The following is a 63,644-nucleotide window of genomic DNA, read 5'->3' on the forward strand; positions in this document are numbered from 1 at the left end:
TGGATGCGTGAAATTAGTCATGGATTGTTAAATCATGAGTCGAAATTGAAATGTTAAAAATTATATTTTGTCGTAGTAAACAGATGAGTCGAATATTTTTTTAAGTTGACATATTTCCTTGAACCCTTGCTGCGACCTTCATTCATCACTGTTGCCTGGTAAAGCAGCACCAGTGAAAAAACAATGCTTTTGCTGGGAAGACACTTTTTGTAAAACAAAACTTCAGAAACTCTTGATCAGTCCTTTTCAGCCATTATTTAAACTATTTCTGTTAATAACACGTCACTGATCGCAGAAAGCTCTCGGTAGCCATGTTCCTTTTCTCGGTATCGTCCGTCACCTCGAGATATCCAACAACGAGTGGAAGATCGGCCAGTCTCATTCCCCGCAATTTATTCGACTCGCATGAAATAGGTAACAGCTTTCAGGGATGTTACTTTTAAAAGCTGTAATGGTTATAATCCCCGTTTTTTATCTCTTGTCCAAAAGACGTCTTAGTCTACATTCTCCTTGGATTTGGATTGTCCGAAAGTGAAATTTTTTTGTCCTACAGTTTATTGTAGATGTTATTTCAGTGATATGTCCGACTTTTGTCAATTCAAATTAATAATGTGTTTTAAAACAAGGCTATTACGTACACACACACTGGACTCATTTCAGTTTTGAAATGAGCGTTTATTGTTTCCACAAATTATGTAAATGATGTAATTCTTTTTTCGAAAAAAAAAAAGCCGAAATTCACTCGTTCGCCTTTGTTTTTTCTTTTTGACATTGCTGGTGCAGATGAATGTAAACGCCATTAAAATTTTTTCTTTTTTTTTTTTTCTACAGTAGAAGCCCGCCTTACGGTCACCTCGTTATTACGGCCAATTTTTTTGACCCGGCAAAAGGGCTATACAATTTCTTGTAAAAAAAACCCTCGTTAATACGGCCAACGGCCACATTTTGAAATCCCAAAGAGTACAATCCTTTAAAATTTCAACCCGTTAATACGGTCACTCTGTCGCCACTCATGCTAAAGTTAAAAAACCAAAACGCCTGTGACACGTCAATTTCATTGACCTCTGTCATTTACTCTAATCAAACAACCGATTTACTTTACAAGGTAAGCAACACTCCTCCCTGTCTTTGCAAACATGACAAAGAAAATACATTAAACCTGACGCAAACATCCGCTTTTAATAGGCAAATTACGAAGCGATTAAGTCAGTCTGCTTCGCAACAAAGACGATTGATACTTCTTAGTTCAAGTATTTTGTACAATTCCGTACATCTACATTCGCATTGTTGAACGGGTTGTCCAGGAAGTGCGAATGCGATATACTTTGTCATTACCGCCCTTGAATGAAATTTGGCCCCTCCCCGGTAATACGGCCACCCCGTTTATACGGCCAATTTTTTTGGACCCGTTGGTGACCGTATTAACGGGGTTCTACTGTACGTGTAATTTGCGACATGTTTTGTAAGGTCAAACGTTAGTTCGTTTTCAGTTTTTTTAATTAACATGTAAGTTGTTACATTTGCTGTCCTTTGCTGGTAAAGCCTCTACCTACCGAGCAATCACGCTAGGTGGCATGCGTTTTAACCGCGTATAGTGAAGATCAATAAATGGCGCACTGAGATCCTGCAAACACATACTTCCACCTGATCAAATATCCAGCTTACCTCAAGCTATATCTTTTACCGTATTTCAAAATTTCACTCATTGACTCATGACTCATGAATCACATTTTGATAACAAAAACGAAAAAAAAAGAACCCTTTGCCACGTCCCGTCGCCATTCAATATACATTCGATAGTTTATTCTACGTGGAAAGCTGTGAGTCACCATCTTTTCCTGTTTTTGGCATCACGCGTTTTCTCCAGATATCAGCAAGGAGTAGAAGATCGTTCAGTATTATTCCCTGCACTTTATTTTTAGACGCTGTAATGACCGCAATTATGACGTTTCTCTGATTTTCAATCATCAGAAGTAGTATCCGAATTTTGATCGCCCGAAAGTAAAATTTATTCGTCGAACACAATTTACATTTTGCCCCTCTCCAATGTTGATTTGCAACTGATTTTGCCGCTCAGTTTTGTGCTCAGTGCTCTACACTACGATTCACCGAAAAGAACTTCTGGCAACTGATTATCAAAAAAACCCTTTACTGGGGCACCCAACATTTTATTTCGTAAAACGATTTCGTCTCGTTTTCTAAGGAATAAGTATGTCGTTAAAAATACAAAAAATATCAGCTAGTATTTTCGTAAAATCAAACAAAACAATACTAAATTAGTATTAGGGATATAAAACCTGAGACGAAGAACTCCTGACATAGCTTCGTAAAAATTTTAATTACGTATTTAGTAGGTAAATAAATGCGGTAATCTATACGTTAACTGTGTAACTTATGTTGGCTTTGGCTCTAAGGTCCTCAATATTTTCTTTTCATTTTCCGTTCATCTTCTTCATTTAGTCCCCTAATATTCGACAATGATAAAGCGGCTGTTTAATGCATAATCTGTTTTTAGTGAAAACAAGGACTGTTATGATCGTTTGTTAACGCTTTAGGAGACCACTTAGAAGCGGTTTGGATAGCAAACTTCGGAAAGCAATTTGTATTCTGGCGACAGAATTTACGTCCACTAGCCTATTCTTGGAAGTCTAATAACAGATTTTCTTAATCGTTCAAAAATAGAGGAAATAGCAGGAACCCGGGTACAAACTATTACTCTACACACAGTTTACTTTTTATGGTAAAGATTGTTTAAAAAAAATACGCAAACAGCAACACTCGCGAGCAAAAAGCAGACTACGCAGGCGCCAGCATGGAATTAGCCAGTTTAGTAGAACTCAAGGAGTGTCGAGGAAACATGTCCTTTCGTTCAATCTCCTCTATTTCTCCAAAACGCCGTTCTCACAGAATGTAATAAATCGTTAATTGGCTATGTTAATCTCTTTGTTCTGTCAGTAACAGTAAACGAGGCGAAAGGAAAATAACGTACTTTTCCTTATTCTTATTGTTCCGCTCACAATCTGTTATTCTGTTATAAGAAAACATCCATGAATCCTAACTACAGGAAATTATGTCTTAAACAGAAGATGTTGTTGATTTTACCTTTAGCATTCAGTGGTATAATGTGTAATTAACACAGACATTACGTTTTAGGGATTTGAAGGAACAAAAGTAGCTAATGCATAAAATCAACATTAAAATTATTTGATTCACGATTCATAGGGTTTTTAGCCCGAACTCCCAGCATTCATGGCGCAGAGTCAAAAAGACGCTGCAAGTGACAATGACGTCACACCAGCTGGTGAGGAAACATTGGATTTTGATGACGACACTTTAAGAGGTGAGAAGAAACGCTTGGATCTTTTCTACCAGAAGATTTCAATGTATAAACCCAACAAAGTTCAGATACCCTCCCCTAGTGTTTATTACAATACGTGCTGTGTGCTAGTGGCGCGGTATTCTTGGATCATGAATACCGAGAAAGGCTTACGTGACTCGTCCCATTTCACTGCGTTTTGTGAATTGAAAGCACGTGTAAGAATTTATCCAAGGGTCAATTCAATAAAACTTTTACAATTGTAGTTTAAATCTGGGCCGTTCGGTTTACACAGGTGCACTAAAAGAAACTCAATGAAAGGCATCACTCATCTCTTAAAATGTTTATTAGCTGTACTTTTTTTACATTTCCAATGATCCATTTTTGCAGTTTAAATAACGCATTTTTTTGTCATTATTGAATTCATTTTCTGCATGAGCATGCAATAAGAAGGGCATAAGATTTTTAGCTACAAGTTTGAGTCAAATTGGTCCCAGCGTTGAGAACGAAACGCCATTGCGCTGCAGACTATCTACTAATACACTATCTTCTTAATTCCTTCATTTTAGCAATAGCAGAGGTTTACAAAAATGAGGGTAATGACAGTTACAGACAGAATGATTTAAACAACGCCATCTACTTCTACACGGAAGGAATTAAAGTAAACTGCAAGGACGAGGAACTGAAAGCCCAACTGTACAGCAACCGGGCAAACGCTTATTTTTGTTTGGGTGAGAAGTTTTTGTAAGCTTAAATTGGTTTATCAAAATATAAAAGGGTTCGTCAATCGAACCAGCATCAATATGCTAGCTTTCTCCTCATACTTTATTCTTTCACAGGGAACTATACTGATTCCTTGACTGATGCAAAAGTTACTTGCTCCTTACAGCCATCTTATTTGAAAGCGATCTTCACAGGTACGAGTTAATAAAAAATGGATATATTACTGGGATGGAGATAATTTCACAGTGACGTACTTCAACTGAGCTACACAGCTAAATGTTAGAATATTTTGAAAAATACGTTTTGTAGTCATCTACGCAGAGAAAGGACGGCCCATGTCACATAAAAAGCGCCATTTTAAGAGCCGCCCTCTGTAAATATCGACTATCGTCGTTTGGACGAGAAAAAAAATGAAATTCCTCAAACTTTCTCAGAAGAATAAAGTGCCAAAAAAATGGCCGGGTTTAAAAGAAATATCGCTAAAGAGTAGTTCAATAGGGAAGAAATTAAATTTTTTTTAAAAAAATCAGATTTCGGTCAAATTCCCAAAAAAGCTTCTCAGCACAACAACAAACATTTGCTTGTCTCGAATAATGAGATTTTTTTCGGATTTGTAACGCTTTCTTTGTAAGGCAAATTCTTAAAAAGTGTGGCCTAAAATGGCCGCTGAAAGCCCTCTCAGGGCGGTAAAAGCAAGATGGTCGCACTACAGCTAAAATACGAATCGATCTGAGCTGAAAGTTATATTTATGTGAATCACTTATATAGACCATTCTTCTGAGAAAGTTTGAGTGATTTCATTTTTTCTTGTCCAAACGACGATAGTCGATATTTACAGAGGGCAGCTCTTAAGATCGATTTTGTTTTCACGAATGTGACACACAAATCATTTAGTGTTTTGACCTCAACTTCCGCAATTCCTAATTTTATCATTTATAAGGCCATTCTCTTGTCTCCCTGTTTCCCGTCGTTGCATGTTTAAAGTTAAAGGTCGGTGGGTGATTCAGATTAAACAATTAGTAAAAAAAAAAAAAGGCGGGGGGGGGGGGGGGGGGGGGAGGGCGGAAAGAGTCTGAAACCAGGCGGCACAGAAACCCAATCAAGTGATCATCTGGAAACAAAAGTTGTTGTCACAAATAGAAACTACCCGGTTGTTTTGGCCCGAGTTCGCAAAAAATAACATCCATACTAAATACCGTAGATTTTCCAAAGCGTAATATAACGTGACGTTTGCTGACAAAACTATGGAAGAAGCGACCCTGATTCTCTACCAAGACAGGGCACTTCGGTATTAACTGCATCAATGGAAGTCCATTTTTGTGAAAACTTAGGGTATTACTTCTCTGACTTCACTAAAACTGTCTCTGCATATGAATGGTTGGGATGGGAATAGATTAACTTGCAACATTACCTTGCCGCTTTGGATAGTGAGATTCCTAGTGCGAACGTCACAAATCTCAGCTATTGCTTTATCAAATAAGCAAAAATAATGCCGACCTTACATTGTCTTTTTATTAGGAGCAAGTGCATGCTTTCAGCTGAATCAGTTTGAGGAAGCCATCACGTGGTGTGAAAAGGGATTGGCAGTATCCTTCACTACAAATGCTTCAATGGAAAAGATTTGTCGTGTTCAAACTTTACAAAAGTCTTTCGTTCTAGCTTTTAAGTGCGTACCTTCTTGGCTCAAGTCTCATTGCAAAAAATTAGTTTTTGAGTCTTCATGACAATTTCAATTTCGCTCTTGCCCCTTAACTTCCCCCATGAGAGAAAGAGAAAGAAACATAAAAGAAAAACAGGCAAAGAATTAACACACATTTTCCGTGAGACCTTTCCTCCAGTCTGAAGGATTTGTAAGCTTTAGATAACTTTTGCAACCGGCGTGTTATAAATCTTGACTGATGTAAGATTGACAAGAATAACCAGAAATTGGTGGAACTAAGAAGGAGATCTGTCAATGAAAGGAACAAGCTGCGAAATACAGACGGAGAGGAAGATTCAGGTGAATGTAATGTCTTATATAAGCTATTGGGGAAATACAGGACATTGATGAAAGGAAGTTTGAATTCTTTGAAAGGCTCGCGTATCAAACTAGAAAGAGTGACGAAAACTGAAATAACATGTGTAGTAAGTTCTTTAAGCTTTCTTCTTTTAACGAAGAAACTTCTGAGATACAAAATAATATCACACTCAAGAAAGGCTAGAATTTAAATTCTTCCGTGACTAAAATTTGGCGGGAAAATGTCTATGCGCGGTAACTTAGAATTTCATAAAATGGCGTTTTATAGCTTGACTTTGCATTCATTTATTAGAAAATGAAAGCAAACCTTTGTGTAAATGCATCTGAATGACCAGATTGCCATCGAAATGGAATGTATCACCGATTTAACGTTAATGGATTCACATGAATGTCACGCGGCAGAGATTTAATACTAGAACGCATGAATCAGGAAAAAAATCCAACAAACCCAAAGTTAACTAATCCGCTGCCTAAAAGAGCACCACAATAATCAGACATTTCTTAAATGAACTTTTCAATACTCTATTTGTTTTCATGAGTATTCGTCTGACCTTGTTTTCACTTTATATAATTTTTGGACAAGCTTTTTGGCTACTGATGAAAACTCTCGTAATAAATGGTTCAAAAAGGCCTATAAACCGAAAATGGAAATGAGGAGGGAGAATTACCAGTGCATCTCAGTTTGAGTCTAGTGACTTTCCATTCTCCATGTCTCAAAATGAGAGAGAACGAGCGGCATGATGAATTAAACTTGCTGTCAGGAATTTTAAGCTACTTTGATAACAATATTTGTTTGCTGCTAGCCTTATGCCTTAAACAATGTCTACTTAGAAAGATTTGGTTTCATACTCGTTCAAAGTACCGGGGTCTTTATGAGGTAAAGGAAGTACGTGTGAAATAAGAATAACACATGAACGCAAAAAGACACCAGGGTAGTGCGTTCAGTTTACTTTTATATCAGCTAAATTACTTTAGATAACAAATTAACCATCGACGAAAGCAGTACGTTTCTGACCAGTGTTCTTGGTCTTCAAAGATCTTTTCAGGTCAACAAATTGAGCAATTTGTCCTTTTTTCACCATGATTAAATTTTGCGTCCTTACAAGATTTTCATATCGTTATTCAATTTATTTGAATAGCCAAAAACACTGCGAAAGGAATTGCATAAGGTTTGCCGTCCGTTTAGGTCGATATTTCAAGGTCCTTGCTCATTCGATCACAGACTCATAACACGGACAACTAAAGTATATTGAAAACCCCAAAACGCCGAATACAAATTCTTTTTCAAAACAAGTAAATGTAAAATTTTTATAATAATTAATAAAAATATGTCTTGAATTTTAACGTGAGATTCAAACCCTATCAATAGTACCTTATTCTTTAGAAAACAGTAGATTTTGGCTAAATGGTTTTAGTTCTGCAGGAACTCCCAAAGGTACCCTGTTGTTCGCCTGCCATTTGGTTTTTATAAACAAAAACGCTATCCTCCAAAGTATTGGGGTTTTGAGCTGAAAAAATTTGGTGGTTTGAGAATACAAAATATATGAGAACTCCAAAGGGAAAGATTCTGCGTAATTCAAGGTCCAAGATCCTAGAAATAGCACAAATAAGAAATTGACAGAGACCGAGGTTAAGAGTCTCTGTCAATTTCTTATTTGTGCTATTTCTAGGATCTTGGACCTTGAATTACGCAGAATCTTTCCCTTTGGAGTTCTCATATATTTTGTATTCTCAAACCACCAAATTTTTTCAGCTCAAAACCCCAATACTTTGGAGGATAGCGTTTTTGTTTATAAAAAGCAAATGGCAGGCGAACAACAGGGTACCTTTGGGAGCAAGAGGCGTTATTGATCAACAAGATTGTCGTGATCAGGGTATAGTTTTATATACCGATGATGATCTTGGTCTTCGGTCCTTCGAGGAGGAAGCAAGGATAGTCACTTCTGACAGCCTAGGCAAGTCACCTGGGAGAACGCGGGACCAGGAAATCACCTGCCGGACGTTTTCTTGTTCGTGGAACCTGTTGCCACCTCCATCTTTATTCACTTAACTTATGATTCTCTACCATCTAAGACAAAACACACCCAGTGTGGTATCATTGATTCTGACATTTCTGAAGGCCTCGCTGGACACGTACACCTGGAGCCACGGCTAAGTTCTTGCTCTGGTGCAAGACCTGGTTGTTCAGCCCAAAGTGGTAAACCAAAACCCACATAAACCGAAAACAACAGCCAGCCCGTTCAACCAGAAACATAAGGCCTTCCTTCCAGACTCTGACCAAGGAAGCAAGCAAGCACCTCCGCGTACATCGCTCCAACCAACGAGTGAATTAACATCGTCCTCAGGTGTAAAAGTATTGAGCGGATATTGCTGACAGAACGAATGACCGCGTGGGAGGAAAATATAGAGGAAGAGGCTTACGAATGGAAAATAGTCAGATAAATATCGGAGAGGAACTTGCGAACACGGAGGCTGGTCATGTCATATCATGTCATGTCACACTAATCCGGATGGGATGTCATAGCTTCTTTGGCTGCTCTTAAAAAGCGCCAGTTGAGCATGTTGGGAAACCGGGGGAGGGGGGGGGGGGTGGGTCTTATACTATGTGGGAGCTCACAAAGGCAATAGTGATCTTCATGATCCTAGAAATGTTTATAATTTTTTGAACAAACTCTTCTCTAAATTTATTTTGTCAGGCGCGTATATACGAGTCTTTACACAAATATACCACAAGAGCTGAAAATTCACATATTGTGTAAGTCTTATAACGCCTTATATAAACAACAACTCCGCTCTGACTTATCTTTACTGCTATGGATAAGAAAAATGGCAGTCGCATTCGCCAATATCTTCATGCATGAAAGGGTGAAACAAATGTCGTAATTTAAAGTGACCTAAAACTACTTGTTTGGAAACGTTATATTGATGACAATTTTTCCGTCTGGAACACAACCAAAAAAAAATTGTATAGTTCATTGAACAATCTAATAAGTACCATTCGACTATCAAGTTCAAGGCTGAAATATCTGAAAGAGAAACAAACTTTGACACTAGGCGTGAGAGATTTGGAGAGGAACTGGTGCTCGATGTACGCACCATTTTAAAACAGTTGAGACCTCTCAGTACACTTTCTTCTCTTTAATGGCACCAATATGGAGTTTAAAGAGGCCTCATCAAAGGAGAGGTTCTTGGACTTCTCAGAGCTAACTCTTCTTAGATACTATTTGAAGAGAACATACTAAGACTTCTATCTATCAGTGCCCCACCTAAAACAAGTGCTCATGAACAACTGTAGTCACAGCAGCTTCTACTAAGAGAAATATACAGATTCACCCGGTATAATACAAAAGTGGAAATATTCTGAAGGACACAATCGTGCGAGCAAAGTTTTAAAATGCCGAAACATGGGTGAGGCCGTCGTGCAGCTTTTTCGCTCTTTATTAGCACAGGGATGTATTCCACATACCTCCCAGACACATAACTGTACATCCAGAAGTTGGTGTATGATGAACTGTGAAAACGTTTTCGCCTCCCATAGGGAGTGGGTTGACAACAAAAAGTGTGGGAAGAGCAAGTTGGTTCCCACGCCTGTTAAAGTAAGCAGAGCGAACCATGTCATAATGCAATGTTTTTGGTGGGTTAGATCGATAGACAAAGAAGAAGTCTTTCTTAGTATCATGACAGCCATAAGTATTGAAACACGAATATCCCTCTTCATGTTTTAATACAGATTTTAATATGTTTAAGTTTACAAGATTATGTCCATGAGAAACATTCAAACGGAGACACCGGTAAAACCAGTGAGAATGACTCAACTTAACAGAGGCATGGTGGGAACGAACAGACGGAGAGACCTAACAATAAGACCACATAGATCCCGGATTGACAAACATAATAACGACAATAACCAGACATTCGCGATGAAAAGAACGAATGACGCAACCGAGTGCCAGCCCAACCATACTCCTGAAAGAACGGATGACAAAGGCAGTTAGACGGTTGTATTACTGGGAATGTGGGGCATTTACGTAGTCTGATGCACACAAAGTTCATCTAATCCTCAAAACCGTGGCCGCGCAAATAAAGGAAACATGGGATGGAAAGTCGAAGGCAGCGCATACATTGTGCTCTATAGCAGTTCCCTGTTTCTTTAATTAAAACCCAAAAATTTATTTTGAGTCTGAGGAGGTTGATTCCAATGAAAGGAAGACAAGCGAAGGTGTACGTAGATCATGGATCAATATCTTCTAGAGCTGCATGGTGCTTCAGGAAAGCTGTGTGAAGAGAAATTGAACCAGCCCCTTAAAACAAAATCAGCTGGAGTTTCAACCTAAGGCGTGCCACCTGATTGGACAAACAGTAGGAGAGGATGGTTGGGTTACACAAAAGCGCTATTGAGAAGACCATTGGGGTGCGTTTGTTAAAGAAATTGCTCCTCGATGTGAAAATAACCTTGAAAAGTGGCTCTTAAGCTTCATAGATGGTGATGTTATACTACAAATCCTCACCCCTAATTCCATTATGTTCCTCCCAACATAATCTTACGTGACCCAGAAACACATGCGGATCTTAGAAAGAGGGCCAAACACCTCACCTTGGATATTATTGATATGGTGATACTTAAAATTAGGAGGACAACCGTGTAATATAGCCTCTGGGCATACATTTCAGGAACTATATTCAGGAAGATCAGGGGAAAGGGTACGATAAGGAAGAAGCTTTCTCAACACGCCACTGCCGTGTCTTTATCCAATGGAATTTTCTTGTGGCTCAGCTGTTCATGCTCCCTCTGTAGTTCTCATCGATAATGCCCTGATATTCAAGCCCACAAGACAAGCAGCTCTGCAGCCAGAGAGAACAGCAGAGGAAAGGAGAGGAAAACTCAGGATAGCTAGAACAAAAAGGAAATTTAAGCTGACATTGAAAATTGAACCGTTTGAATACTCATTATACAGGGTCTGTTAGTGAGTACTTAAGACTACTTCATTTTTTGTGATAATTGTTGTTTACCAGAATCCAGTCTCCCGTGTTCGGGATAACAGATATTTCCTTCGTAAATATAAGCGAGAGTGTCGGAGACTGGGGCGAGTATTGTAAACATGGGATATTGAGTGTTGAAGTTGAAAGCTGACCGTGTAATTAGAAATTGCTCAGACTAGATTTGTGACGGTAAGTTTTGTTGGGCTGCTACACCTGAGACAATTTTTTATGGGGAAAATAGTAAGTTGTTCTATTTGTTTTATTATAACGTCCTGCTTAAATGTTATAACTTTAGATTCTACGCTAATTTCTGTTAACCGCGAACCATAATAAATTTATTCCAGGTAATCTAGCCTTTCATTCCACCTCCAATATTTTGGTCGACTGGTGTTTTCTCTCGTATACTTATAAAGTTTACTTTTCTCAGACTATATATTCTGTTAAGACAGGTCATTGTCTACAGTGTAAAGGCCAGGTTTTCAAGTTAAACTTTCTTTAATACGAGTCCCATTGGGTGATTCAAAATTATTTACCCTAGCAATTTTTAGGAAATCGGAGAAAGTGGCACTTCAAAGAAAAAATTGGCAAGGAAAAAAAGAAACGAAACAATCCCAAATTATAGCCTATTCTTTCAAATGCGTCTAACTCGCAAGGAAAACCTGAAATTTCTAATTAAGTTTTACCTATTTTACCTATTCAAGTTTGTACTTGATCAAAACAAATACACTTACAAAAACCACTTGTTATCTTCAAATGCGTCACTAATTCAAATTTGATACACGAGCCTTCCAAAGGTTACAAAATGCCGTCTATTTTCACCATATTCGCACCAAAGCAAGCAATAATTGTGAAAACCATCTACAAACTCTATCCTTTATCAAAATATGAGCGATATTGATCTGAACACTTCTGCCACCACTAGATCATATTGCTCTTAAAAGTACTCAATAAGTCCTCGTACTTACCGTAAAGGGTTTTTTCCGAGAAAGTAAATGAGACCAATGCCTTACTGGGAAGTTTCTGGATATGATAATATCTGCGATATCTAAGGTTTTACAGGGGTATTTTACGGTATAAACCCCATCTGCACAGTCCAAGTTTTTATTTCCTGTACATTAAGTGTACATAGACTCCCACACCTTGTATTACTGAAACATAACAAGCAAGACTTCCCAACTTATGAAGAAATATCTCCAGAATACAACAGTCTAGGTAAATGGTACCGCACTCATATCAACTTAAGAAATATTTTATGTCCAAGCAATGGACATCATTTTCTCATCTTTCAAGTCATACTTTGTGATTTCCAAGGTGAGCACATACAAACAGTCATGAAAAGGCTTTAAAATGCTTTCATAGAATCAGCGTGTCTTCTATGTAAATTTCTACAGACTTCGCTACAGTCTTACATGAGATGATGGGAAAGAGAGATTCTGTAGACGATAGATCCGGAGAAGGATGGGTCTATTGCAACCTCGGCAACGCTTATCAGAGCCTGGGCAACTTCCAAAAGGCCAAAGAGTACCATGAAAAGCATCTGAAAATAGCAAAAGAGGTAGGCGATAGATCCGGAGAAGGAAGAGCCTTTTGCAACCTTGGCATCGCTTATCACAGGCTGGGCACATTCCAAAAGGCCAAAGAGTGCCATGAAAGGCATCTTGTAATAGCAAAAGAAGTAGGAGATAGAAACGAAGAAGGAAGGGCCTATTGCAACCTCGGCAACGCTTATCAGAGCTTGGGCAACTTTCGAAAGGCCATAGAGTATCATTTTGAGGATTTAAAAATAGCAAAAGAAGTAGGCGATAGATCCGCAGAAGCAAGGGCTTTTTGCAACCTTGGCAACTCTTATGACAGCCTAGGCAGCTTCCAAAAGGCCTTGGAGTATAGTGAAAAGAGTCTGAAAATAGCAAAAGAAGTAGACGATAGACCCAGAGAAGGGAAGGCCTACGGCAACCTTGGCAACGCTTATCAGAGCCTGGGCAACTTCCAAAAGGCCATAGAGTACCATAAAAACGATCTGGAAATAGCAAAAGAAATAGGCGATAGATCCGGAGAAGGTGCGGCCTATGGCAACCTTGGCAACGCTTATCAGAGGTTGGGCAACTTCCGAAAGGCCATAGAGTATCATTATAAGGATTTGAAAATAGCAAAAGAAGTAGGCGATAGATCCGCAGAGGCAAGGGCCTTTTGCAACCTTGGCAACTCTTATGACAGCCTAGGCAGCTTCCAAAAGGCCTTGGAGTATAGTGAAAAGAGTCTGAAAATAGCAAAAGAAGTAGACGATAGACCCAGAGAAGGGAAGGCCTACGGCAGCCTTGGCAACGCTTATCAGAGCCTGGGCAACTTCCAAAAGGCCATAGAGTACCATAAAAACGATCTGGAAATAGCAAAAGAAGTAGGCGATAGATCCGGAGAAGGTGCGGCCTATGGCAACCTTGGCAACGCTTATCAGGGCCTGGGCAATTTGGAAAAGGCCTTACTGTACCATGAAAAAAGTCTCAAAATAGCAAAAGAAGTAGGCCATAGACCGGGAGAAGGGAAGTCCTATGGCAACCTTGGCATCGCTTATCAGAGCCTGGGAAACGTCCAAAAGGCCATAGAGTACCATAAAAGCGATTTGAAAATAGCAAAAGAAGTAGGCGATAGATTCGGAGAAGGAATGGCCTATTGTAACCTTGGCGACGCTTATTGGCGCCTGGGCAACTGGGAAAAGGTCATACAGTACAGTGAAAAGGGTCTCAAAATAGCAGAAGAGGAAGACAATAAACTCGGGAAAGGACAGGCCTATAGCATCCTCGGCAACGCTTATAAGAGCTTGGGCAACTACCAAAAGGCCATAGAGTATTATTATAAGGATCTGAAAATAGCAAAAGAAGTAGGCGATAGATCCGCAGAAGCGTGGGCCTTTTGCAACCTTGGCAACGCTTATGAGAGCCTATGCAACTTCCAAAAGGCCTTGGAGTATCATGAAAAGCTTCTGAAAATAGCAAAAGAAGTAGGCGATAGATCCGCAGAAGGAACGGCCTATGGCAACCTCGGCAACGCATATCAGTGGCTGGGCAACTTCCAAAAGGCCATGGAGTACTATAAACGCGATCTGAAAATAGCAAAAGAAGTAGGCGATAGATTTGGAGAAGGAATTACCCTACGCAACCTCAGCTACGCTTATAGGCTCCTGGGCAACTGGGAAAAGGCCATACAGTGCAGTGAGAAGGGTCTCAAAATAGCAGAAGAAGAAGACAATAGACTCGGGAAAGGACAGGCCTATTGCAACCTCGGCATCGCTTATCATAGCTTGGGCAACTACCAAAAGGCCATAGAGTACCATGAAAAGCATCTGAAAATAGCAAAACAGGAAGGCGATAGAAGCGGGGAAGGGAGGGCATGTGGCAACCTTGGTTTCACTCATTTGCGCCTGAGAAACGTCCAGAAGGCCATGGAGCACCAAGAAAATTACCTGAAAATAGCAAAAGAAGTAGGCGATAGAACCGGGGAAGGGATAGCCTACCTCAACCTCGGCAACATTTACCAAACTCTGGGAAAGTTTCAGGAAGCTTGCGAATGTTATCAAGCTAGTGTAGATATACGTGATATTATCAGAGCTTCCATCACTCGTGAAGATGCCTTAAAGATAAGTTTTCGAGACCTTTATTGCTGTGCTTACAGTGGTCTTTGGCAAAGCCTATTGAAGCTGGGAAGAATTGATGAGTCCTTGTGTGCTGCTGAGCAAGGTCGAGCACAGGCTTTGGTTGATATCTTAAAAACACAGTATGGTTTGACAGAATCTCCGTCAGCGTCACTTGAACCTAAAGAAGTAATTTCTTACATCTCAAATAAGTTATCTACGAAAACGGTTTTCTTGGGCTACAGGCGCAACAAAATCACTTTCTGGGTTATCAACAAGGGAAGCAAGGTTGTGGTTCGAGAAAATGAATTGGACCAAGGAAGAGTGCACAAAGATGCAGTGACTGTCTTGTTGAATACTACTTTGGAGGAAATTGGAGTTCGTGTCCGCGTAAAATGTGAGAATCGTTCACTGGATGAGCCAAATGATGGTGATGTTGATAACAATGATGAAGAGGACGAGGATAAACAAAGAGTGCCCTCACAATGCACCATAAATACGCTACAACCATTACATGATGCAATTATTGGCCCCATTGCAGATTTGTGTCAAGGTAACGAATTGATCTTTGTCCCCGATGGTTCCCTTTGCCGGGTTCCATTCTCTGCTCTGAGCACATCCATCCACATCCGCACTGTACCCTCATTGACCAGTTTAAGACTGATCACAGACCGCCATGAGGACTGCAAAAGCGTGCAAGAGGCACTGCTTGTTGGAGATCCATATCTGGGGAATGTCGAGTATCCAAAGTACAGGCAACTGCCATGCGCCAGAGAGGAAGTAAAGATGATAGGAGAAATTCTAAAGATCCCGCCACTAACAGGAACAGAAGCGACCAAAGACGAGGTGTTAAAACGACTGGCTACAGCCACTTTGGTTCACATCGCAGCTCACGGACGAAAAGAAACGGGAGAAATTGCTTTAGCTGCAAATTCCGGGTGGGAAACACATTACGATGGAAGTTCAAGATCCAGAGCAAGGAACAAGGGTCCTAAGGAAGGGGACTACATGTTGAAAATGTCGGATGTCCAAGCTGTTAAGCTGCGAGCAAAACTGGTTGTGCTTAGTTGCTGTCATAGTGGCAGAGGAGAGATCAAGTCTGAGGGTGTCGTCGGAATTGCTCGAGCTTTCTTGGCCGCTGGGGCTCGTTCTGTTCTCGCTTCACTTTGGGCAATTTCAGACCAGGCAACTATGGAGTTCATGAAGAGTTTCTACCAACATCTTGGAGATGGTAAAACCACCAGTGCGGCTCTTCACCAGGCTATGAAGTATCTACGAGAGTCAGAGCAGTTCTGTGCTGTGAAGTACTGGGCTCCTTTTGTGTTAATTGGTGATGACATCCACTTGAATTTGGACGCAAAGAAGCAAAACACTGAAATGATGCGTGAAAATGGTAAGTTTTTTCAAATGTTGTGGTGGTGGTGGTTGTTGCTGATGGTTTTTTTTTTTTTTGTGAAAAACATCATCTTTGTTTAATGTTTGACTGTTGAATTATCCACCTCCGGGACAAGTGGTTGCAACAAAAGTGTTCAAAAGAAACGTTGTATAGAAGCCTGTTTTTTACAATTAAAATTGGGTAAATGAAAAACTGAGAAAATACAGATTTAGCACAGACTGCTTCATTAGACGAAAGCTCGTGAAAAGAATTCTCAAAAAACATTCAACGAATGAATGAATGAATGAATGAATGAATGAATGAATGAATGAATGAATGAATGAATGAATGAATGAATGAATGAATGAATGAATGAATGAATGAATGAATGAATGAATGAATGAATGAATGAATGAATGAATGAATATCCAGAAGGGGTTCCTGTGATTTTGGCTCCAAGAGAAAAATGAAATCGGTCGCAACTTTTTCTGTTGATTGTTTTAATACATTGACATTTATTGTTCCTCGCTTGTGGGTGTTTAAAGGTATTCAACCCCAAGAAATAACAAACTACTAAGTATTTTCCAGGTCTACCAGAACGAAAATAAGAGTAATCCATTTCTTTTGTTTTGGGTTTCATAGCCTTCTCATTTTCCTTGCACTTAAGTCCAACGTAGTGATTTTAAACATTACAATTTCGGAAAATCCTTGAACAAAGTTAGAACTACCAGAGTAAACATCTACACCAATTACATCGCATGGGTCAATAGTGTGATGTTTTGGCTTAGTTGATGTACTTCATTTCTTCTCTCTTAGAGGCTGAGTAATCAAGTCAAGGAAATGTCTACAAATCAGTGAACCAAACTTTGCTACATAGATTTCCCCTTGCTCTGGGGATTTATCTTATCCTTTCTAATCTGGAAAGGTAAAGAAAGGTCGTGCCATGAGCCGTTTCTGAAATGCTTATTTGAATAAGTGATAATGTGGGGAAATAAGATCGAGGAACATTTTTCTCTTTTCTTTTTTCTTTTCTTCATTTTTCTTTTCTTATTTTCTCTCTATACGCCTATAAAACGCTTTACATAGGCAAAACAGCCGTTAGAATTTTATATGCGACCATAATTTTCATTTCTAAAGAGATATATACAGACAGTGAATCCAGGACAGAAGTTAAGCAAGGACGGTTCGGGAATGAGTACACTTAGTAAATAGATTTGATTGCTTCAATGATTGTCTCTTACGCAGCCGTTACTTTGGCCTTCAGTAACGCTTCTACAACTAACGACTGCTCAAGCATTTTCATTCGAAACACATATCCTGCCACACTTTTAGCCAATCGCAGTTGTGGTTCCGTTTTTCCGAACTAACGACTGCCAAATTCTACACCAGGAGACTCATTTGTGCCAGGATCCATAACCATGATTTGTGCTTATTTGCCGTTTTTGGGATATAATTATACTCGGTTTTGGTCCATGATAGATTTTTTAGGGTACCCAAACTTCACAGTGAAATACGTTTGTTATCATACTGTGAAAGAAATAGGACTAGGCATTAAATGTATCGATAGCACAATAACAAAAAAATTGAAGGATTTCAAGGCATTAAGTCAGCAGCAAATTGACCCTATTTTGATCTCAGTGAAAAAGGTACTTACCTCCGTACCGCTAACCACTCATTTTTCAGGGCCTGCACAGGAATAAGGGTCCTCAAGACGGCCTTATTCAATTCAACTTGAGAAGCAGAGTCCACAGCCAGATTTGGCTTATAATTTGGGATAAATATTTTCTTTCGTATAGTTCTCCACCTCAGTCCAAATTGTTCTTCTTTTAAAGAGAATACCAGTATTTGGCGGTGAATTGCCCGTTCTGTAGCTTAAATGGAGACAGAAATTAGAGTCCACCTAAAATAAAGATCACATTAAACTTAGTTAGTTTACAAAGTTTCAGGATTTGTCGTTAGATTGCAACCATGTAGAAAACTTTCAAAAATCAGAAAATTAGAGACTTTTTACGAATTTGGGGGACGCCATTTCAGAATTAAAGACATTCGTATGGAATTTGGGCGACCTTTGACAAGTCGCAGCCTGGTTACTACGCAATGAAACATAACCAAACTTCAGATACAGACGGTGCACACTCGTTCTTTGATCGTAGCAATTTAAGCTACCCTTGTTGTAACTGTCTTAGTGAGCCAGGTGAAATTATATTACTTTTCAATGACAGATCCTCTCATCTGTATTGTGCGACTAGGTCATATTTCCAGGAAACAACTTAGTTGTTGATTTATTAATTAATTACCTTAATTCTCTTATTTTAGTATCGCTTTATTATGATTAAGGTCATTTATCACGCCTTTTTGTCTAATGCAATACTATTTATGTAAATAGCAATACAAATAAACTCAGTTATTTGCAAAAATGCATTGATTATAATAGCTGCTGTTTTTTTTTTTTTTGCCCTCTTTGATGATAAGAGAGATTGAATCCCTCTGCTGTTCTATGCAAATTATTTTCAATTTACTATTAGTTTCCGAAGCATATCGTGTAAGTCATTTTTATCCAATTTTTAGATATCAGATGTGACGGTCAATAGAGGTTATCGCATTTCAACCGTGTGTAAAATACACGCGGCATTATCGTTGCGGTATTAAACTAAACTTGGTCGCATATGCTTTTGTACATGTCCAGCTACATTCTACTGGCTTTAAAATAAGCCAATAACATTTAGAGATCCGTCAAGAGATTGATGAAAGATCAAATTTGTGAGAAATCAAGTTTGTTGCATTGCACGACAAGTGGCCACATTATAGTTTCATACCTGCGCGATTCGAGGTCTAGAGATGTTAGCCCGTTCCAGGCTCCTAGAGAGATGCGCGAAGGAGAGTGCGTCCTCTCGCACTCTCCTTCGCGCGTCTCTCTAGGAGCCTGGAACAGGCTAAGAGATGTTGAAGAAACTAAGGTTTTCACGTCGCGTTAAACTTGTGTAATCACAAATCCGTTTGTTTGTGTCGCACCCTGTCCTCGAACAACACCTTAATTTTCACTTAGAAAAATTGAACTGAAAGTCATTGGGAACTGCATTCATCTTTCTGCCGTTAAACTAGGAAATCCCTTACAATTGTTAATGAACAATATTTACTTTGTGAACCCTGACTTAAACACGACCACTTAACATTTTCAACAAAGCTGCCAGAATTGTTCAATTGTGTGCCGTTTTTAAACTATCTAGCGAGGGATTGTCCTTAAAAGAGCACTGTAGGTTGACCCTGTAGTAAAAGTAGCCATACAAAGTTATCATTGATAGAGTCCTTTGTATGTATGTGGGGTTTACTCTTCCCCGTCTCGTTTTCTGTTGCCAATCATGTATCAGTTGTAGCATGCGCAATACAACAAACTTGATAGTAAATTTAATGCCTCGAAAATAAATGAGAATGCTGTGTCATTCAGTCACTGACACAGGCATACTCGGAAGAAAGAAATCCGAGCCTTTCCAACAGAAGTCGAACCTTCCGACTACTAGTTCGGGTGCTTTACCTCTAAGCTACAGGAGACTCGTTGGCGCTAAACTATTAAACTACTTTCATGTGACAAACCTCCGCAGGGTGGGAACTCGCCGAAAATTTTGGTGGGTGCCCCCCAGAGCAAACATCCTGCATAGTGGTTGAATTCCAATATGGATGTGTTGCATATGCGCAACAGAAGAACTGTGATGGTATATTTTAGGTAAATGGGTCATTTGTCGGTTGACGGGTGGTCAGCTCTTTCCGTTTTTCCAAAAGCAACCTTTAGTTAGGAAATGACGGGTGAATTATTTCGACCAAACCCAGCAAACAATGAACATAAATGAACTAAGATGAACGCACCTACGAACTGTACGTGTGATCTCTAAAGACCGCGTACGTGTCTTGTCTCGTGGTTAATGTGGCTAATATTCTGCCCTAGTACGATCTATTATCGAAACCAAAGTAGTTGGCCAAGTCTTTTTTCAACTTGTGATCCGGAAGTCTTTACTTTTTCTTACTTGGCCTGTTTTTTGTTTTTTTTTTTTTCATTTAAGACGAGTTGGCAGCTTTTTGTTCCAGTGTGTGTTTTGAGGGATGACCATATCCCGGGGGATACTCAAGAAAATTTTACACGGGTAGACTCCCCCCAAGGTCAAAACCCTTTTATACCATTATTGACAGGAAAGACAACCCTTTCATATACCTTCCATAGAAAAAGATACCCCTTTCAATAACCTAAAGTAGGAACACTATCTTTTTTTGTTGGGTCTGTTCGAGATATTTTCAAAAGCCCTTTGAAATACCCAAATGACAGTTTTCCCTTCCCTGTTTCTATACTTCTATACCTCGGCCCATGGCTGCCACTGCAAAGCATTTTGTGGCTCTGCACAGACGAGATTGTTCAGGTCAAACCAGGGGCATTAGTTTTGTAGCTCTTTGCATTTGCTGAATATAATTATATGTTTTAATTAACGGTTGCTTGTGCCACATGTGCCTGTATATAGGAAAAATAATACCAGACAAGAATAATTATCAAGATTACCGTTCACGTAAGCCCAGGAGATTGCCAAGATTTTTTACAGTCTGTCAGCAAACTTAAGTTTTGCCATGTGAAACCACGTAACAGCCTTGTGTCTCTGATTTGCGAAAAAACGACTGTTTAGTCAGGAAGGGCGATTAAGGTACGAAAATGGCCAATTTAGAAAGCACTCAGAGTCAGGAGTAAGGTGTGGGCGCGAATGTGGAGCCCCAAATTAAAGCAGCTGCAACTTGGTGCATACTGACAAACTGTTTTTCTCAAAGGTATTGAGAGTGCACCGATAAACAATTAATGGCTTCTTAACAAATCGGTTGAAACCATCCAGAAGTGTACGTCAGGGATGCCTTCTCCCTCCGTAACAAACTGTCATCTTTCTCAGTTCTTCATCCTGGATAACACGCCATCTAGCTTTTAAATTAATTACGAGCTTGTATTCCGGGAAATGTTGCACTCTGTGAGACTCGGGAGGCTGAAGTTTTGCTGCCGCCAGCACAAACTTAAACTAACAGGTGAGTAACTTCACGGTCCAAGGTTATGAAAGGAAGACTCACCGATGGCTCAGGCAACGTGTTATTGTCTCGTACCATAAAGAGGGCATGTTCTTTCCAAAAAGTAAATCTAATAGACGTCATAGTTTTTTGGAACGTTTAAACCAGGGTGGTTTCATTTAAGACATTTTCTATCTTAATTACGCACTGCAGAGTCACAGCAATTGATAAAGTAAATATATAGGATAAAATTCTATTATCGGAATATGTTCACGTGCGTTTTCGAATATCCACAATAGAGAAAGGCTAGATTTTGAGCGACAAAAGGGTTACGAATAACAACACTGGAAAGAAATTTTTATACATTCTGCTGTACAGATGTAGAAAATGCGTTATGCTTTTATAAAACTCAATTCAAAGACTAAAAGTCGCAATATCTGTAATATGGCAAAGATATGCCTTGTTGGAAATCGATGGGAAAGCAAGTAACAGAGGACGAATGAACGTATTTTTACAGCATGGCAGGCTACGCAGGGATTAATCTTAAAGGTAGATCATAAGGTGATTTGTAACAAAAACAACAAATTTCGCTCAATTCCTTTACTTTTAGCGGTTCATCCTCAGACACTTAAACTAGAGGAGCAAAACCTTGGCTCCAGTCTTCCGCATAATACAGAACAGATGGCCGTTTGGAGCAACAGCAAGACTGAAGTAAGTATTGCTTTTAAAATACAACCCAAACTTTAGATTTGTTTCAAATTAATCTTCATTAAGGGCAAAGGATGTTCATTTGAGTGTGACACCTTAAAGTGTCCAGAATAGTAGAATTAATGGTTTCGTGCCTTACGCAATGCGGTAACGTTTGTTTCAAGAATAGCTTAAAACAGACCTTGCTTCTTAAAGTTTGAATGCAAGTGTTAGTTGGTGGCCTTGAAAACTAAACTGCAATAACCTTAGATAATGCTGTCACATTTACTGGCACATTTGTATTGAGCATCCTTCTAGTGATACGCAAAGAGGAATGTGACCGCAAGTGGCTTTATCAATACCTTCTAAGTATGGCTTGATAATCATAAAGTTAGGGCTACACTTTACCACCATGTTGGAATTTAGTTACTTCAAAAGTGAGCATCAAAGATAATTGGGCTTAAAGTTGGGCTATTTCCGGTTTGTAGTTTTATGCCGATAAGAGCCACAACTTTAGATTACTGACGTGTGCAACAGAAATATTCCTGCGGGCCATTAGTTTTTCTAAAGAAAGTTCGGGAGTTAAGCTAACAAAAAATTACTCTTGATTTGACTAAATAATTTTCTAGCAATGAAAAGTCAGCTAAAAATCAGCCTCAGTGGACCCCCACAACGATGTTATCTAGAACTCAGCCCAAATAAGGTCAATGAAGCTCAAACTTTGGTATATGACACAAGTCCTCACAGTTACTATGTGTGCCAATTTTGAGTAAGCCTGCCCCACTCTCTCAGGCAGAAGCTCATAAGATTGGTCTTTTTAGGGAGCAAAAGGCTAAAAAAGTTGTCACGTTTAGTAGATTGTTTCAGGGCATCTGGTGTATATTTAAAATGAATTGTAAAAGAAATAAGTAAGAATTTGTGTGTACCATAGGAAAATTACTAGTACTCCATATAAAACCTTTGTTAGTGGCCATCTGTGCCAGGACTATTGCAGACGTCCTAGTTCTTCTTTATTCTGAAGGTCGTGTTGCAGTCAATGTAAAATATTATAGATGAAGTTCTTGCCTTTTCTACAAAAAGGATGAAAAACCAGGCGTTCAATTATTGCGAGTATTAATACCAAATATTTGTGCATCAGATTGCCTGCACCTTGGGGAGATGCCTCTTTACCAGTCCTACTCCTCCCCCGATCTCCCCATTTTCCCAGACCGCTTATAAAAACGAGATCATCAGAATGTACTTCGTTGCAGTAATTTTCTGCATGAGGTCATTTAACCTTCTCCCAGCTCCATCCAGTTCCGTCATAAGATAGTGTACATGAGATCATGAAAGAATTCGCATTCCTTACAACTGCACGTGATCATAATTCTTCGCCTTCACATTTAATTATCAGATCAAGCCAAACCGAAAATGCAGCTCTTCCATGCGTCCGGCAGACAATTCTACAAATCGGAAAAAAGAATTTTTGACCGATCGCTTTGTATGTTGAGCCGAGTGAGGGAACATATGGAGGCTTCTGTCTATATCTTGTGGTTGACGGGCTAAGTGCAGAAATTAGGCCTTATCTATTGACCATATTTATGAGTTTATATCACGTACATGGACTTTCTGCACCAAAAGTCATTCAATCACTTTTCTCCTATAACGACTGTACGGTAGAAGTGCGATTCCTACCTGAATTTATACCTCAAAGCAGCTTAAGTACATATCTTTATCCCTGATATCTCCTCGAGGCACTAGTACTCGATACACTTCAGGATTAATAAAAAAATAGCTTGGCGAAGGCTTAGACTTTTAACTCGTTGCAAAAGCTGGCTTAGTATGTACACGTGATCCTAATTATTTCATTTGTGTTTTTAATTGAATTAGACTCGAGTTGCTTTGGCCGGACGTTTGCTCTGTTGCCTTTGGTATGGTCACTAACACAGGTTTCAAACATTCTGATATTTGGACCTTCAGCCTGTTTGCGAAAGTAGCCTTCTTGTGCCCCAGATTTTTTTCTTCTTAGATAAAAATAAGTGGTTAAGCACAAGCATACAATACATACAAAAGCATACAAAAAAATACAATACTTTTCCTTTTTTCTGCCAAGATGCGCAACCTTAACTTCAGCTCTGCAATTACTCTGACTTTGAGCAACAGATAATTGTGAAAGATTATTGTCACTTAACTGATTTAGTAAAAATGTTGCATGATCGAAGTTTTTATGATCACTGTAGTCCGACATGTATCATTCGCGATCTGTAACTAATAAATGTGAGGCCGGTTAATTACGCGACCCCACATTGGTCTTCAGTTCATTATATATCTTCCAAGAGAAGTGTTAGTATTGTGGGAAGAGTTTAATTTTTGCAATGATTTGCTGAAAATCTCGGGCTTAATGGGGTCTGGCTTACAGTTCTGCTTGATCGTTAATGTAATGTTATAATAGTCTTATAATAGTCTAAAAAAACTACATATCTTATTTTACAAAACTTCCAGTTTAAGAATTACAGCGCAAAATCACATTCAAAAATATAAAATCGCAAAGCTAGGTCATATTTCAAATTTTGGCGATTCAAATAGGAGCACTTTACTCGATCCGTTTTCAATATGGGCTGGCGACTAGATTTGTGCCTTAGACTGTATTCTGTGACCTTCATTTTAGGCATAAGGTTTTTCAGAGGATGTTTCTCTTGCTGTTTAACTTTGTTGAAAATTTTCCTATCTTGTTTTTCCAATAGATCATAGATGTTCACTGCTTTAGATATGTATCTCCGCTTATGACACCGGTCCAGGAAACACTGTACAGTCATAAGCTCTGCATTCACAGCGCCGTAGACCGATAGACCATAGGTCAAATTAGGGATAACTAGACTTTTAAACAGATAGTCTTATTCTGCCTGACTTAACCCTCCTTCTCACAGGGTCTTGTTTGTTTTGTTTTACTGATTTTTTTCTTTTTTCAATCTTCGATATTTCGTCACGTGCGTACATGCGTACAGGAAGCTACGCCCCTGGGTGCCATACAATAAATTTCTGTGTAAGCGCTCAGGCCAATACAATCAACTCCCTTTATTGCGGAAACCCTCGGGACCACGAGTTAGTGGGAATTTATTTCAGTCAAACGTCTGTAATCAGTTTTTCCTGAGGACTTAGCTGCTGTTCGTATTATCGTGGTGTCCGGCCGTAATACCGAGGTGCCCATAAGGCGAGAGTTGACTGTATTCCCCACAGTACGACGTTGATACTTCGTCAATAGAAAGTAAATATTTTTTTAATGCAATATATGTCGGCGGAAAATTGTTAGCCTTGGTGACTTTTTCTTTTTCTTTTACTCAGTTTCATAGTTTTAAACGTCCATGAGGTCAAATTCCGATCGTCTCCCGGGATTGGATAGAACGAAGTTAACAAATTTATTCAAACTACTCTACTTTAAAATTCCAATAATTTATTACACTAACACAAAATAAAGACGAACAATTAAGAAATATGATCAGTAAAAACTTCGCACAAGCATGTCAACTGTCTATCACAAATGTCTTATTAGGATTTAGCCATAATCATTAGTGAAACTTTCAAGTCAGCATATCTACAATAGCAAGAATGATTGTACCTTATCAGACCTTATCAGTCGGTTGACTAGCCTGCTTAGCAGTCGCTTCCGCTTCCTTTTAATAAGCCAAGCGGGGCAAGCAAGAAAGACGCGCGAGGGCATTGGGCAAAAAGGAGCTGCTACTTTTTTGTTCCTTTTTGCCCAATGCCCTCGCGCGTCTTTCGTTCTTGCCCCGCTTGGCTTAAAGGAAACGGAAACGACTGCTACGCAAACTATCGGTTGACCGATTTAATTCTTAGATATACAATCACATCTCAATCTTTTCATCGCGGTTAAATCTGGTTTCCATTTTGTCGCAAAATCGTCCCCAGTTTATACCTATCAATAAAAAAAATCCTAAACAAATGTCGCGAGAAGAAAATTGCAATGCGAGCGAACAATGACTTCTCTGTCATTGTTGAGTCTTTTTGTTTAATATTCGTAATTATTTAATACTTTCAGGGGTTTTCCCGAACCATTATTTTGGATCTATGTTTTGGGTGCTAAAACAGTGTCAAAGTGCTAAGGCCACACCTTGTTTCATATTACGCCTTTTCCCCTACGCAAATCGGGAGACATCCTGTCTTTGACATTTGCTGAAAACGCCCCTCTTGATGGTATAAAACCAGTGTTCATTTGTAATGAAGAAGTGTACACTAGCTCAGAGAATAAGTTAATTTTACAGCGGAAATTATTGACAAGAAAAAAATTCTTATACCCAGATCTCCCTCGGTGTCAACCGGTCTACTTAGCAGTCTGGGTCTGGGTACAAAAATAGCGGGATTTTTCGCAGACAACTTGTCAGACGGAAATCAACTGTGCAGGCCGATATTGCAGCGTGTACACTTGTATTTACCTTCGCGGAAACCTAAAATATCGACATATAGCATAGGAGTGCCACTGCTTAAATTTCCTAGGACGTTTCTTCGTGAGTAGCATTGGACAGAAGGCGACATTTTCCGTCTTCGACTTGTCTTGGCTCGCCATGAGTGGTGTGGCTCTTCGTGAGCGCGTTCGAAAGTCAATTTCAAAATCTGTCAAGGGAAATGCGTGTAAATTCCGATTTACGATCACTTACGAATACGTGGATCTCAGATGCAATAATAAATGGTAAGTGGAATGTTTTTTTTCCTTTATAAATCAATACAGTTATGTATACAAGGTCACGGCGGTGGTGTATATAATCCCCTGGAGAAGATTGTGCAAGGACATTAACTGCTCTTTTTCAGTTTCCTTATAAGCTTACTAGTGAAACAACAGAAGCAAATACGACAGAAATCCTTCAATAATTTTGATTCGTTATCAATACCTGGTGATTTTCTCTTCTTTTCTTTCATAATCGTGATAAAAATTCCGCTTAAACCCATGTTGATAAGCTTTATTTCTTGAGGAATTTATGATCCTTCAAGAATCCTAAACATCGAAAGGAAAGCAACAAAATTTTTGGATGTTTTTTGGTTTCGTCAGATGTTTTGAACAATTTAATTAGTCATTATTTTTTAAGAACTTTCAATTCAGCCTCGCTCCGCTTGACATCTTTCTGACTGATTATTTCCTGTATAGCAAGGAGTCTGCAAGACGCTGTAACTAGCACATTCTTTGCACATTCTTCCGCAAGAGACTTAACCTCTGGGTTTTTATAGTTAGTAGCTCCTGGTTTTAAATGGAACTGGCTACCCACAATAATTTTAGTTAGATTTTTACGGAATTAAAACATTTACACCCTAAACTTAATTATTAAAGAACAGGGAAAAATATGCAAAAGTGAGGGAGTGGAGGGGAGGTGGGGGGGGGGGGGGGGTTGTGGGGTTTGAGGGGAAATTTGACATTTTCCTTGCAAAATATTTTGCTTGATTGGCTGTTTTTGCAAGTACCATTTTATCCCAGTTCCCAGATGTTCTCTTTTGCTTCATGCCCTATTTATCATATTTTCCTATGTCCCAAGGCATGGTTAGAGTATGTCTCTCAAGAAGTAAAGATAAAATGATAATGGTGAGGTCACACTTATGCTTTTACTACAGATAAATGGTTTTACTATAGTAAAAGATGGTAAACCATAGTTAACTATGGTAAAATGAGCTTGTTGATTTAGACATTAGCCAGATGGCCTCCTGTCTCGGTCTGTGAATCAAAACAGCAATTTGATGACAAAAATAAATATGCTTTGGAAATTCTGTTTTCCACCATTTCTAAGGAAATTTTCAGCTAAGTAGATGTTGCACAAATGCTTTGGGTGTGAAGACTTCAAGAAAAAGCATGAGTATTGAAAGGGCCTAATTTCAATACATGTGATACACAATTTCCGGTGCTCAGGTGGTTTTATATAAAAAAGTAGACAGGCTGCCACTTAAATAAACAAAGTTTAGATAAACACATGATAAACCATGCTTTTTCAGGTCAGTTTACCACAGTAAACTAATTAAAGGGGTGAGTGGAAAAAGGCCCTAAGCGACAAATTCTGATCTTATGTCAAATTCTCCTTTGCTCATACAAGGAAGAACAAGGCAATTTACTAGTAGAATTAAGCACTCAATCAGATTTCAATTAAGGCTTTTTTCCACGCACCCCTTCAATTACTTTCATCCTGCCACCGTTGCTATTGTGACAAACCAAATGTACATTTACCATGGTAAAGTGAAAAAAAGTAGTCACACTTAAAATTGTGTTTATTAGAGTAAACTTCACTTTACTATGGTAAAAAATACCCAAGTTTGACCTCAACCAGTCTTACTTAAAAAGAATGTTATTTTAATTGGGATTGACCACTAAATAGGCGGCCGCTTAATAAGGTTCCACTGTAGTTGACTTTAAGTAAGAAGCTTATTTTAACATATCTTTCATGAGGATTTTGTGGTTTATATTTTGTTTTGTTTTTTTGGTTTAAAATTTTTCAAACCAGTTTAATTTTTATCTTCTTTTATGCAGTATAATCATTACTATAATCTGAGACAAAGGGCAATAAAAATCAAACAGGTTTTAAAATTTTTAAACCAAAAAACAATTTAACACAACATGGAAATTCATAAACTTGGCCTTTGTAAACTTGACCTTTATACTAACAATAGGAAACTGAAAGTGCTTCATCTGCGGATCAGAAAATACCCTCCCTACCCTTCCAGATATTCCAGTTTAGCTTGATAATTTGCTTTAAAAATTTTGACTTTTATGAGCACCATTTTCCTCAGAATTTCCAGTGGCCTTATGTTAAGGTTTGGCACTGATATTTCCTGGAACTGTACAATCACAGCCTGATCTCTAATGTACAGCTATATGAGCATGTTTATTTGGGGGTTAGGTGGGGGGGGGGGGGGGGTGGGGTCAATTTAGTTCCCTATTACATGTAGTAACTATAATAATATAGGTATGTGCTTATTCCCAAAGTATATCTAGTTTGAACCTTTTTGGCTTGTAGTTGGACATGGTATCGCCTTCTGGTCTAATGTCATGTAGTATATCCATTAAATATTTATTATGAAATGTTCAAAAAAATTATGCAGGCATTATGATTGGGCAAATCAAGCTCATAAAACCTCCATAATACATGAAACTTTGCCACTACTGTGCAGCCATGCAAATCGTAGGACATCTTATGGAGGAATCACTATAAAACAGGGATGTCATTAGTCGTTTTTAGTCACATGCTTGTGTTACACCACATGTTGCTTTACATGATTGGTAAAATGAACCAACAACCATCAAGATCACCAGTAACATCATAACAGGTGTTATGGGTAATTATAACACACCCATTAATTTTTGAGCGATTTGTTTGGCTACTTTATGTCACATGGTGCAAAATCACAGGACGGTTATCACACAATAACCCCATCTATGTCGACATTTGTCCTCCGATTTTTTCCGTTGAAAGGAAACAAAGCCAGCGAAGAGTTTCACATTTCACCTTTTGTTTATTTCACTTGACAGTTTGTCAAGTTTTGGTCAGATCACAGTGAAAAATTAGTTATCATAAACCAATCAAATGTACTTGTTTACGTCAATCGTGCACATCCGCCATCAGATCAACACTGGCTTTTTTACATGATATAAAAATTAATGGGAGGGTTATTAAATAAATAAACTCCTTTCTGGCTTGCTGGTATTTCGAAGTTGATAATGTCCTTGGCTGAGAGATTGTCCTCAAAATTTCACAGTTGCCCTCGAAGCTTAACTTCTCGGCCAAATATTTATTTTTTGGACAATCTCTCGCCCGCGGACATTATCAGCCGACATACCAGCCTGAAGGGGTTTATTTACTAAATATTGCCCTTAATGACATTCCATGAGAGGTAAAATATTGGTGACTAAAATTATACTAGTAATAATCAAAAACAGGGCTTCTGATATTATGCGATGTTGCGATTTCGCATAATTGACCTAAAATCGCAACAAATCGCACAATTCATGAAAAATCGCAGAATTTGTACAAAATCGCACAATTTAAGAAAAAAGGAGCAAAATCTCGCTTTATATTAAGTTCTCCGATAATTTAAATGTTATCTCAAGGCGTTTTATTTTTCAAAAGGCCTCAAAAGTCACCTGGAAGCATTCTTTCATTGAACAATTGAACAAACAGGCGTTCACTTCTATGCGTCATTTTACATGTTGGGGACCTGGTGCTGGTTTTCAATATAACCAAGTGATCATTGGCCCAGAATTAACAATCCATCTCTGTAAATCAGTACACCAATCACAATCGTTGATATATTTTTAAGAAGTCGTTTGATCCCTTCATACTTGATTTCATACTTGCGATGTAAGTATTGGCGTGAAAACTGCTCGATGGTTGCTTACAATATGTAGTTATTCTGTTTTTATTGAAACAAACATCCTCTTTATGGATAAGTTTGTTGCTATAACACCGAGCGCTTCTTCGCAGGAGAAAAAAAGATTGCACTTTCCTGTAAATATTTTGGCAATTAAAAGACAGGGCAAGAAAGTACCCCAAAGGAACGTTTCATGTTGACAATGGTCTGTTGTTTTGCTTTTTGTGTAACATAGTGGTTGATCATCTACGAACGTTTGTGGTGGACAAGCACCTTGAAGCTGAGTCACACAAGCGGAACCCAGAAAAAATTGCGGTTGGGAAGCAACAAACCTTGAAAACAGTTTTGACCTGTAAAATGGAAACTCTTTCTTTGTATGCTGTGAAAAAAAAAAAACATTTTAACAAATTGCCTGCAGCTACTTTAATTTAGTTTCCTGCTTTTCTTATTAGAGGTAAAACTTCATGCATGCCAAGCAAAAAATAAATATCTGTCGATATTAAACATATTTATGGCTGCAAATGATCGGTGAGTTATGCTTGTGTCTACTGAAGTTGTTCTCTGTTTATTATTTGCATGTGACACTCAATTGACCAAATCAGCAATCTCTGGTTTTCAATAATTTGAAATGAGGTAACAAATGATTTATTTCAGCTGTTTCATCATTCCTTTGTGTCCTAAATGCTTCTTGAACAGCAAAAAATGGATTGTGCTCCTCTTAGACCTAATAAAAGAAGGTTAAATTAGCTAAAGTGAAATCGCATAATCTGCTGCATAATAGACCTTTCTTGCCGCATATGAGACTTAAAAGTGCCGCATAATTTCCAAATTTTTTTTCGCACCTTATCAGAAGCCCTGCAAAAATTAGGGTGTGTGTTTGATGATCTCAATCCCAGGCTCTCTCTCCTTTGGCAAGTTAGTGATGATGTCATCCTCCCCTGCAAAATCTGTTGGAGATGCCAGATACAATTGTGCGCATCCCGAAATCCATTCATTCATTGTCCCATACAATCTCTACTCCAAACGCAATTAGGAGTGCGTTCTTTCTATGTCAAATGCAATTAAAAATAAAAAGGAAATTTGGGGGTATAACATTTCATCACATGTGATTTTTCAGTCTGAAATTGCCTGCAAATCCTGGGGCAGTGTCAAGGAAAAATTAGAAACTTCTTTCTCAAGCATTGTAAGATATCGCAGCACTTGGGAATTTTAAAGAACATTTGAGAAGTGCGTCAGACTGAAGTTCTTCTTGTGCATCCTTAAAAGTATTCCACTTGCTTAAATATATCTCTGAGCACATTTTTTATTTCTTTATTTGATGACAAAACTATTCCTATGTATAGTGTATTAAAGTTTATTGACTTATTCGAATCACCCTAAAGATAACTAAGTGGTCCAAAATGTTAGGCATTAGCACACATTACACATCAGGACTGAACATGGGTACGAATTATGAAAGAAGAATGGATATGAAAACTGATTTTTTTTATAATGAATAAATCCTAATTTATTGCACGTTTGTTATTTATAGTTGTTTAGCATTACATTATAAATTCAAATTTAACTTCAAATTAATTCTTCTTTCAACAGAAGATGGTTGATGTACGACTGAAACATGTCTTGTTAACTCAAATGTGTCGTTATTCTTATAAAAAAAATTTTTGTCACAAAAGGGGGTAGAATTTCAAGGACTGGGCATCACCCACCCACCCCCCTCCCCCCCCCCCCACCAAAGAAAAAATACCTTTATAATAAGTACTCTTGCCCCAACCATGTATATGTATTTGTTAACCTATCATGTGGGGAAAAATGACCGTATGTTAAATTATGATTAGCCATTTGTTTAAAACCATTATAATTGTTTTATCAACTGGTAAAGAGCGGTAGTAATGAGCCATCAAAGGATATTTAAGATGGAAAGTGCTGGGAACTGTTGTGAGCCACCTTAAATAGCATAATATATTTTGTTTTCTTTTTCAATAATTAAACAGGACGCCAACTTGTTTAAGTATAGTGTGGTTCCGAAGTCACCGTTCCAAAGTTTCAGAAAAGGTAACCTACACATACATTTTTTTACCATATTTAACAATTACTATAATAAATGCTCCTCTTAAATCAACAGTCTGCAGGACATCCTGAAAATAACATACATTACATCTAATAAAAGAAGCCTGCCCTGCGGCTTCTTCTCAAAGAAGTTCTAGATGCAAAAATATTTAATGAAGATAACTTCTCCCACGTATGTCAACTTAATTACTCCATTTCCATTAATACAGGAACACATTTTAACATTTTTCTGAATGAATGCTGAAATTGTTTAGTTTTGGAAAAGAATGACAGGTGAATAAAAGAAGTCTTTGAAGTCAGCACTGAAATATTATTTTAATATTGATACTAATTTTGTAGCCTGCTGACTTTTTCCACAGCCCACATCAAAAGTATCAATTGTGGATGAAAAGACAGGGGTGGTTAGTTATGCTGCCAACTGGTTCCCTCCCAACTCAGTAGAGTTGGTTGTTACACTTTACAAGGTACAGTATTTGTAATTATTACTTGGTCTTTTTTATTTCCATGCCCTCTGATCTTACAAAACATGGATGATGTGGTACCAACTTATAAATTTTGGATCAGATGGTATTCAGGTACCCCATCTGTTTTCCATGCCCTTTCGTCGCACAAAAAGTAGGTGATGTGGTACAAAATTGGATTGCAGGTGGTATTCAAATGGTGGTATGTGTCATCAATATTTCTTAAGGCCAATTTAGACGGTACAACTTTTGCTGACGTCTGTTGCATGCAATTTCTAGGGCGCGCGCTGCTCGCGTCATGCAAAAAATCACCCACAACTCTCATCATTCAACATTGCCTATACCTACGATCATCTTACGACTTTTTTTGTGACGTACACGACAGTCGAACGCGAGTTGTAGGTTTGATTTACACGAATCAATTCGTGTGGTAGGCCTGTCGTAAGCTTATCGCATGCAACAAAAAAAGTACCGTGTAAATCGCCCTTTAGTGAACATGGTACATACTGTGTTTTGTTCAGTTTTGAGGGGGGAGGCAAGGCAGAAGTTTGGGAAGGGGGGGTGGGGGTGAGGGTATGGAACTATAGACCTCCATTCTCATTCTACTACTCGGGGCTAACATTGAGCTTCACACCCGCAACAAACTTAGTGTTTATTGAGTAAACTGAACATACAAAAGTCACAATCATCCTTAACATCATGGTCCCATCGGGAAAATCCAGCCGTGAGAGGTGAAGTATGAGTAATCACCCTTAATGACAGCTGTCCTCATATTTTCCAATGAAGAGTAGTCAGACAAAGAAGATCTCTTACCTTATTTTAGATTTTTATGCTGATACTTAATTATTGATGGTTGGCTCACCCACAAGGGGCCTACATGTACCTTTTTAAGTCCCTGGGATTGGGCAAGTTCCCTGTAATGATCAAAACATTCGTTGAAGAGGACCTTTTCCTAGGAAAATTATAGTTTTATTTTATTTAGTTGGAGTGAGATGTCCTTGGAGAATTGTTGCAGGTACAGTTTCTACTGACAATAAAATTTAACTAATCTATCCTGATGGTCAGTACTTCACAAAAGTCATTTTGACAGGGACGTGGTTCCATAACGGAGAAAAGTTCTCGGGCCAAGTCCTCTCAAATACCAACCATTGGGAAGAGGTGGAGCAAGGAAGGGGGGGGGAGGGGAGGGGGGACAGGGGGGGCATGCTGACTGTTAAGAAGTATATACTTATTTAAAAAAAATTATATTATTAATTTCAATAATTGTTGTCATTTATTTCTACAAACGTGGTACTTGCTAACATGTAACAACTTTTAAATCTCGGATTCAATATTTACCATCACACCATAAAAAGTCCGTTTAATAGTCGGTTATTCCGGTTTCTCTGCAGGATTTTACTGGAGTCATGTTTAAAAAGAAAGACTATATGTTTGTCATTGAAAATGTGAGTTAAAATTGTCCTTCTTATATGGTGTTGACTTTATATATGCCTGCCAGTTGAACTGAATGCAATTAAGAATTTAATTGCTGTAAAAAAATAACTAAATAAAATAAATAAATAGAAGCTTTTAGTGATAGGAGTAGTGTATTGTTACCTTGGTTCCAAAGTTCTTTTCTTTGTCATTAAAAAATTGCATTTAATTCAATCAGTTGATAGGTGCTTTTATAAAAGTAATATAAGAGCAATCGTTGTATGATTCTTTTTAGGTTACTTCAGATGCAAGAAAGAAACTTGCTATCTTTCCTTGTAACATGGCAGAGTATGCATCTGCTCAGACTGAAGTGTAAGTCAGACAAATCTTCTCTCTCCTTATTCTCTTGGCTATTGTAGCCAATTTGTTCTAGAGGTACATTATTGACAGAAGTGGCTCTGTTAGCCACATAGCCATGTAGCAACTGTTTTAGAGGTATAGATTTGAAGTGGCTGGGTATTCTGAGGAGAAACTGCTGCCTTTGCTCTGACATCTGCAAATGGTTAGACTTTCTAGTCTTCTTGGATAAGGACGATAAACCGTAGGCCCCGTCTCACAAACCTTGTTTGTAAATAACTCTGTGGGACGTTAAAGAACCCACTCACTATTCGCAAAGAGTAGGGGACGTAGTTCCCGGTATTGTGGTCTGGTCTTTGTGCATATATTCTCATGGTTGGGTGGAAAAATGCTCGGAGATATCAGCTGCATTAAGCTACTCTAAAAATCCGAGGGTAAATAAAGATTGATGATGATGGTTCTGCAGCTAAGCCTTCTCCCTTTTTATCCATGCAGATTTGATCTGGAGATGGAATTCAAGTCCCTGTCCAAGAAAATTGCCTCTGCAAGACTTGGAGCAAAAGTCAAATGTGAGTTCATCAAGGAAGGAAAAATGGAGTAAGTTCAACGTCAGTTACACATATATGTACAGAAGTCGTGTATGTGTATGTGAAAATCCAAGTTCTCCCAACAGGAGTCGATCCTATGACCTTCCGATTACTAGTTCGGATGCTCTACCATGAGCACTGAACTATAGGAGACTTGTGGAAGCTTAGCCATTTAGTTATGTCAGTCAGCCCTTTACTTCCTTTCACTGTTTTTACCATTTACAACAGTGTACTGATGTAGGGGAACAGGTTCAAGCCCCTAACAATTCCAGTGCCTTAATCACTAGGGCATGCTTGCCCTTTTACCAGCTTGCTTTCTTTCTTACCCTTCTCAGTTTGCTAACCCGTTTATTCTTGGCTGTTTTCGGAAGGGTAACCATTTCGCCCTAACCGTGATCAGCATCAAATTTCTCTCTGTACATTGTAATTTCAATGCTTCAGTATTCAACCTGTAAGGTCAAGAGAATTAAGGATATAATCACTCAAGGTGATATTTTAATAACTTCTCCCCATTACTTTTGTAAGAAAAGTGCGTGGACTAGATAGGAGAATTTTTTCATTTAAGTATTAGGGGTTAAAGAGTTAACTCAAGAGAAATTAGTAATGAACTGTTCCCGATATTGTTCACGTTTTATCAAAGCGAGGATGACATGCAAAGTAACTTCAGCCATCTAAGTGAAGCTGACTTCAAAGCAAGGCTTTCTGAACTGGTTGAATGCAGTGATGAAGAAGAAGATGAAGAAGAAGAGAGACGGCAAAACAGCTCTGATAAATTGGCAGACCGATCAAAACAGTAAGTGAGTTCTCCTTTGTAGCTGTGTCGGGTCAACCTCTTAAGTGTTAGAAATAGTGTCTAAATTCTTAATTTTAGTCCACAACATAGAAATGACTTTCAAGTGTGTTACAAATTAGATATGGTTATCGAATACTTCCGCTTTTAAATTTCCTGGGCGCAGCCATTTTGAATTTTATGGCGTGTAACGGTTGCCGCTTTCGTTATTCATTAGAAGTTCTTTTGTGTGAAACAATTGAGCAACCGTATTACGTCATGAAATCCAAGATGGCGGCGCCCGGGAAATTTAAAGGCGAAAATAGGCGATAATCAAATCATGTTTTGTCCGACACTAAAATATTTTTTCCATGTTTTCCAACGAAATTTCAAAGTAGCCTGTATTTTCAACAATTTAACGTTAATATGTTTCGAGAGTGGAGGTTTCAAACTATATTGAGCACGTTAGAGGGTTGGAATGAAAAAGGGCGGTCGATCGCCTCACTCCTTCAAGCCACAGTATATAATTATTTCGTAGTCGTCTGGCTTTCTAGTTGTGCTCTTTGTTTTACAGTACCTGGTCTCAGTTTATCGATGAAATGAAAACACTGGAATATAGGAATGTAGCCATGCTTGGGAATCCTTTAGCTGATGTTACATCAAACGAAATTAGTCAAGGTAAGACTGTGCAATAAATTGGGTTAGTTTTCTATCAATTTCTTTTGATGACCAAGTTGTTCAAGCTCTCATCCAGACATGGGTCACCTTTTTCTTAGTATAAACTTAAGTCACGTGCGTACACGTATTGGAAGGCGACTTTCATTACAACTTAGTTTGTCGCTTGTGAAAACTAACCTTTCGTTCGCTTTGTGTTTTGAAAGTGTTACATAGTCTCACTATGACATGATAGTTGATTGTCCAAATTTAACCGTCAGTCTTTCATTGGCACAACATATTTCCTGGGGCAGATCCTTGCCGAGAGGTCTGTTGTTATTAAAATTGATTATTATTATAATTATAATTATTATTATTATTATTATTATTATTATTATTATTATTATTATTATTATTATTATTATTATTATTATTATTATTATTATTATTATTATTATTATTATATTTCGCTTCAGTGCAAAACTATGGCCGAAAAATAGCACTTTGCAAGTTTGTTCAACATCTGAACAGCAATTTTTTACTGTGAAAGGGAACGTTGTTCATCGTGGTAGAATATAATACAAACAAAGTAATCGTTGACAACAACTCAGCTTTGTTGAACAATGCTGTTGCTTGATGTTGACTATAGTACATGTATCATTGTAGCCGAAAAAGATCAAAATGGGCATTTTCCACAAGAAGCACCTCCACCTGAAAATAACATCAGTAAACTTTTGGAAAGAAACAGAGAGAGACGAAAAGTGGTGAGTGCTACCTTGGGAGATCTGAAAGAAATGGACGAAGAGGAGGAGGAGGAGGAAGAAGATCTGTCAATCAATATTTCGACCTCGCCGCAGTCCTCGCTGACTTCGTCATTTAAGAACAAGTTTCACTTGCCATTTTCAGCAAGACGATCAAGGGTAGGAACTGTGAACTGTTGTGTTGTTGTATGGTAAAAGTTTTTTTTCACCTTCCACATCGCCAGAAAATCGTGAACTGAATTTTTTCGTGGGCGCTGTGAAGCGTTTGCGTGCATCCCAGAGAGCTTTTGTCTTTGTTTTTTTACCCGAAGCTGGCTGTGATATTTGTCAAAAGATAGTGAGTACGGCTTTCCAAGGACAACAGAACAAAAGGCTTTCCTTTCCATGAACAAACATCTAAGCAAACTGTTATAGCTAAATTGAGGCTATTTTATATATTAGCCTTCAGAAACTATGTGGTTTGGTATACCTCATCAAAGTAACCATCAGGACGATACACGTGTAGGGATGTTTATTATACCCCAGTTTGATATCTCTGTACGCAGAAATGCTATTGGCTAATGCGTACTCAGACCTCAATCTCGTACCCAGAGTCCTCAGGCTCTTTGACCAGCGGTTGGTCGCCAGGAGACCAACCGCTGGCCAGAGAGCCTGAGGACGCTAGCTATAATCTGAAATGGACAGAAAATTAGTTAACGAAAAAGAAAATCAACGCGTACAAGAAGGTCTGTAAAACTTCAAAATTAAGAATTAACGGGAACGTGAAGGTCTCGTATTCAATAATAAAGAACTACGTTCATTTGATGATTACAGTGGCATTTTAACCAGAAAACACTGAACCAAATGCGGATAAAGACACTTTTGCTGAACAAAGTAGCCGGTAAAAGAAGTAAGCAAGACAATCCAATTTCGCATTATAAATGATTTTCGTGATGCCTTTATTTCCCGGAACTTGAAGCAAATGTATTTTGTTGCTTGGGCCAAAGGCGTGTCGACTCCTGGGACAGCGCCAGTTGACTTCGTTTGTTTGTTTGGTCGGTTGAGAAAATGGTGGGCTTCGGCTTTTACCAATCACAGAGCGCAATTAGTCAAAAGCAACGCAAACGCTTGTAACATTCGACACTTACCTGAAAACTGCCCTTTTTCCGACAGTTTAAACGAAGACCAGGCACTTCAGTTTGATGGTACGGACAAATTTTTAAATAACAGCTGAATTTGTTTTGTTTCTCTCATTAGTCTGTCAAGTCAGAAAGATCAGATTCATTCCGTGAAAGTACGCAAGAACAGCTTGAGGTGCGTGGTGACTTGTTTTGTTGGACAGTCCTCTTTGGCTTGAACGTCCAGCTTCGTGTAATATCTATCTCCCCGGCCACATCTGCCACCCTTGCAAACAGCCTACTTTATACCAGTTTTGAAAGACTTTGAAATCCCATGGTGCTCATCTGAACTAAAACAGGAACTTCCTTTAACCTTACATAAGCCATAAGAAAATCTTCAAAAGGATTTCGCAGTGTGCGTGTTTGCTTTTAAGTTGGCCGAATCCCGGTCTCAGCACCCTTAAGTGACCTGAGTTTGTTGTTGGTTGTTGTCGTTGTTACGAGGGTTCTTCTCTGGGATCGTAGTTTTTCCAACCTCAATAAAAACAAAATTTTTCATTAGAAATACCAATTCCATTTGGATTGTTAAAAGTAGCTGACTTATTATTATTATCTTTAAATTTTTAAAGAAAATGTTCAGAAACTCTCCCAACGAGCTCTATTCCACTTCAGGAACGCTATAATTAATAATGAATGGCATAATCGTCTGTCTCGGATGCATTTGAATCAGGAAATTTTGTGACTGCTCACTGCTAGCTTGGTCAGGCGATGAGGTGTACTGGTTATACATCACTGTTTGCATCACGTCGGTCGTTTGTGATTGTTGCGTTCCAAATCTTCATTCTTCGGTCATGAACGTTTCTTCTGCGCTCTGCTGTTTTATCTATTTCCTGTCATGTTTCCTGATGGTGGGCATCCACCCTCCGAGAATTGCGATTCCGTTATCCCAGCCCTGTTGATGTTATTTTGGTGAAATCGTATATAGATAGCTCCTCGACTTTACCAGTGAGGGTCTGACTCTCGATATGTAAAATTAACTTCGTACCAATTCAGGTAATGGCTTGTCTCATGAACCTGGTCAGAAACGGCGGGGTTGTAGGTTTCTTCCACGACGATTGATAACCACGGTTGTTAGTTTTAGCAAAATGTATCTATATTTATTAAACGTTATGTTTCTTAATTGTGTATCGTTGTTTTTCTTATTCAAGGGTGTTCCTTCAGAAAGCAGTGCAAGCCGAGTATCGGACTGGCTTCAGGGAAATGTGGAGGAAGACAGTGCAACTCAACTTAGAGTCGAGTACGTACACAAATAGTTTTTTAATTGTGTAACAACAGCTGATATTGTTTTATGATTGGGGGTATTTTTCTGTTGTTTGTTTTATTGTTTTCTAGAAGGGTTCCAAGCTAATCAGGCGAGACCTTACGAGAGCTGCTACATCGCCCATTATTTCTTTTTGTCTTTTGTTTTCTTTTTGCCTTTGTGAGATGAAAGTCTTGTGATTAGGGAATATTTCACGACCTTTCGAGTTTTTTCTCTTGCAATGAAAGCAGTTGTTAGGGCGTGTAGCAAGACCCACCAAGACTTGTCGACAGCTCACCGATATGTACCTCCGAGTCAGGCAACACTTTTTCGTAAGAGTTGCCTAAACTGTTGACCATGTTTTGGCTGAGAATTTGTTGACAATCGGCTGACAAATTTGTGAGAGAGCGTTTCTTAAATTTTTCTGATTAGCTGTGTGGAGACAGATGGAATCGTAATGTCATGAAAGGTGTTAGTCACCTCTGGCGGTGGGCTGATACCGATACAAAATACTCGATATCGTTGGAAAACATCGATACTTGCAAGGAATATCGGCTGTTTCGATCCCTCTCGATACTGTTAACATGACAACCCACTTGAATATTTGAAGGCTGTTTGAGAGCTGAAAACTAATATTTTCTCGCTTGTGTATGTGCTGTTGTACTGAGCTGGAAGGAAGTATCACAAAGTTAAAGTTGAAACACTAGGGTATGCTAGGGCTGTGTTTTTTTTACAGACCATACGTTCAGACTACTCGTTCCGGCTTCCTTCAGGGTTCATCTGTAGTACCAATCGGCTGTGCTGTTGATCGTGGACATCTATGCTTCCGCAATTTCAATTCCATTATCCCTATTGATGTTGTTAGGGTGAAGTCTTATGGGAATTGCTTCTTTCACCCTAAAGGTGTACCAATGTGGATCGCGGTACCAATGTGGTGTTTCGCCTTGTCACTTGTTCTTACAGAAAACTAGAGAAAGAGAACATGGATCTGAGGACATCATATCAGAAACTCGTAACCAAGGTTACTGACCTGGAAAATGAGAAGGCAGAAATGCAGTCCGAGTTGGACCAGATGCGGCTACTGGCCAAATACAAGAAGACGGACTTTAAAACAGAGAGAGACGAGTTACAGTCCGAGATTTCAGAGCTGCAGATGCTAGTTGAAGATTTGAGAACGCAGGTAGGAAATTCGACGAAAGATTTAGAAATGATTGATCAGTTTTCAACTCGTGTGTTCTTGACTGTTTTAAGCACATGGGAACATTTGGATATAACAAAATGCTGGGGCATGAGCCTGTGATGGCCAAGTATCCCGGCAATCGGGAGATGCTAGTGCTTAATATTATTGGTTTATATAATCCATCAAATATTTTCGCTCGCGCGCGATTGGTCTAAACGCCTCACGTGACCGAATATAGCCCAGCTAAAACTGGGGAATATCCGATGATATTCCCCAAGTGATATTCCCCAATTTCAAAAACTTCAAGGCGCATCAAGTTTGCAATTAAAATTAATGTCAAGATGGGGGTACGGTTTGCTTTTGTGGCAGAAGAAGAGATAAACCTTCTTGTCGATAAAGCAGTATCAGAAAACAACATACTCTCTAAACGTTTTTGACGGTAAACTGTTCTTAAACGAAATGTTCAAATACTCAAGCTCGTTGTTACATGTTGCGAGAAATATTTGAAGGATAATAACCACAATAGCCTCCATTTGACTTTAAAAATATGCTCAGCTATTTGTCCTTGGACATTATCTGCTCCTTGAAGCTCACAGTTTTCCTCGAGCTTCGCTCTCGGAAAACTATTCGCTTCTCGGAACAGGTAATGTCCGTGGACAAATATCTGAGCATATTTTCGCGCCAAATGTAGGCTATTGTTTATTTAATTCAAATTCTTGTAGGGTGAGCAACATGGATTCCATCTATAGATGTTTTGTCCCTTTCGTCGCAGTAAAAGTAACAGTAACAATGATGATAACGTTGTTGTTGATGATGATAATAGGGAACTTAAGCAGCGACGACGGCAACGACAACAAAAACGTCACTTTAAAATATTACCTCATTCTATTTGTACTACTTCGCGATTGTTTCAACTCGTTCAACTTGTACAAAAACGACGAACTACCAAGGATATAAATATTGGTAAGAGTGGCGTTCAAGTTAAGAAAGAGAATGAAAAATTCACAGTTGTGTGTTCACTTTCTCCCCAAAACCTTGAATTTGGACATCTTAGGCCCGGTTCATACGTCGAACTTTACATGAGCCGAACCTAATACCTATTAAGGTCGACCCAAATAATTAAGTTCGGCAGTTGATTCAGACGTCGAACCTAACTGAAGTCGAACTTAATTAAAGCTTAAGTGAGAAAGTAGATTTTCGTGGTCAGCGGCTGTTGTTTGTACTCAACAAGATTTAAAATGGCGGGAAAGATGAATTCTGACATGGAAGAGCTTGCTTGTTAAAATAATAAAGACAGGCCAAACACGGCTCCTACAGGTCGAGATAGGAAGAATATGACCTTCAAAGCTAATTTGCTCTTACGAGTACGTCTTTCAAAGATCTCTCTTTTCTGTACGAAAGTAAGGAAGGGTCGTTGTAGATCTCCCCTAGCAGAGGCTGATTTTCTATCAAGTGTCATTTACCAGGAGCCATAATCAGGGATGGAGACCGTAACGAGATGCCATTTTGACTTGTGGGCTTGTCCCCGTGTGTTGTATCAAAAAATCTATTTTTAGATAAAAATTGCGCCATACGCGCGTGCGCGCACGCGTGTAAACAGCCAGGATCGCGCGCGGAGAAATGGAATTTTTTTTTCTACCCGTTCAAAATGGCGTCCAAATTTTAAAATTCTGCCAGGGAATATCTCCTCAGTACTCACATTTAAGGAATTAGACCCTCACAAAGAAAAGGTAGCAATTGAAAGAAGACGGGAAAAGTTGGAATAAGCGGCCTATTGATCACATGACTCTCACAGTAAAGTCAAAAAGGCGCCAAGACGGTGGCGCTGCGTGCGTTGCTACTGTTGAATGAATGAAAAAAGCTTACACTCTACGGACATGTACTCAGACACGTAAGGACTTTTTTATCTTTAGTGAATTTTTTCTCAGCTGCTTTCCGTGTCACATATAAGGTAGTAGCCCCACGCATATTTGCGTGTATTCACACGGGTTTATGACGTGAAGGGGGAGGGGGGGCAATTTTTTCTAAAGCTAGATTTTTTTGGTAGAACACAAGGGGACGCGTGGACCCCACGCTGACGGTCTCCATCCCTGATTATGGCTCCTGTATTTGCTCATCTGAATTGTTTTAGGTTAGACACAGAAGGGCGATATTCCATAATAAACCTCAAAATGTTTTTGCGGGTTTTTAGTTTGTTTTGTAGTGCCGACATTCTTTCGTGGAGGTTGACTTCTGAGAGAGTTTTATCTATAAGGTTATCGAGGTAATCTCTGATAGGTAATCTCTGTTTGAATAGAGTGATGTTTTCTTCAAATGTTGTTTTTGAAGATTTTGTTCTGAGAAGTCTTGAGGCTTCGCCTTTGATATAGCCTGTATTGAAAGTTTCTGTCGGTTTGAAGTGCATGTGCACATCAAGAATAGATTCTTTTTTTTTTAATCTTTCGCATCTCAGACAAGTATATTCAGTTGTTTCGAAACAAGAAGAACAAGCACATTCCTCTTTTCCCGCCATCTTGTTCAGAATGAATTTCTTTGCGCATGCCAAGTCGATGGAATGCACAGACCTCTGGGATAGATATAATTTATATAATTTATACGTAACGTATGCATTTGGTTCGGCACATGAAAAATTCGACGTCTGAATCGAAGTCGAACTTTTGCCGTTCTATTCGACTGGCGCAGTCGAATAGAACGGCGGGTCGACCCAAATACAAATCTGTCGATCCTCACTGATTCATACGTCGATCTTTATATGCGCCGAACCAAATGATTAGGTTCGGCTCATGTAAAGTTCGACGTATGAACCGGGCCTTACGTTCTTGTTTTGCAGAGGACGGCAAAGAAATGTACCAAAATGTAAAACGCACGTGCAGAGCGATTGTTTCTCCTCATTAAACCTATTGTTTTGTGGCGTTGTCGTTGCCGTCGCCGTCGTCGTTGTTTTTAGGTTCCCCGATAATAAAGACGATGACGACAACAATAACGACAATGATTAAGATACTAATACACTACTCCATATCATACATTGTGTTGTTTCCTTTATTCATTACAAGTTTGAAGTAGAGAATTGTAGAATTGAGAAAATGATATGGAATCCTCGCGTTGAAGCGGTTTTAGACTTAACGGCGCCATGGTAAATTTCTTCTGCCTTTCGACATAGCTACCTCAGTCTTTTCCATGGAACAACGCTCGATATTGAATGACCCCTTTCAGCATTCAACATGGCACAATGCACTGCTAAGGATTTGTTGAACTGCAGTCGCACGGTTTGCTGAGCTGTGTGTCACTGGTTTTATAAACACGACTTTCAATAAACAGAGCGTGGATTTTCTAACTAATATGATTTTCTCTCGCTTGTTTAGCTTCGGCAAGCTGAATCCGAGCTGGATAACACGAGGGAAAAAGAAACAATTACATCAAGCATCGAGGTACGAAAGTGTAGCGATAATGCGTTTTATTTAGATACCTGCATCATTCTGTAAATTCAACAAATATTGAAGAAACCTTTGTTCTTTTTTTTCTGGACAAACATCTCTGTGTAATGGACATGATGTGTCGCCGGGTCCTTCCAATTCTTAAATCCTTTTTTCTTCCCCACTCTCATACACACGGTAGGATCTCATCCTAAACGTTACCTTTTTAATTATGACAACGGTCGGTGGGGGAGGTTGGTACTCCTTGGCATTTTTGGTGGAGGTGTGCGGCTCGGCTCTCCAAACCCTGACCCTATTTCAGACCTGTTTCCTAGAATCCAGATCTGTTTTCAGCCTTTCACAAAATGGTTAAAATCGATACCTTATTTCAGACCAAAATGGCTCAAAAACCATATATAGCTTGGGGGAGGGGTGGGGGGGAGGGAGATGACTGTACGTCGTAGAAGGAACGAATCAGGCAGCGTAAGCTTTACTCTTAAAACTGCTTAATCCAGCTTACCCTAAATAGTTAACCAAGTAAAACAGCAAATGTTTGATAAATTCAATGCAAAACGTAACTATCCCACTTTCAAAGTGCAGTGCAGTCTTCCCTTGAGGTGACTTCTGACTTTTAGAAGGTGTATTGAACCTCCCACCTATACAATAAACCTTTATCACAGTAATTTAGAATTTTGATTTAGGCTTGGTAATGAAAAACCATTGGCACTGCTGGAAAGAGAACCTTAAAATAGCAAAAAGATCAAGTTAGAGAGTCTTATCTTTTAAAATAATCAAGATATAGTTCCGTAAAATCAGGAGTATTTGTAGATGTTTGTATGAAGACAGGCAAAACTTGCCCATTTCCGTACAAACGTCTATAAAAATTTTCAGACTTAACGAAACTATATCTTCGCTATTTTAAAAGACAAGACCTTAGTAATTTTAAGCTGCTCTCTTCAGCAGTGTCAATAGGATTATGTTACCTGACCTACATCAAACTTTTAATTTACTTTGATAAAGAATAATGGGGAACCCTATTGGCACGACAATGTCATTTTGTTCCATAAGAGATTTCCAGTCTCAGTTACACTATGCTATGCCTCTAGTGTGGCAATGGAAAAATGCATGGAAATATTGTTAGCTGATTGCTCCAGAAATTAGAATGACATTCTTGAATGCTTGCACGTAACACTGCCTTTTAGAGAAAAACTAACTAATATTGTAAAAAGTTCGCTGTTAACATGCTACTAATGTTCTTGTTCTTCAGAAAGCACGGAAAAAAGAGGTAAGATAAAGAAAATGATCTTTTACTAGCTTGTTAAATGGAGTGTTTCTGCCTTACTTAATATACATCACTACTTGAAAGTATTTGCCAAAAGCCTGTAGCTGTGAATGAGCACAGCTAGTGATTTCATCCACAGGCGCTAAAGTTCAAACCAACGTAATCAACATCTCTACAGGAAAGTACTGCTTTTGTTTGAATGGCTTGAGTGGTCTTACTTCAGGATTTTGCCCATACATTCATGAGTTCAAACAGCATTTAACATGACTAACGCTTTTTAAGGCTTCTACTCTACTCTTCCCATCCCAGCCCACCCATATGAGAAATCATATCTAATGCAAGTGGTTGAGGTAACGCCAAGCCATCGGACACCAAAGCAAGGGAATTCCAGCCCTTGGCGAGAAACAAAACCAAGCGAACAAGCAAAGAGAATATTTGACTTCCAGCTGCCATTCTTGGATCTCAAACGTCTGTGCTAAAGTCCTTATGCTACTTTTCTATTTCCAATAAATTGAACATTGTGGTGCCTAAATTTCACAGTTCGGGGAAAAATAAAATTATTTTTTTATTGACTCTATGCTATATGATCTCTTGCTTTGTGTGACTGAAGGAAGTATGTCATTTGTTCCCGGGAAAACCTGCTGAAGGACGAAGAGACAATCAGGTTCAACTGGAAAAATGTAACCACGGAAAGCTCCGAATAGAATGAACAGATGGCCATAAACCGAGTTGTAGATCTCTTTGTTTTGTGAGAAAAAAATAGAGGATTTTGTTGCCGAGCATATGGCCATGTTTGACGTGTATTCTCTCTGTGCACTGACTGTTTAATGCAGGTTAAGACAAAGTTTAAAAAGTTGGCTATTTGGGATTTTTTGAAAAAGTGAACGCAAGGTATTAAATTGAACTACCTCCTTAATACTTGTATAGGTCACGTTTAAGGTAATACGCGGCATAGTGTTCGGATAATTTGAGAACTGACCGCTTAATGGCGGGAAACCGCGTCCTACAGGTTTGTCTGTAGTGTTGAAAATTTTTCATTCCTATGTTCACACTCAAAAACAATTACCAGTCAAAACAACTTTGTTTACTATGTCTTAGCTGAGCCAAGTCCGTGGTTGGCTGTGTAAGAGAGGCGTGAAGGGACCCACTGGAAAAAGATGGAGGCGCCGCTGGTTTTCCACAGACCCGGATGGAAGGCTCTATTACTATCAGAAAAATAATAACACTTTGCCTAGAGGGTAGGTAACTGCTAAACGTATGACAGTGGCGTAGGTAGAAAATAAGTCGCTTTACTTTTGTATCAGGGAATGTTTAGAGCGATTTTGAATTGACTCGATGATTCAATGGATTATCAAGGAATGTTATTGAGCCATTTTCGATATATTGTCGGCAATATTAATTTGGCAATCCCGTTCCCAAGTTCATAAAGGGGTTGGACCCCAGTTTACACAATGTCGAAATTTCGTCATAGGAAGAAGATATAAACCCCATTGCTAGAAAGATCGTATGAAAATTACTAAGTTTACCAAGTTTGGTTTACGCGTCATTTGGTAGTAACCAGGGCCCAGTTGCTCGAAGCATGGTTAGCGCTAACCCGGGTTAAATACCATGACAACCTATAGGTTTTAATACCTCTTAACCAATGGTTAGCGCTAACCATGCTTCGAGCAACTCAGCCCAGGCTGTGACTTGTCAAAGGTCGCCCAAATTCCATACAAATGTCACTAATTCTGAGATGGCGTCCCCAAAATCCACAGTGTCTATTTTTTTCCGATTTTTGAAAGCCTTCTACACGGTTGCAATCTAACGCCAGAACCTCAACCTTAGTAAACTGGCTTATTTTAATGTGATCTTTTTTGTGATGGGCTCCAATTTCTGATTAAATAAAAATTTATAAACTCGTCCCCAGTCCCAATTGACCTCCGGGGCAATTGACATGCTCTATGCTGTGTTAAAAAAAAAAAAAACAATTTAAAGTTAGACCGCAGCCAAGTGTTCGTCTGTTGCATCCTCCGCTTGGCTCTCATCACATATTTCCCACGTGTTCTGCTTGGTACATTTGGTTGTTTGCGCATGTCACTGGCTTGCTGTGCCTTAATCTTGAGTTTTGGTTTTACCAAGCTTAATTGAAACCACCCTATGGCCCAAATAAGTTGCTGAATCGAGGTTTTCTTTCCATGTTTTCAGATTCATAGATCTCGATGTGATTATCGCAGTGCAAGACCAGCCACCGTCCAAGCAAGATATCAACAAGTCGTTGTTTAATGTCGTGACGCCTTCACGAACTTACGAGCTGATGGCACACGATGAGGAGGAAAAGTTAAGGTATCGAGAATTTTTCCGCTTGGTTCTAATATTTTACACGTCGTAAAGTACGTCACAGTCCGTTTAGAAATTATAAGGGGTATTAATTGTTGCAGACTACAACTCTACTGCGTCTGACCAAAGCCTTCAGGATTAGAACATCATTGTCTTAAAAAGCGAGAGTCAGAAGTGGTGATATCGGTATCTCTTTTTTGTATTACGGCCATTCACCATGTTATGTGTACAGCGACTATCTTTCAACATACCATGTAATCATACCTTAACTGTAAGCACAACTGATTTGTTTACGATTGAATTCGAATTTAAGTGATGAAGATGGGATTATTTATAACCAAAACGACGTGGGAATTATTAAGGAGCCAATCCGACGTCGACAAATTGACTGTTCGGAATGTAAACGCCTTGCGAACAAAGCGGGCGAATTCTACCTGAGGTCGCGGACCAGAGCCGATCGAAAGCGCTCAAACCGTTTTTGTTTTTTTTTTTTTTGTTTTTTTTTTCGTTTGTTTGTTTGTTTTTTTTAGCAGTAAAAGTTAATACAGAATAAAATTATAGCTACTGTATTTTTCTGTTTTTTTTTCAGGTGGATCAACGCTTTAGATTATTTGCGACATTGGAGAAACCGCCTTTCGTCTTGTCAAGAAAAATATTAAGCCTTTCGCCTGTCACAGATTTCAAATTTGAAAGCAAGTGCCGAGACAAACAAATCGAAACCAGAAATTCCAATTGTGTAATAATATAAAAAAAAGCTATCGATATCACTTCGAATGTTGCCACAGTCAGATTCAAAGGTCGTAGCAGAAGTCTTGCTTTGTATGCTGGAAGCACCGCAGCCCTTTAAACCCTGATATTATCATGGATATTCTCCTGTCTGTTCTCCATTTATTTCTTATGATGGCAGTTGGGAGAACTTATATAAGCATCAAAACAGTAACTTTAGTTCTATTTCCTTTTTTGCTCCGACCTCTTTGTTTGATCAAACAGTGGTACTAAATGAAGAAAGGTGTCTACAGGGTTCGTATAGAGTCTGGAATTCTTGTAAACGTATGAAAATCTGTGAACTTAGTTTTCTGGACCTGGAGAAAGTATGAAAAATGAAGGTGAAGTCTGGGAAAAACGGGAAAAGGTCTGGAGTTTTTTGAAGCTGCTACAAGTGCTGAATTGCCAAGTGAAATCTTTGAATTTCATCTAAATTTCGCCTGAGCCAAATTTGTCTCTGTTCTAGGAGTGTTATTTGAATCATAACTTTGAGTCTGAAAAGGGAAAATAATGGTTTTGAAAAAGTATGGCTAAAGTCTTGAATTCTGGATACACAAATGGGCAAGAAAACTGTTTTATTGGGGTTATAGAGGCAACAAGGCAAGTCATGCAAATTTATACCAAAACATCTTATGTCGATGTTTTATGTCTCCAGTGAGAACAACAAAACATGACACACGAGGAACAGTTTTGTAAAAGGAAAACGTTTTCTTTATGCCGCTATGTTTTACTGTTTTGTTGTTAGGTCGCGAGGAAACCGGCTTAATAGTTTCCAACCGTTCGGGATATCTTATCCTTTCATTCTTTAAGGTTTCCCTTTCTTTAACTTGATGCATCAGCTTTCTAGCAACTTTCCCATTATTGACAACTAGGAGTTTCAATGTGAGAGTAAGTGCTGGCATTAGAGCTGGAAGAAAATACGACAATACAATATGAAATGAGGTAAAGAAGAGAAAAAGCCCGCGAGAAGTGAAAGTGACTCCTAGTAAATTCCTGGAGAATTTTTCATACCATATGATCTTGACAATGAGTACATATAACAGATTTACTGAATGTATAGAAGTATTTTTTTATTGGAAAATATACTTTTTGCGAAACAAACCTTGTAAATAGACTGCTTCCAGTCTGTCTCTCTCTCTCTCGAAGCTTTGTGTAGTGCATCAGTGGTAACATGCAGCGAAATATTGGGACGACGAAGATTGGGACCAGACGAGATTTCGCCCCAATCCCTTCTCGTTCACGGATCTTAAGAGAAAAGGGGAACTGCAAGCAGTCTACCTTGCAAACTGCACTATTATTACATGTAAAGGTCATTTACATGGTAATTCTGTTATAGTCGGCAGTTACTCAGAATAGACGTATTTTTGCCTGGCACTTCACACTCCCGAGTGCAATGAGAAAAACCTATCTCCATGAATATGACGTAGGACTTGGTTGATATCTAAGCACCTCCATTCACGAATCGGAAAAAATTGCTCACACAGTAGAGCAGTCAAACACATATAAATCTCTTGCCTTCCTCCAGATTCATCGCTAAACCGTTCGTGGCCTCAGTAATGAGTACTTTCACGAGCAAATAAATACATCTATAAAAAGAAAAAAAAAACGAAATTTTTTGGTATAACTCACCTCCTCCTGAAACTCTGTCAGATCTTTTTCCATGTTGAATTTTAAGCGGCATCACTCCAGGCGTGGATATCCTGGATAATAAAAACCCAACCAACTGCGCATGCTTCCGATCTTACATCCGACAAATTTTAAATTTTTTTCTCTATTGTAAAGAAAAGTCTGCTGCCTCACTAACGCTCGCCACAGGCTTAAGTGATTTTAACAATTATGTTCAATCGGACTAGCTGGTGCTACCTGAGGCGGGATTTTAATGAGCAATTTTCAGTACAGTGAAACCTCTCCTTACGGACACCTCTTTAATACGAGCCCCTCTCTATTACGGACAGTTCACTTGGTCCCTGAGAGACCGAAATCCATACAAAGCCTTCTCTAAAACGGACACCTCTATAATGCGTACACTTATTCATGTCCCCTTGGTGTCCGTAACAAAGAGGTTCGTTTGTACTTTGAAGTTAGCTTTATCAATTCGTCAGTGGCAGATTGAGAGAGAGATTTCCCAGTTATCTGCACTTATTTCAGAATAAGACATGCCTGGTTGTTCCTCTCTTGCTAAAAGAGAAAAGCTAAATAATTAATGCCGTTCTGGCTCTTGTTACTCATAACTAAACATTAGTAACCTGATTAATAAAACGGTCAACTGATCGCAACGAGTACGTAGAAAAACAACGTTTATCCATTTTCTGTTTAAATAAGAGAACAACGACTCCGGGTAGAATCTTGCTAACCTGGAGCCAGATTCACGAAGCAATCCTGAGTTAGAATGTATCCTAAATGCTGTTTCTTAACAAAAGTATATTTGACCATTCACTATTGTGTATACTACTTGTCCATCCCCGTGTTGCTGCTTAATGTCTTAAATTGAGTCAAAACACCGTTTCACTCAAACAGGATGAGATTTTCTCTCTAAAGTTCAATTGGTGGTTTCAGATGTCTCATTCATTTGTAAATGAGCCCATTCTTCAAGTTAAGATTAACCATCGGCTTAAAATTTGTGTGTGTAATGCACCACTTATAGACATACAGTAGTTATGAAAACGCAAAGAAGTAATGCATTGTAGTTCATAAATGCGTCTTATTATTTATAGTCGTGCTCTTGATGGAGGTTACACTTCAGCTTTTACCTTATTTGTGCCTTACTTCATCCAGCCGTGGTCAGAATTTCCACAACAGGTCAATAGGGGTTATTTCATTGTAAAGTTGTTCAAATTATTTTAAAAATGACAAACATTTGAAACTTCGAAGTTACCACACTTTCAGAATAACTGTATTTCTATCTGATGAATATACCGAATAACGATCAACAAATTATAATTTAAATTGTATTATAATTATGTTATATAAACTATTTACCATTGATGCTTCACGGTCCCCCTGGGGGTCTTCAATCGAGGTAAATCAACTGATTGCCTAAAGAAAATGTTGCCGATTGTCAGGATGAACCAAATGGATATATTCTCTTGGATAACTTGATGCGTATTTTGTTTTTTATCAATACAGAAATGACAGGAATGTGTGCCGGGCTCTCGCAGTCAACGTTTCTCTCGGGGGAACTTTTCAAAGCCAAATCAAATCAAAAGTAATTTTGGAAGTTGAAGAGATCGATTTAGTTTGCACATAAACAATAATTAATAGAATTGGAATTGCGGTGTCTGTCCATGCCCGAAGAGTATGTCCATTGCTTATACTCCACGATTTCGTTTAAAAAACTACAACCTGAGCGGAAAAATCTTATGAGCAGTCGGCAATGTATACAGGAGCTCGTCGTTCTCCCAGATGAAGTAATAAAAAAAAAGTCACTCTTTGCCCCTGAAAATAGGAGTGGGGGGCTCTTACGCCTTAATGTCCCCAAATAACACCGTTTCACTCAAACAAGAAGATATGTCCATTCAAACGTTAAATTAATTGGCCACTTCAGATGCCCCAGTCATTCGTAGATACGCTCATTCTTGAAGAAAGATCGCGTGCATGCCTCACTATTTATGAGACTGCATTGGATATGAATTGGAAAACAGTCATCCGATGTAGTTCATCTGTAAATATAATTTTTTAGTTTGACGTTATTCTCCTGATGGATGTTAGGCTTCGTCCGTCACCTAATTAGTGACACTGCTTCATCCAACCATGGCCAGATTTTCCACAAAACTTGAATGTAGATATTTCAATTTTAATCTGATTAATCGTTTAGAAGATGGCAAATTTTTCCTTGAAGGTCACCATATTTTCAGAATAACTGTTAACGAAAACGACCACCACAATATTTACAATTCATGCTTCACGGTCCCATGGGGATATTCAATGGAGGAAAAGCAACTGATCGTCTTGACAACATGTTGTCGCTTGTCGGTATAAACCAACCGGTGGATATGTCCTCTTGAATAGCTTGATGCTTATTTATTTATTTTTTTTATAAATTCAGCTACAAACGCAATGGCCGGTTATTACGGAAATTTTGGGGGCTATTATTTACTTTATGTTACACTCTCACGTAAAGGCGCACAACAGTATGCCATCATGACAAAGAAGCTTCACGTCCAAAATACGTATCTCCACGTCCAAGATCGCTGTCCCATCTCTTAACGGCATGTCGTGAGTATAAAAGCTAGAGTAAGTCCATGTTTTTCCTTGTGACGAAAACTAACTTATCCAAAACGCACTTTTAGTCCGTCCGTTACCATTCGCGTCCTTACGTGACCAAAGCGTACCCAATATCCAAGTAAACAAACAAGAAAGAATAAGTCTCCGATCCAAAGCACTCCAAACTAAAAAAAAACGTTTCTAATTATAGTATCACACGACAATTTAAATCTTGTCGTTTTGTATTATGTCGAGCAGTTGCTTCCCTTGAGCTTTGGCTTTTTGCATTGAGTAAAGCATTTGATTCTGTCGAGCTTTGGCTTCTACTGGGCTCATCTTGATTGGTCCCTAGCTCACTCGAGTTTGCAGTTTGAGCATTCAAAATTGAGGAGCAAGGGTATTTGGTAGCATTCAGTTGGTGGACGTTGTGCCATAAAATGTATTGGATTGGTCAAATTCGCCAGGTGATTTTCAGTGATGATGCCTGACTGCTGAGCATTCGAACTTGAAGAGAATAGCACCTCACTAGAACAAGAACGTCCAGCGAAACAACTTGAACTCAACTGGTACACTGCAGCTGTATTTCCGACCGACGCATTAAGCGTTTGAACATTTGGAGATTTGGGGGTTCTATTTGAACTTCTTCGATTGCCGAAGGTCGTTGGGCTATCTATAGAGGGTGTGCTTGCCCTATGAGCATTCAAACATGACGAGGACAAAGTTCTGTCAAATCTCAAACTTCCACTCGAGCTTCTTCCATTGGCGAGGGTCCCAGTTCAACGTCTTCGTTTGACCAAGGTCGATGGCCTATTTACAGAGAATGTGTTTGCCCTATCAGCATTCAAAGGTGAGGAGGACAGACTTCTTTCAAATCTCAAATTTTCGCTCTAATCTGTTGCATTGTTCAGGGTCCTATTTGAACTTCTTCGATTGGCCAAGGTTGGCAGCCTTTATAGAGAGGATGTACTATCCCTATGAGCATTCAAAGATGAGGAGGACAGAGTTCTGTCAAATCTCAAACTTCTACTCGAACTTCTTCCATTGGCCAGGGTTATTTGATGTTTCGTCGGTGCTTTTTCGAACCGTTGAACATTTAGGCTACAGGAAGACAACATTCCTTTAGAATTGTAACGTCCTGAGCTTCGTGATGGATTGATATTTCGTACTGGAGAAGCTGTGTGGCTCTCCATTATATGTATGCTTGGCAGTTGAGCATTCGAGGTTGAGGAGGATAGCACCTTATAAGAACTGGAACGACCAGCGAAACAACTTGGGTTCACCTGGTTCAATGCAGCTGTATTTCCAACCGACGCGTTAAGCGTTTAAAGTTTTGGTTTGGACGTTCTTGTTGAACGTCAAGTTAGAATGCCCAATTAGGGTCGCTGGCCTATTTACAGAGATTGTGCTTGCCCTATGAGCATTCAAAGGTGAGGAGGATAGACTTCTTTCAAATCTCCAATTTCAACGCCAATCTCTTCCATTGGCCAGGGTCCTAGTTGAACTTCTTCCATTGGCCAAGGTCTCTGGCCTATTTAAAGTGGATGTGCTTGCCCTATGAGCATTCAAAGAAGACGAGTCCAGAGTTCTGTCACGTCGCAATTGCAAACTTCCACGCAAATTTCTTACATTGGCGAGAGTACTAGCTAAACTTCTTCGATTGGCCAAGGTTGATGGCCCATTTACAGAGGTTGTGCTTGCCCTTTGAGCATTCAAAGATGAAGAGGACAGACTTCGTTCGAATCTCAATTTTCCAATCGAGCTTCTTCCATTGGCCAGGATCATTTTAAGTTTCCCCGGTGCTGTTTTGGGCCGTTGAACATTTAGAGTCCAGGAGGACAACATTCTTTTAGAATTGTAACGTCCTGAGGTTCGTGATGGATTGGTATTTTGTACTGGAGAAGCTGTGTGGCTCTCCATTGTATGTATGCTTGGCAGTTGAGCATTCGAGGTTGAGGAGGATAGCACTTTATTAGAACTGGAAGGACCAGCGAAACAACTTGGGTTCACCTGGTTCAGTGCAGCTGTATTTCCAACCGACGGGTCGAGCGTTTGAAAATTTGGAGGTTTGGAGGTTCTTGTTGAACTTCTTAGAATGCCCAAGTTCGCTGGCCCATTTACAGAGGTTGTGCTTCCGCTATGAGCATTCAAAGGTGAGGAAGATAGAGTTCTGTCAGATCCCACAGTTCCACTCCAACTTCTTCCATTGGGGAGGGTCCAAGTTGAACTTCTTCGATTGGCCAAGGTCGATGGTCCATTTACCGAGGATGTGCCTGCCCTATGAGCATTCAAAGATGAGGAGGATAGCCCTCTTTCAAATCCCACATTTCCACTCCAAGCTCTTTTACTGGGCAGGGTCCTAGGTGAACTTCTTCGTTTGGCCAAGTTCGATGGCCTATTTACAGAGGGTGTGCTTACCCTATGAGCATTCAAAGATGAGGAGAACAGAGGTCTGTCAAATCTCAAACTTCCACTCGAACTTCTTCCATTGTCCAGGGTTATTTGAAGTTTCCTCGGTGCTGTTTTGGGCCGTTGGACATTTAGAGTCCAAGAAGACAACACTTGTTTAGAATCGTAACGTCCTGAGGTTCGTGATGGATTGATATTTTGTACTGGAGAAGCTGTGTGACTCTCCATTATATGCATGCTTGGCAGTTGAGCATTCGAGGTTGAGGAGGATAGCACCTTATTAGAACTGGAAAGACCAGCGAAACAACTTGGGTTCACCTGGTTCAATGCAGCTGTATTTCCAACCGACGGGTTTAGCGTTTCATAATTTGGAGTTTTGGTGGTTCTTGTTGAACTTCTTAGGATGCCCAAGGTCGCTGACCTATTTACAGAGGATGCGCTTGCCCTATGTGCATTCAAAGATGAGATAGACAGAATTCTGTCACGTCTCATAATTCCACGCAAACTTCTTCCTTCAGCGAGGGTCCTAGTTGAACTTCTTCGATTGGCCAAGGTCGATGGCCCAATTACCGAGGATGTGCTTGCCCTATGAGCATTCAAAGAGGAGGAGGATAGACTTCCTTCAAATCCCAAATTTCCACTCCAACCTCTTCCATTGGCCAGGGTCCTATTTGAACTTCTTCGATTGGCCAAGGTTGGCAGCCTATTTAGAGAGGATGTCCTATCCCTATGAGCATTCAAAGCTGAGGAGGACAGAATTCGTTCAAATCTCAAACTTCCACTCGAAATTCTTCCATTGGCCAGGGTCATTTGATGTTTTTTCGGTGCTTTTTTGGGCCGTTGAACGTTTAGGGTTGAGGAAGACAACATTCTTTTAGAATTGTAACGTCCTAAATTTCGTGCTGGATTGACATTTTGTACTGGCAAAGCTGGGAGGCTCTCCAATGTATAATACTTGATGGCATATTCTGGGTAGTATTGATCCATATCAAACACAACAAACATTCCTGGATTGGATATGTTATCTACACATGAGTCGTAGAGATCACTCGCCGGGGTCGAAGGATCTTTAAGTGGTGGTCTTCGATACCAAGGTTCACCTTTGGTGTATGAGCCAACCAGGACTCTACATACGAACATGAATCTCAATTGGTCACCACTTTTTTTTCCTGTGTAGCGATGGCTGTAAGAGGCTTTAACTGCAAAGTAGCTTCCTTTTCCATACTTTGTGCCATGCTCGCCGGAAACACGCCAATCAAAGTTCTGTTTACAAATGGCATCCACTAAATCTGCTTTGGTTCCGTGAAACAACTGTTTTTCATTCGCCGTATTACATGGGCTATCTTGAACCATATTTTCTTTTTTCCTACATCAAAAGATATTAACAGGTATAATATTAATTAAACACTCATGTGGTGATGGTGCACCTCGAGTATCCGTCGGAATTTCACAGGTGACTAAAAGGTTTAATTTTCTTTTTATCCAAAACAAAGCTTTACCTGAAACTTCCTAATTTTTTCCGGCGATTAGGTGCTTCATATGAGCAGCGCATCCTACTTGCACATTTCCCAGAGAGTACTTTTTGGCTCCTAGTTATAGATTAAGAACAAGGAGATTTTACCGAAGCTTTGGGAACCACGTCAGCACATCCTTGTAGTGGTTTTCGTTGTGTTAGATAGTCGTTGTTTCCAAGAAATAAATGTTGCTACGACATCGGTTTATTCATACTGCCGGTTTGGTAAAGGTATATTCTTAGGTTGACGTAAGAGGTTTTCCCCTGTATACAAAGTTTGAAATGTGCTGCGTTTCCGTAACACAATCTTACCATCCCGAAGCAGTATCTGCAGATTTGGGTCAAAAATTTGTTTGTTAAGGATGATTTCAGGCACAGTGGTATTTACTATTTGTACGCAAAATTAGGGAGGAAATCTAAATTTCATCTTGTAAAAGGGTAACGTGTTTCCGTGACTATATTTCACATCAGTACGTAAACAATAATGTGAACATGATTTGACCTGCTGAAAGTTTCAAACGTGCGAAGCTCATAAATGCTCACGTGGGTCGCCATACGGGAGCATAATGATGAAGAATGCGTGGTTACTCCCAATCCTTTTCCGGCTTAGTCATGAACTAGACAAAACTACCTCAGTGTTTGGAAGCACCGTTCCTTATAAGTTACCCTGCGAGAAGAGCTTCTTTTGCTGAGGCGTTTAGTCATTACTTTGTTCTCTAATAAAAAGGGAATTTAAGATCTAGCAGTCTCAAGGGGCCGCTGAAACGCCCACAGTTCAAATACCTAATGAACTCGGGAAAAGGTTGACTCAGGGAATTAATACAAATAGAGGCTGCTAGTTATGGGCTGTTTCATAGAGTTTACCTGCAATACTTCTCCCACAGGAACGGATTCTGAACTCGCTCTATACTGACAATAACTGCCTGGTCGTTTTTCATTGTTTTTCTGAACAGCCGCTCCACGCTTTTAAACTCGTCGGAGGTCACATCTACTTCGACACGCACGAATTTTACACCAAACACCATTGATGACCAGTGGCTTGGTTTACTTTCTTTTATGTGTTGCATCTCGTAATCCGAAGTCTGAGAAGTGAGTAACTCACAAAGTGACCTTCAAAACAAAGGCGATGCACATACAATCACGACGATAGCAATCCATCATCAACATTATCATCGACATGATGATGATGATTATTATTATTATTATTATTATTATTATTATTATTATTATTATTATTATTATTATTATTATTATTATTATTATTGTTATTAGGTTCCTCGTGACATTTTCTGTCCGGGCGAGCACGTTCTGATTGTTGTGCGCTATACACAAGCATAGTGCTGCAGATAAACTGTACGTTTTGTGATAAAATGAATGGAAGGAAAATGTCTGTTTGTACGTAATACAACGAACCGGCCGGTGACTAAGAGAAACCAATAGCACACAAGAGATGTTTTGCATTACAACCATTGTATGCATGTGGAACAGCATTCGTCAAAATATAGGTTTTTTTGTTACATTTAGCCATTTAAACAACAATCTAGTTCTCTTTTCTAAGCATATTGAGGAACACGTTAAACATAACTTTAAAACACTCGACAATTAAACAGTTAGGAAAGATTTTACATGGGAAATTTTAATTTAATCACTGGGTGAAGGGCTCTACGAGCCAACTCGGTGGCAGTGTGCAGCGGGAATGTTTATTTGTTTGCTTTTGTGGGCAATCACTTAGGAAAAATGTACTTTTGTAGTACATTTCGTTGAAAATTCTACAAAGGGCTCTTTTCTTCCTTTGTTTGCTAATGCCTGTTTCGTTTATGCATCGTTGGTACTTACGGTGATTCCACTGAATTGCATTGCGCATCCTTATTTACTTGGCAGGAAAATGAATGGTCCTTTTCTTCTAAACGAGCACGGTGACCCCCATTTTTTAATGCATCAATTTAAATGTCATACGGTTGACCACTATATATCGCGATTTAAAGAAAAGTTTAATACTCTACTTTGAGATATTTTTATTTGAATGCTTTAAAAAGCACGTATTTAGGTAGTGCTGCTTACCTGCACACGCAGCAAAATCTTTAATTTCTTTCATAATCTTAATTCCAGTTCAATTAAAATAGTTTGTTGTGTAAGATTAAAGTAATATTTGTTGAACTGCTTCGATATTTTAATGCAAGAAATTAATTTTTTCTAGAAATGATAGTTCCCTTTTCTAATTACTAGCGCGGTTCCTAATATAAACCTCGTGGGTCATCTATTTACTATAATAGCCATCCAGGTTGCACAAAAACGAGCACGGTGACCCCCATTTTTTATTGCATTTTTGTAATGCTCATAACATAGTCATGAACTGGACCAAGTCTTAGACAATTTTAAATACTCTTTCTTTTTCAGTGGAATCACCTTAATACGCAGCCGAAGTTTTAAAATGAAATCACTTCCCACTGACGAATCTTAATCAGAGCAAACTTCATGCAGTATATTGCGTCACATTCACGAGTTTTAAATGAATCTGAAACGTTGATGCGGAGGTCTGTAACCAAGGTCGCTCTAATTTTCTATGCAAAATTTGCGTAATACTATTGCGAAATACTATTCCGCTTTCATTTGCAAATACCAAATGCATGACGTACGATTGCTATGTGTGGTAATGATTTGCGCAAACGGGAAAGCAATAAAAACTCATTGAGCATTGCATGGGCAAAGTACACATTACTAAACGAAAACTTTCATCTACTGTACCTCTTGTGCTGTTTCACTTTCTCCCTATCAGGCTTTGCAGGATGGTAAGTTCTTAGGCGTTCGTCTCTTCAGTTTCTCAGGGCCACCAGCTGATTGAACTCTTTTCTCAAAAGGAAAGGGACTAGAATAGACTGGTGTATGAAAATTCGGTTTGTAGCATTTAGTGTCTTCTACACGACTCAATTAGAAAAAAGGGATGCCTTCTGAATCCTTTAGAGCTGCGCTCTTCTTGAACCTAATTCGGCTCAGTTGCGTCGTATCGCATGTAAACACCATGAACGATCTCTCAACAGCACGACATTATCATATTCTTGGTTCTCCAACCAATTCTTGAGCTTACAGACTGAATGCTTATCAACCAGAATGTTGTCTGCATCCCCTCCACTGCCGCAAACGTTGAGAACTGCCTTTAAACTTGTCAGGACTATCGCCTGCCATATTTTCTAATAAGCGGAAGTGAAACTCGTTTCCAGTCCTTGTTAAAGTGAGAGCTGTCGCAACGTTCATCGCATCCGGCAGGTCACCCATGCATATGTTATTTGCCAAATTTGCACAGCCGATTTACTTTCGAAAAATATGAGTTTGTATGGTATTTCTAAAACTGGTAATTTGGGGAAGAACTGTACAGTAAGTCAAATTATAAGATAAAGTAAATAAAACAGTGCATGGTGTTGTTGTCTATCGTTACATTGGGTGAAATCGCGTCTTCGTGCAGTTTTGAACCATTCGAAGTCTATGTGTTTCACACGTGTACATATTCATTGAAAAGGTAAGACAGAATTTGACTTAATTAAACGCAAGAGCGGGTTTCGACAAGCGAGTCAAATGCAAATGCCTCGTATTCTCCCATGAACTGGCTCTTTTGTTAAATTATTCTTAGGTGACCCGTGCTGGCATGAGTTTACTTAGCTTCACGCAAACACTACGATGACAGCAACGAGAACGTGTCAGAACAAGTTTAATGGCAAAAACGCAGAGAATTAACGAGTTTGCCCTCTGGTATGCGAAAAATCGGTATCGAGACAAATTGAGTTCCATGCTCAGAAAATGCGAACTCCATGCAATTCTCGTGTTTAGGAGTTAAAATTCGCTTCCCGCTAGAAAGAAGAACATGGTAGGAAGATGATTTGCTAGTCTTTACTCAAGTCATTTACAGAAAAACCAGAACTCTAGTACACTTCCACTACGACGCAGACTGTACGACGTCGTTTATAACACAGCACAATAACTGAAAACCAATGTATCCCATAAACCTAGTAAAACCAGATTGATAGCGGGGCAAATCACACGACATGCATCGACCATTGGTTCATGCGAGTCTTGAGTATTTCTCTTGAGTTTCAGCTAATCTTATCACTTCATGGGAAGGGGGAAGGTCTTGACCTCGACATCCAAAAATAGAGGGGTGGAAGACGGCGATTGCTATTTTCCTTGTCCTTTACGTTCTTTAGTTTAAAAGTGTTTCTTGAAGTAAAGTTTTGAAGTAAACTAATCCAGAGTTTGAGAACGGCTAACCGTAAATCTCAGGAAACCTAGCCTTGTTCCCATGCAGACCTCATCAGCGAAGGAGCCGAACTGCCGGTCAGGGGCTCGAGATCCAACGGCGATAGTGCGTGCATCTTCCGGATCAGCTCAGCGGTTGTTGTCACATTCGACTGCGCACCAAGGAAAACAGAGGGCGAGGCTACAGTTACCTCTCATCAATAAATTTGAAAGGGTTCTGTCTGTATCACTGTTTGTACGGGGAGAAGGTGGGAGAGTCTTCCCCTGTCACTATTTCAGCCGTCCATAGCTATAATTGATAGTGGGAGGAGGGTGGAGACTTGTAGGCAGAATGGCAGTATGCTGAATACAAACTCCATGGCATGGGCTTGTTTACTTGGCTATGCTTTATTCAGTTGTGCATGCATTCAATACACGAATCTTCGGGTGGACGGGGGGCTTATATTTGAAATTTTGCAACATTTTGAATGGAATCTCTATGACATGGGTTGTTTTACCTGGTATTCAGTAGAATTGTTTGCTTGACCCAGTCACGCGTGCGTGGTATGTCACAGACACCCATGACTACCACACTATGCAGTGGCTTGTCTAAGTGAGATAAATCCCTCACGATAAGGTGTGTGTACTACGTAGGTAGGGATCTAGTCACGGAAAGATGGCGTAGCTGTTTTGCTTACGTTGCGTTACTTCACTTGGCGTCATAGTAGAAGTCGTGTAGGTTGATCGGGGCCTTGGCGCCCGTTTCTCAAAATTTCCGATAACTTACCGGGCCCGATAAGTTATATTTTTAAATCCTTTTTCAACGATTACAGGCATGGTGCCTGACCAACGTTTTCATAGAATTATAAACATTTTCAAATTTAGCATTCAAAGCTAATAGAAATTGACTTTTATTGAGAAACATTCACCAAAGACTCTTTTCGGGCCCGATACGTTCTCGAGACCTTCGAGTAACGGACCCCTGGGTTGATGTTTTGTGGCCGACACCCAAAATGCAGAACAAGAAAGCCGTCAAAGGATTTTTAAACTGAGCCGTTTTGCCCCACCCTACACCCTTCCGCACATCCCCCCAACTATTCACCTATCCCATAATATTGTGGTCACCAATGTTTCTGTTTTGGAGCAACGATGGAAACAGATTCTTGGACACATGCCTCAGTATGTAACTGTAGTAAGAGGAGATAATTCCACTTGTCCTTCAACTTCAATGAAATGTTTGATTTTGTCTCACACCTAGCCAGAGGTTTATAGTGCATACAATATTGGTGGATTTTTGGAGAACTTCAATTGTTTCCCATGTTGAAATGAAATTAATAATAATCAAAGAAACCGAATTATGAAAGGAACCATCATGGTCCACTGTGTCCAGGGAGGCTGTCTCTTGGGGAGGCCTGTATATGATCTCGTAACTTTTTAGAACTTCAGACGTTACACTTGTATAACAAATAAAAATAACTGTTTTTTTGATTTATCAATCCTCTGCGATTGATAAAATACAGTTGTTTCACTTCAGTGCCCGCGTTCGATACCTGGTAAATTCATTTGAATGGTGCTCGGTAGTTTTACCTTCTAACGACTACCAACCAACCATAATAATAATTTGTCCAAATTCTACAAATTTTAAATTTTCCATTGATGTCTAAGTTGTTACGATTCATTCAAAAGTCACGCGCGTACGAATTCTTCCCCGAAGGATACCCTCCAATGTCGGTCGTAACCTTCATTAGCCAAACTTGAAATAACGACGGTCGGTATTAAATGTCCATACTTTACACAGCCTGCACGCAGACGTCTCATGATTGAGTCATAATTCCTGAGTCGTCAGCGCGCATATCCGGGCTATACTCTACACAGTGCCTCACAAAAACATTAAAGTAATCCTCCATTAAAACCAAACTCCTGTTTATTACCGCCTAAAAAGGGATAACATTCTTGCACTAAAGTAGTAGAATTAAAGGTAAAAACGGGAGCAACTTGCCGTGCAATAACCGCGATCTTCGGCAGTCCTGACGCCATGCGATATAGGCCTGTGTGGGTGTTGCGTTCCTTTTATGGTTTTCTTTTTTCCCCTAGCCGGTTATCAGTGCTACACATCGTAAATTGAATCATTTTCTTCTTTAACTTTCTGGACGTTTTTTCACCACTTCATCCCGGCTCTTTTTCATTACTGCTGTATCTTCGTTGGAAGAATAAAATTTACAATTCCGTAGATCAAAACTGGAGCAAGTGGCATAAAATTAAAACATCCGGACGTAATTGCTAAAACGGACGTCAAAATACTCAGTGATATTTACTGGGCTGAACGTCCGAGTTTTATTCAGCTCGAACCTGAAATGTCCAAACCAAGCACAAATAAGCTCTTTATGTACATTGAAATTCAACATTTACAAAAAAATTGACTAATTGACTAACTATGTAACACGTTTTGTGTCTCGTAAAAGACTCGTTGGAAATCAAGCTGGTTTGTAATTCGCTTGCCGGGCAGATAAGGACGCACAGAGCCGAAAAGTAAATTAATCTATATCCAAATCCTGGTAGGCTGTTTAAGTTTTCGTTCTCTTGATCCACGAAACTTGATCTTAGTCGCTGTGTTGCGGACTATCGCAAAGTTCATGCTGCCCTTTGACGAAGACGACGTTTTGTCAAATACAAACCTATTATATCCCCTGAAATGTTTGCTTGATGTCGAAGTTTTTTGAAGGCACCAGCATTTTACATTTTGACTCCAGACACTGTCAAAAATACTTAATTTTTGGAAAGA

General features: G+C 39.2%; 5 protein-coding genes across 6 annotated transcripts in view; 3 read left to right on the plus strand and 2 right to left on the minus strand.

Annotated features, from left to right (window-relative positions):
* Positions 1-17,006, plus strand: part of LOC146488283 (uncharacterized) — a 40,484-nt gene extending 23,478 nt beyond the window's left edge. The window contains exons 3-5 of the mRNA XM_085122934.1: positions 12,440-15,599; positions 15,636-16,054; positions 16,853-17,006. Of these exons, the coding sequence (XP_084979060.1) occupies positions 12,440-15,599; positions 15,636-16,054; positions 16,853-16,863 (3,590 nt within the window). The 3' untranslated portion in view covers positions 16,864-17,006. The remainder of the gene's footprint in view (positions 1-12,439; positions 15,600-15,635; positions 16,055-16,852) is intronic.
* Positions 3,211-6,247, plus strand: LOC146488285 (hsp70/Hsp90 co-chaperone CNS1 homolog). Its single transcript, XM_085120371.1, has 5 exons — positions 3,211-3,340; positions 3,886-4,047; positions 4,156-4,233; positions 5,558-5,625; positions 5,945-6,247. The coding sequence occupies exons 1-5, from the start codon at positions 3,250-3,252 to the stop codon at positions 6,245-6,247; spliced, it is 702 nt and encodes a 233-aa protein (XP_084976497.1). The 5' UTR covers positions 3,211-3,249.
* A 9,027-nt stretch (positions 17,007-26,033) lies between the features above and the next one.
* Positions 26,034-49,614, plus strand: LOC146488286 (uncharacterized). Of its 2 annotated transcripts, XM_085123105.1 has the most exons (17): positions 26,034-26,435; positions 32,080-32,140; positions 32,515-32,619; positions 34,008-34,061; positions 34,325-34,401; positions 34,882-34,983; positions 35,614-35,766; positions 36,317-36,420; positions 37,063-37,316; positions 38,394-38,450; positions 39,463-39,551; positions 40,518-40,734; positions 44,097-44,162; positions 45,415-45,432; positions 46,528-46,667; positions 47,617-47,754; positions 48,338-49,614. In XM_085123105.1, exons 1-17 carry the CDS (start codon positions 26,311-26,313, stop codon positions 48,405-48,407), a joined length of 1,830 nt encoding a protein of 609 aa, XP_084979231.1. In that variant the 5' UTR covers positions 26,034-26,310; the 3' UTR covers positions 48,408-49,614. The 2 variants fall into 2 exon arrangements, with proteins under 2 accessions (XP_084979231.1, XP_084979233.1); XM_085123107.1 differs by lacking the exon at positions 45,415-45,432 and having other exon boundaries at positions 26,037-26,435.
* A 2,629-nt stretch (positions 49,615-52,243) lies between these two features.
* LOC146488287 (uncharacterized) lies at positions 52,244-59,812 on the minus strand. Its single transcript, XM_085122653.1, has 3 exons — positions 59,381-59,812; positions 57,500-57,745; positions 52,244-56,488 (listed from the first exon to the last, which is right to left on the minus strand). Exons 2-3 carry the CDS (start codon positions 57,700-57,702, stop codon positions 54,178-54,180), a joined length of 2,514 nt encoding a protein of 837 aa, XP_084978779.1. The 5' UTR covers positions 57,703-57,745; positions 59,381-59,812; the 3' UTR covers positions 52,244-54,177.
* Positions 59,813-62,768: 2,956 nt separating this feature from the next.
* The window catches only part of LOC146488288 (phosphatidylinositol 4-kinase beta-like), a 19,582-nt gene continuing 18,706 nt past the window's right edge, over positions 62,769-63,644 (minus strand). Inside the window, exon 20 of the mRNA XM_085122655.1 lies at positions 62,769-63,644. This exon is cut by the window's right edge and continues 1,201 nt beyond it. The gene's annotated coding sequence lies outside the window, so the exon portion shown is untranslated.

Source organism: Pavona decussata, unplaced genomic scaffold, assembly GCF_977016875.1.
Source record: "Pavona decussata unplaced genomic scaffold, jaPavDecu1.1 SCAFFOLD_11, whole genome shotgun sequence".
Taxonomy (NCBI): Eukaryota; Metazoa; Cnidaria; class Anthozoa; order Scleractinia; family Agariciidae; genus Pavona; species Pavona decussata.

Excerpts from the sequence above, each read along its gene's own strand:
- LOC146488287 (XM_085122653.1), bottom strand. The coding sequence starts at position 57,702 with ATGCAACACATAAAAGAAAGTAAACCAAGCCACTGGTCATCAATGGTG. Across the intron at positions 56,489-57,499 it reads CTGTGGGAGAAGTATTGCAG|GAAAAAAGAAAATATGGTTC; the intron begins GTAAACTCTATG and ends CTTTTGATGTAG.
- LOC146488286 (XM_085123105.1), top strand. The coding sequence starts at position 26,311 with ATGAGTGGTGTGGCTCTTCGTGAGCGCGTTCGAAAGTCAATTTCAAAA. Across the intron at positions 35,767-36,316 it reads TTGGCAGACCGATCAAAACA|TACCTGGTCTCAGTTTATCG; the intron begins GTAAGTGAGTTC and ends TTTGTTTTACAG. Across the intron at positions 36,421-37,062 it reads ATCAAACGAAATTAGTCAAG|CCGAAAAAGATCAAAATGGG; the intron begins GTAAGACTGTGC and ends GTATCATTGTAG.
- LOC146488285 (XM_085120371.1), top strand. The coding sequence starts at position 3,250 with ATGGCGCAGAGTCAAAAAGACGCTGCAAGTGACAATGACGTCACACCA. Across the intron at positions 3,341-3,885 it reads TGATGACGACACTTTAAGAG|CAATAGCAGAGGTTTACAAA; the intron begins GTGAGAAGAAAC and ends CCTTCATTTTAG. Across the intron at positions 5,626-5,944 it reads GGTGTGAAAAGGGATTGGCA|ATTGACAAGAATAACCAGAA; the intron begins GTATCCTTCACT and ends GACTGATGTAAG.